This window comes from Lolium rigidum, chromosome 2 (assembly GCF_022539505.1).
Source record: "Lolium rigidum isolate FL_2022 chromosome 2, APGP_CSIRO_Lrig_0.1, whole genome shotgun sequence".
In the NCBI taxonomy this organism is placed as follows: domain Eukaryota; kingdom Viridiplantae; phylum Streptophyta; class Magnoliopsida; order Poales; family Poaceae; genus Lolium; species Lolium rigidum.
In genome coordinates, this window is record NC_061509.1 from 156,210,045 (window position 1) to 156,271,155 (window position 61,111).

The 61,111-nt window shown below is 44.8% G+C and overlaps 3 protein-coding genes across 3 annotated transcripts; 2 read left to right on the top strand and 1 right to left on the bottom strand.

The window, feature by feature from the left end:
• Nucleotides 1-16,634: 16,634 nt before the first annotated feature.
• LOC124687525 (auxin-responsive protein SAUR36-like) lies at nucleotides 16,635-17,379 on the top strand. The gene has a single exon (XM_047221301.1). The coding sequence runs from the start codon at nucleotides 16,635-16,637 to the stop codon at nucleotides 17,229-17,231; it is 597 nt and encodes a 198-aa protein (XP_047077257.1). The 3' UTR covers nucleotides 17,232-17,379.
• An 11,715-nt stretch (nucleotides 17,380-29,094) lies between these two features.
• On the top strand, nucleotides 29,095-31,080 carry LOC124690246 (plasmodesmata-located protein 8-like). Its single transcript, XM_047223656.1, has 4 exons — nucleotides 29,095-29,332; nucleotides 29,369-29,869; nucleotides 30,822-30,923; nucleotides 31,048-31,080. Exons 1-4 carry the CDS (start codon nucleotides 29,095-29,097, stop codon nucleotides 31,050-31,052), a joined length of 846 nt encoding a protein of 281 aa, XP_047079612.1. The 3' UTR covers nucleotides 31,053-31,080.
• Nucleotides 31,081-31,635: 555 nt separating this feature from the next.
• Nucleotides 31,636-37,389, bottom strand: LOC124687526 (vacuolar-processing enzyme beta-isozyme 1-like). The gene is made up of 9 exons (XM_047221302.1): nucleotides 37,177-37,389; nucleotides 36,167-36,331; nucleotides 33,800-33,956; nucleotides 33,635-33,720; nucleotides 33,362-33,561; nucleotides 32,976-33,024; nucleotides 32,688-32,894; nucleotides 31,934-32,140; nucleotides 31,636-31,818 (listed from the first exon to the last, which is right to left on the bottom strand). The coding sequence occupies exons 1-9, from the start codon at nucleotides 37,387-37,389 to the stop codon at nucleotides 31,636-31,638; spliced, it is 1,467 nt and encodes a 488-aa protein (XP_047077258.1).
• Nucleotides 37,390-61,111: the final 23,722 nt, after the last annotated feature.

The window sequence follows — 61,111 nt, forward strand, 5'->3', positions numbered from 1 at the left end:
CCACCCCCTCCCAAACCCTAGCCGCCCCCTCTCCTCCATAGCTCCCGCGTGCTTTAGCGAAGCTCCGCCGGAGTTCTCCACCGCCACCGACACCACGCCATCGTGCTCGTCGGATTCGAGAGGAGCTACTACTTCCGCTGCCCGCCGGAACGGGAGGTGGACGTCATCTTCATCAACAACCGAACGTGTGACCGAGTACGGAGGTGCCGCCCGTTCGTGGCGCCGGAACCGATCGTGATCAAGATCTTCTACGCGCTTTTGCAAGCGGCAAGTGAACGTCTACCGCAGCAACAAGAGCCTCATCTTGTAGGCTTTGGAATCTCTTCAAGGGTGAGACTCGATACCCCTCGTTGCTACCGTCTTCTAGATTGCATCTTGGCTTGGATTGCGTGTTCGCGGTAGGAAATTTTTTGTTTTCTATGCTACGTTATCCTACAAAAATATGATGCCTTTGTCTTAACCCAAGTCTGATGGTGTTTTAAACTGGGTTAAACTTGATAGCTTTTGTAGCTGTGAAATAATCTGGTGCTAGTCACTTTTGCTTCTTGCTGTGTGTTTATTCTTTGTAACTATGCATACGGCTGGATGCTGAGCTGGCTTGGTATCTTTTTATTCTCGCTCTGTTTAAGTTGCCAGGTTTATTTAGTTCAATACCAAGTGATGATAAAAACATTCAAACATTGCTGTTTGATGCTTTCCCCCGATTTACTTGTCTATCTATATGCTTTGCTGGAAAGAGTTCATGTATGATCTGTTTCAGGTGTGAGATTTATACCTCACTCCAGCTCCTATAAAAAGTGTGTTTTGATCTTTGTTTAGCTTCTGATCTTGATGAGCTTCTCCTCCTCGAACTTGTTCTTCTCCTCCTAGATCCAGCTATGTCACCATGATCTTCTTGCTTCAGCTTCTGGTTTATGATTTGATTTGGCTGTTGGAATTCTCTGGTTTGAATTCTAGGACGTTTTAGTGTTTTGGACAAAAGAACTGAGACATGTTCTTGGTTCTTTGTGTAGAACGTCGGCTGTGAAAAATGGGATGCTCCTAGAGTGTTTTGAACAACACGGCATGGCTTTAATACCCTGCCCAAGGAGTGTCTCGGGTGGACAAGCACACACATGCAAATGGTGATCGTGTCTGCTAGCTCGCATGGCTGCTGGACGTGACTGAGTGCATCTCCTTGTGGATCAGATCGGCCAAGAAAGATCTTCCTTTTCCATTTTTTTTTCCAGCCACTTGGCTTTACTTTTCATTTGTGTTATCTTTGTTTGTTTTGCAGGTGATCAAGTTAAACGAGAAATGCTGAAGATAGCAATCTTCAAGATTTAGTTTAAGATCTGATTTACTTTTATTATCTGTGTACTTGTATTTTATATTCATTTTTCACTATTCTTTTGTAAATACATTGTATAATTGTGTGTCAATCAATAAAGCTCTAATTTCCTTGTTAGTAATTGTATTCATTTGTGAATGGTGATACTTTGATAATTGTTGCAAGATTACTCATATGAGTATTTATTATTTGTAATATTTAGTTCCTATTTTTATTTACTTGCCTTTAATCCCTATTTTTTAATCATAACTTGTATTATGGAACATTGTTCTATATGATAATATTGGAAATTTGAGTTTTCCCCATTTTGGTATTCCAAGAATTCTATGGTTCTTAATAGTTTAATTCCTTAATTTAGTATTATTAAATACCACAATAAATGTAAATTGCTCTTTCAATTCAAATTTCCAATATGAGGTTCAATTTAACTTTTGATGACTATCAAGTTGAAGTATTTGTCTTACCCATCTTTGATATTTCAATTGTCTTAAAAGCTTAAGCTTGTCGAGATTTATCGCACTCACATCGATGACTAACTCAATTCCACCGATGCAAGAGAAACCTCGCTCACTTTGCCAGTTTTAAACGAAAGCGCGAAAATTCCTCGGATTTTCTATGCATGAATGCAATGCACACTTCTCTATTCTCTCTTTTTGTAACCCCAAATCCTGGGATATTACAGTCTCTCCCCCTTAAACTAAACTTCGTCCTCGAAGTTTAAACTCTCTCACGTTTCCGGAGTGTGGATCTGACTTGTAGAGACTACATCTTTTCTTGAACTCCGTGGTAATGTCACTGGATATAATTGAATATATCCCTTGTCCAGATTCTTCCTGGAATCCATTAGGGTTTGTCTCTGAACCATGGTTCTTACTTTGATTCATTGATTTCTTCCAACTCTATAAGCTTGTTTCCTTTCTCATTGAAGATTCAATGGTTAAGACTTCTTCCGATGTCGCTAGTCCGAACCGAAGACTAGTTTGATAACATACTCCTAATTGGTAAATAGGTCTTTGTTTTCCCTTACTACCAAAACTGCAATAATGGTACTAAGTAAGGTACTTAACATGGAAATGATCATGGTGGTTTATTCCTCTAAGAATGGATTAGACTCATTTAGTCCCTCCAATCATGGTTTATGGTTGATACCTATACCTATTTTGTGTTCTTTAGGTTCCATGAAAGGAATCATTCTATTAGTCTTTGATATTGGTATGTTCAATCTTCTTCATTCTTTGACCATCTTGGGCTTTAATGGTCTACGGTATTTCCTTCGTCCAACTTCATTAAACTTGGCTTACTTGAGCTTCTGGACTTCTGAGTAAATATTACTCACTTTCTCAAGTTATAGTCCACTTCTTACTTCCTCAAGGTATAAACCTCAGCTTCTGGTCTGACATCCTTTTGAAAGTAATGTTCAACAATCTTATGAAAATAAGATCGAACTTCCTCTCAGTTCAGACCTTCTGCTTCGATCTAGCTTAAAGTATTGAGTACTTGTATATCCAACTCAATCTTTACTCTACCCCTTAGAATTTTCTTATGGTCTTCAACTCCTTTTCTTCCAACCATTGGACTTATGGTTAGAATATTGGTCTAGTTCTAATTTATGGTTTGTACTCTTATAATGTCTTGCGGAGAATATCTATGGTGTATCCACTCAATTGTGGACATCCAATGTGAATCCTTCGACTAAATGATTATAGGTCATTGTTATTTGGCTAACAAAATTTTATTTGTTCACAACTTCTTGATACAATTAATCCAATGGTGGACTACTTGATACCAATTTTGGCTATTTGTTATCTAAAAATGGATTCTATTATAGGTTTTGACCAATTGGTCGGGACATCTTCTACTTTATCTCGCGGTGTTGATCCTATACCAATTGTGGTCTTCTAATATCAACTATGGTCTTCTTATATCTGCTATGGTTTCATATATCATCTTCCTTCATTCAAGGTTTATTTTGCAAGAAAGCCACTAGCTGACACTATGAATATAGTATCCTAAGTGATTTCCCATGCATTCCCTCTTCTATGTTGACTATGGATCTGCTCCAGCTTCACCATAATCATTATATTTCTCACCTTCATGCTTCTAATGTACTGAAGTACTCCTTTGTTGAGGCTAGTTATGAGTTTTGATTGGTACTTTCTTCCGAATATTGTGGTTGCTTCCCACACTTTGTTTCCTTTATCTGATGAACCTTCATCTTGTCTTCGGAATCTTCCAAAATTCGTCACTTCCTCACATGTTTACCATTACCCTCTAGATCTATAGCACCAAGTAAGGACTTGATATTGCAACATGCATTTGCATATCAAAGTCAAACTTCATGTATGGATCTAGTCAAACAATGAAAATCCAATAAAATCCAAGAAGATTCAGCTTTGTGCTTATAATACACATCATCATAAGCCTGAATATAATAGTTGAGTATGACATCTCTAAACATCAGGCTGAGATGTGTAGTATATAACACCACATAAGATAGGTTTATATCGTGATACTTAGCACGAATATAGGGGAATCTACTATTTGTCTTGACATTTACCTGAATTGCACAATTGCAATGAGATAACTTGAAACAAAGTGGTCTAGGATAGTTAAGGTTAACCTAATTTTCTTTGGATGTACTACTTAACTTAGTATTATACCATATATAAGTGCTATTGAGGACTATTTTGTATGATACCTCTAGTTCTAATATAGTTACTCTGAATACATAACTATTGGAATATAGCTCCAATACTTCCAAGTGTTTCTACCATAATTATATGGTCATGATGTGCTTGGCACACTTCCCATGGATTTGGGACACAATCCTTGCACTATTGTTGAACAACTGGCTTCTTATTGTACTTCTCCTAAATTTTTATGATGCTCTAGTTCATCACATAATGATTCTCAGGTGAATCATATATGATTAACAACTCTACTCTGTAAGTAGACATGATTTATTTCTATTTCTCTTCCTTACTTCCCATGATTGACTCATCATGGTCTATACTACCTCATATAACTCATAGTTATCATTTACTAGCAACTGTTTCACAAGTTTGGATAGATTTTACTTACCCATTACTTGTCTGGATCTACATCTTCTATTAGGATATCTTAATGATTATCATCACTTGATATTACTTCTAGTACAGGTCTGAGTAATTCTTATTTAATTATAACATGTGTTGGTACACATCTTCCACTAGGATATCTTCCTTATGGTTGTATCCTCTCTTTGGACTACCATGTATTGTATACCAACTGTGATCTACTCATCTATGGTTTGAAGGACTTAATGTATGCTACATATTTGGGATTAGCTAACTAACTTCACTTAGGAAGGATAGATAAGAAAGGTTGACTCAAGTGTGTCAGGATTATTCTCAAGTGAATATCCATCTCAAGTCATAAGAAGTATTTGGTTTAACTAAGACAACTTCCTATAGACACTACCAATCCTATAGGTCTCATTTAAAGGGTTTTAATCCTAGGGTCAAAGCATTTGCTCTGATACCAACTGTGGTGACCCAACATACCACTGCATGGTGTAGTATGCAAGTCTGATATAACACCAATGAAACACCGTTCCACTAGTATTATATCGCTCGTAGTGGTACAACGTAAACATATGCGGGTCCAAGGCATGTCTATAGAATTACAACATTGACTCTATTACATAAGATCAGCACAGCCTCCTACTTTACAATGAGGTAAAACTGCAGATAATTCCAGAAGAACGACTCGTAGTCTAATCCTATCACGAACTCTATTTGTAGAGTATTTAACTAGCTATAGAGGCTAAGAATAGATTCTAGCTAATTAGGAGCTAAGTTTAGGAAGCTAGTTCCCTTCTATGGCTAAACTATGTTTTCTCCTTGTTGGATGTGGTATCTGACTCCTCTGACAGGGTCCTGTCTCGTGAAGTAGTTGTTGACTCCTCGGCCTTCGAGTTGCACTGTAGATCCTCCTTCGATGCCTCCATATCTAAGCAGGGGATTAAGATTGGGATGAGTACGAGCGTACTCAACAAGTTCATTATAGGAAAGAGGTGTTTAATGCACTAGCTACGGCATTAGACCGTAAAGTTTAATACCAATGCAAGTTTTCATAATCATTTCTTCAAAAGGTTGCTTTTATTCGGAAGAACTATGTCCGTCAGCCTTCACCGGTTTACTAGAACTTCATGGAGCTCCTTTCCGACCGCGTTCGCAGCTTCCATATCCCGGAACAGGGAGTGACAGTCACGGTTCTTTACACTCGCAGAGGTGTGTTGCTTTACCCATAAGAGATCTTAACCTTGGTGCCAACCGGGCGCGCAACCCGTCCACACTTCCTATGGTGTGAGGCCCGGTATAAGGTCATAGCCAATCATATTCCTCCGCTGCCTCATACACCCACCCGTTGTTGCAAACTCCGACCCTGGGTCCTCGTCGGTCCACTTACACCCCTTAGGGACGGACCCCGACCACGACAACAGTTCAGGTCTCTACCATGAACTCCTTCGCCGGCAGCTGCAACCCATCATAGACCGCAATTACCGTGGGGACTTTATCGGGACCCCCACCCTACCACTTGTCCTCTCTTGGATCAAGGGTACCACTTGTCCTCTCTTGGATCAAGGGTCTACGGTAAAGCGCATCCGTTGATGTACAAGAGGTGGAAATACAATTGACTATTCCGTCCCACTCCAGATCTTATGGTTAACACGGGTATTACGGTACAAGAATCACTGGCGACATTTGTTGTTTAATCCTAGATGGATATAAACCCTTGCAATGGAACCTCCACCATATCAACACAATCCATGGTTCCATTGTCCACCACATAGTCATATCCATAGTTATGAAAATAGTGGTTTTGGTTTTTATGCAATAGTGATAATCATAGTACTTTGCAAGTAATTTGATAAAGATACTCAAATGACGTGAGCAAGTGATGAACTTGCCTTTCTTGATCGCAAGATTATGCGGGCAAGATCTTCGATACGCAATAACTCCAAATTCTGAAATAGCATCATCGTCCGGTAAGGACGATGTTTAAAAGATTGGCAAGGATGCAATAATGCATAAGTATGAGATGCAATCGCTCTAAGCGTGACCTAACTCCGATGATTTAGGATTAGTGAGTGGTAATGATTAGTTCAGGGTGTGTTGCACTTTTAGAGTGATTCACAAACAAGGTTCTTATTCAGGTGTAATTACTTGGTATCATAATCATGTGCTGCAATATATCATAGCAATAGCATTAATAGCACACAATATTAAGATTTGGTGTAATCCTAATCATGTAATGAATAGTGGTTAGTTTTAGCACTATATGTCATGGTTAATGATTGATGATTATATATACTTTAAAAGAATAACTTTTGAAGAACATGTTCTTGAATAAATAACAAGTATAATAATCAGGGTTGTGGAGTTCTATGGTTTACTATGGTTATAATTTGGTTCTCGAGTAAAGATTAGATGGATCACAACAATTTTGGATTCATCGGTAGCTAGGAATCATATGGTTTTAGTGAAGCACATCTGAGCAATTCATTATACATAGGTGTTATCAAGGTTGGTATATCTTGCTGATGATAGCTGGCTAGGGTTTATAGGTCCTATTAGGCAGGGTTGTTGATTACTCTATATCTACTTCAAAAGAACAACTTTTGAAGAACATATTACTTAAGTAGTAAGAAGTATTTCAGTTGAGGATTATGGGTTCTAGGTTTTGCTATTGGATCCACTAAGGAGGTAGATGGAACATATGAACATGACAAGTGGATATTCATTTAGCATTTGAATTTTTCTAAGAGAGCATGGATATGCAAAGTAAGTGAAACAATTTACTGTAATTTGAGTTTTGTGCAAGTGTAAGGATTTAAGTGTTGTTGGAGTTTTTATGACTTTAGGTGTGATTGTAAACTCCTAATATTATTCATATTAGAAAATAAAGGTATATTAACTATTTTAAGGTATACTAAATATTCATAAAATAGTAAAAGCCAGTACTAGAATATAATTTAGAGTTGGCTAACATTCATTATTTTATGAAACTTTTAAATGACTTTTATTAATTCAACATCAAAACTAAGTTTTATTTATTGAATCATGTTTAAATTATAATGAAGATAATTATTACAAAACTAAAGTTGAAATAATGTTTAATTACATGAGTAATGTTTCTAGTATTTTTTTAGAAGTTAGAAAACAATTTGTATATATTGTTGAGTATTTTCTTTCTAATCTGTAATAAAAATAGGCATACATTTAATTACACTAACATGAGTATTGTACATGTTCTAATTCAATTGGCTTGTATATTTAGGGACACACGGATGAGTTTAGAGCTGGGCAAATTATGACACACATATGCACATAGACGGTCGGTCATACAACGTACGGTTCCAGTCTAGCACAGCCGATCCCCTCACGTCTCTCTCGTCGCTCCTCTCTTTCTCTTTTTTCTTTCACACGCACGCACGTACGTCCCACGCGCACAGGCCGTGCCGCTCCGGCCGTCGCAGCCCCGGCCAGCCGCTGGCCAACTCCGGCGCCGCCGCCCGCCACCGAGGCTTCGCCACCCTCTCCCCTTTCTACTCCTCCACTCTCCCTCGCCGCGACGCCCCTGTCGCCCGCGCTCGCGACCTCCGCGACGCTGTTGCTTCACCGCCTTCTCTCGGCCGCTACCGGCCGACTCCGACGCCGGCGAGGTGGGGTTTTTGCTCACCTCGACGGGATCTACAACCTCCCCCTGTTTGATTTGATTTTCATGGATCCTCACTGTCGCCCCCAATCTGGAACCCTAGCGGTCGCTGGTCGGTTTAGCCGTCGCCGGCTAACTCCAGCGCCGCCGCACCTCGGCTGACCTCTGGCACGTCCTCCTCCGCCAGCCTCCCGCTGCCGTGATGCTCTACAGCCCCGCATCGACCCCCTATGCCCCCTTTGATTTGTCATCACCGCTCACAACGATGGTCGATGTCGACCGCCCCCGGCACCTCCGGCCATCTCCGGTGCCGGCTCGAGCTTCTCGTCTATCTCGACTACCTCCTCGAGCCCTTGGTCGTCCTTGTTGGCAACCCCGACCACCCTTGCTACTTGCGCTATGCTACCGTGGCCGTGTACCGGTGGTGATATGGTGTTGGTTGCTGCGATGGCATTCTCGGTGGTGGTGTGGTGATGTTGCTGGTGGTGGCATGGTGTTGTGATGCCGGTGATGGTGCCCCGCTACCGCTACCGCCCTCGACCTTGACGCCGGCGGGACGGTGCTGCGGACGCAACCCCGGCGTCGGCCTCTTTCTCTATTCGACTACACCACCGTGAGCTATTCCCCCTCTCTCTCGTATTCTCTATGGCTATGAATTTGTTGACCAAGAACCTGGAGTGTGCTTGGCCTGATTATTGCATATGCTTGGGAGTGCTATTCATGGGCTATATGACTTGTAAATTTATCGATCAAGTATCGATTCTAATGAGTTATACTATATGCTTAAGATGGGACCTGCAACTACTAGCTGCTGCATATACATGGTATTGTTAACTGAAGAAGTTCAGTTTTGCTATTATTAAATCCTTATTGAGCTCAATTATGCTGGAGAAGCAATTCATGGTTGGTACTTGTGTTGCTTGGCAATATCATGATACTGGTTGGCTGGGTGGCAAATAAATGATTGATTTGATTATGGCTTTTCTTGGAGATTTCTTGGTTGGCCTCGGAGCATTTCCTGGACACCAAGCAATTCTCTAAAGCTTGTTAAATGTTAATCTAATTTATGTGTTGCTGAATAATTTACTTGATGTATGCTTGTGGCTAGTATGCTGATTCAAAATGGCTTGGCTATTGGATCAAGATGCTTCATTGATCCACCGATTATTACCATGTGTTATGTAACAGATACTTTTATGTGCTAAGCAAAGTAGATACTTGATTATCCCTGGACATGATTTATTTGTTGGCTTACTCACAGGGACCTTGCTATCCTCTCTGTATGTGGTTAGGTTAAGAGCTCCTGGTTCTACCAGGGATCACTAGCTATAGCTAGGTGATCTAGCTCCCTTCTCTCATGCATATTTCTTTCTATCTATTGCTGATAAGAACAGATGTTGAGCTTGATATCTTGGGCCCGGCCTATGATGCAAAGGCTGAGGCACAATTTATTTGATCGTAACGATACATCGCTTGTGCCTTCAGTTCTTCTGTGATGAATTTGAATAGCACTTCTATTCAAGATCGAGAGAAAACAATAATCCCTCCAATCCTCCTAGATAGAATCTGGTGGAAGGGTAGTTGGATTGGTTGTCTGTGTATTATTTCCTTTCCCCCCCGATTGATGTGCTCATGCAAAGTGGGTGCTTGACCATTTCCAGGACATGGCTTACTTGTGGGCTTGATGTATTTGGATGGTATTGCAGTAGGTGATCTCTCTGATTGCCACTGTAGTGCTATCAAAACATGTGAAAGATGTAGAAAAATCTTATGGGTTAAAATATGATGCCTTTGTCTTAACCCAAGTCTGATGGTGTTTTAAACTGGGTTAAACTTGATAGCTTTTGTAGCTGTGAAATAATCTGGTGCTAGTCACTTTTGCTTCTTGCTGTGTGTTTATTCTTTGTAACTATGCATACTGCTGGATGCTGAGCTGGCTTGGTATCTTTTTATTCTGCTCTGTTTAAGTTGCCAGGTTTATTTAGTTCAATACCAAGTGATGATAAAAACATTCAAACATTGCTGTTTGATGCTTTCCCCCGATTTACTTGTCTATCTATATGCTTTGCTGGAAAGAGTTCATGTATGATCTGTTTCAAGTGTGAGATTTATACCTCACTCCAGCTCCTACAAAAAGTGTGTTTTGATCTTGTTTAGCTTCTGATCTTGATGAGCTTCTCCTCCTCGAACTTGTTCTTCTCCTCCTAGATCCAGCTATGTCACCATGATCTTCTTGCTTCAGATCTTCGGTTTATGATTTGATTTGGCTGTTGGAATTCTCTCGGTTTGAATTCTAGGACGTTTCGTTGTTTTGGACAAAAGAACTGAGACATGTTCTTGGTTCTTTGTGTAGAACGTCGGCTGTGAAAAATGGGATGCTCCTAGAGTGTTTTGAACAACACGGCATGGCTTTAATACCCTGCCCAAGGAGTGTCCTGGGTGGACAGCACACACATGCAAATGGTGACTGTGCTGTTAGCCTGCATGGCTGCTGGACGTGACTGAGTGCATCTCCTTGTGGATCAGATCGGCCAAGAAAGATCTTCCTTTTCCATTTTTTTTCCAGCCACTTGGCTTTACTTTTCATTTGTGTTATCTTTGTTTGTTTTGCAGGTGATCAAGTTAAACGAGAAATGCTGAAGATAGCAATCTTCAAGATTTAGTTTAAGATCTGATTTACTTTTATTATCTGTGTACTTGTATTTTATATTCATTTTTCACTATTCTTTTGTAAAGACATTGTATAATTGTGTGTCAATCAATAAAGCTCTAATTTCCTTGTTAGTAATTGTATTCATTTGTGAATGGTGATACTTTGATAATTGTTGCAAGATTACTCATATGAGTATTTATTATTTGTAATATTTAGTTCCTATTTTATTTACTTGCCTTTAATCCCTATTGTTTAATCATAACTTGTATTATGGAACATTGTTCTATATGATAATATTGGAAATTTGAGTTTTCCCCATTTTGGTATTCCAAGAATTGTATGGTTCTTAATAGTTTAATTCCTTAATTTAGTATTATTAAATACCACAATAAATGTAAATTGCTCTTTCAATTCAAATTTCCAATATGAGGTTCAATTTAACTTTTGATGACTGTCAAGTTGAAGTATTTGTCTTACCCATCTTTGATATTTCAATTGTCTTAAAAGCTTAAGCTTGTCGAGATTTATCGCACTCACATCGATGACTAACTCAATTCCACCGATGCAAGAGAAACCTCGATCACTTTGCCAGTTTTAAACGAAAGCGCGAAAATTCCCCGGATTTTCTATGCATGAATGCAATGCACACTTCTCTATTCTCTCTTTTTGTAACCCCAAATCCTGGGATATTACAGGGCCAGGATTTGGCGGGAGTGGGAGACGATTTTTCACTGAGCCGCTGACGCGTCGGGCCCGCGTCGGTTCGTCTCGCTTTTCGTTGTGTCCGGCGTGCCCGGAGCGTCCCCTATGGGACGGGGACGGGCTCGGAGCACCGGATACCGTATCGGGGCGCGCCGGACAAAATTCGGGTTTGCGGGACGCGGCTGGAACGATTTTTTTGTCCGGCGCACCTCAAATTGCTATGGGAGACGTTTTGGGGGACGCGGCTGGAGATGCTCTAAGGGCGGGTCGTAGAGAACTCCTGCGGCCTCTTGCTTCCGGGACGGTGCCATCATATCCCCAGCCTCTCTGTTGCCTAGTCTGAACAGATATCGGCGCAATGTATTTGTATATGAATGCCGTATCCGTATATCCTCTGTACGTACGATTGCCCTGTGTTCAAGTACAGTTCCAGCAGCAAAGTACAACTGTAATTGTTTTTGTTTTTTTGCTGCTGTGATGTATGTCTAGGAACAGCCTGCGCCAGAAGAGCTGCTTAGTCAGTACTAAGAGTCTAAGACAATCTTAGCAGCAATATCTTAACGTGTAGTGTGACAGTACATTTCTGTTCAGAGAATCGGGCCCCGTATTAACAAATCGATCAAAGAATTTGCTCTCGTGGGAGCCAGGAGCCTTCCTTCAAACGTTCTTCCAGGAAAGGACGTTCTGCAGGTGCTAAAACTTGCACGAGATCAATTTGACTCTGCAGGCTTGGAACTCAGAAGAGCTCAGTGGGGGCAGCGGGGACCGGATCCGCATCAGGCGCTTTCATCGTAGTTTTTTTTTTTTTGAAATATGATCTCTAGGTGAAACTAATTTATTGTCTAGCTCCTCGGAAAAACTCGTTCAAACTCTGGCGCCATACAAGATGAAGCCGGAGATGAACGGTTCGGCGGTAAGGAATAGCAGCACGGAATCCCTTTTGGTAGTTCATCAATATTGCAACGTCATTCTTCCTCCTGGGGGCATCGTCTATGGAGCAGGTGCAAAATAGAGGGTGCTGAGGTGGAGCGGCGTTTTTCTTTCGTGTTGAAGACGGCGAAGCTCGGTGACGTGGTGCAGCGGGGTAGCATTGTTGGATACGTCATGTTCGACGTGCGCAGGGTGGTGGAGCTGGCTAGCGTCGTGGTGGCAGGACTCACAAGGTCATTGCATTGATCTCTCATGAAGATGGGTATGCGGAAGACGGTGGTGGCGAGGACTTCTGGAGCGTGTATGGTGGTACGCGCCGAGGGTATGCCGGACCGGTTGTGCCACCTGCTCGTCACTGGGCGACTTGTCGAGGCCTTCGATTTTTTGATGATGCGCGTTGGTGTGATGTCAGGGTGTTGGCTCTGTTCATTGCCCCCCCCCCCCCCCCCCTCATCGGTGATGTAGAATTAGTGAACCGTCGTTAGTTTTGTTAGCTTCGGTTCGATCTTTGTAATTCTTCTTGTAAGGTGTTGTGAATAATCTAACAAAAAGTCGTGTGTATCCTTTGGATGCAGAAGCTGGGGTGATATTTCCCTCATTTCGAAAAAAATCAATAATGCTATTGGCGCCCCGCCCCCGTCTCACTTCGGCGCCATTTAGCTTGGCGCCAACCTCAGTATGACACCATGTTGCTTGGCACCGAACTGCTCTGGTGTTGTGCTGGCGCATACCTGCACAATTTTCGGCTATATTTTTTTCTATTTCTATTTTTAAAGTGGGAGCAAATGATTTACCACCATTCATTAAATAAGAAGAAGTGTCTTGAATCTTGATAAGACAAAGTACGGGACCAAAGAAAGTTCTAAGGATGACTCCTCGTTATTACAAAACTCAAATTATTCACGCCCACGGCGACCCACACTTTAGCCTCTTTTTTACTGATGTCGAGAAGGATGGAAGGGTCTCGCAAAAAAAGAGAAGGATGGAAGGGGTGGACTTGTGGTTGAAAACTCTAGCATTCCGTTTCTTCCAAATAGTCCAAATAACAAGCATGGTTAGCGAGGCCATAGCCTTCCGATTTGCCATGACATCCTTCAACATCTTCGCCCACCATGCCGCAAGGGTGAGAGTTAGATCATCCGACTCATGGGTGTGAACGGAGGGTGACCCTTCTGAGTTTGGTTGCAAAGTGGACAAAGACCGCAATTGGTCCTACCTCTTCTCTCTAAAGGATCTGCCTTCCTAATTCTATTTTGAAGGGCCAATCAAGCAAAGAAGTTAATCTTTAGGGGAGCCGAAGCCTTCCACACAAGTTTGTTCATGTTTGAATGTAATAGAAAGATTTTGAAATAGTTTTACAAGGGATCGGACGAGTAATTAATTTCACCTAGCGGTAGACTTGTAAATAAACGCTTTCCTCATCTCGACGTGACCAAATGCAGTTTACCACTTTTAACCTTTTTTTGTACTAGCAAAATTACTTTAAAGCTTAATTTAGGAACCTTCTATAAAGTGCGCCTAAAAGTTCCGGTTTGCTTGTTATTTTTCCGCATGCACGATAAGTCTGCCTAGCCATACAAGGATCCTTTTTCTATTCTGCTCCCAAGTGCTCTGGTGACATGGATTCTACTTCGCTTGCCGTTACCCCTTTCTCTTTTGGAGTAGGTCCGATCCGTTGCGTGCATCAATGGCGGTCTAAGATTTAGACCGATGTATATGGTCGCTGATCTGCTCGCTGTTCAGCAAATTTGGACGATCTGCCATCAGCGTTATAGCTACAGGTTGCTGCTCCCGTGCGTGTTGCATATGCCACGATGCAATAATCCAAGTCATATTTTCCACTAGCGTGTGGCACGTGCACACTATTTCGTCCGAGTGCAACAGTTGAACTCAAATAACGATCAGTTGATCAGCTTTGATTGACGCGGGCCAGGGCATGCTACCAAGGGATTATTTTCGTGGAATTTGGTGGAGCACTTGCCGTGAACGTGTACCGTGTGAGGTGAGTAAGCGGATTATTATAACAAAGCAAATGATTTTTATTTTTATTAATTAATAAAAAGTTTAGAAGGTCTTACAAGCCTAGCAAAAACCTAGGCTATTACAAGGAGCCTACTCTCCCAATATTATGTTCCTCGAGAATTTTCCTCCAAAAAACTATCCTCCAAGCTCATGTCTCATCTTTCGCCTTCACAATGGCGGTGATTGCCGTTGATGCATGGTTTCGAAAGATTATCGCATTATGTTCTTTTCTCACTTCCCATGAAATGAGAATAGTTAAAGTAGCCAGAGCCATCCTATTTTCTCCATTTAGAGGGATGTTCCTCGCCCACAAATCTTCAACCATAGCTTCAATTGCCCATTGATCCCGATGTATGTCTTTTATTCCACATAGAGCAAGCATGAACATCCAAATATGAGTTGTGAACCGATATTTGAATAGAAGATGTGCATCTTGAACTTGGTTGCATACAGGACAATCACCACAATTATTATTCTGTCCAAAGACAGAATATGTTCCATCATCAGTGAAGTAGGGACTCAACTTTACTTTGCACTTTCCTCCGGTTACTTTGTCACACACTCCGACCCTGCCCATAGGGTAGGCCTGAATAATGATGATGATCTTGTTAATAACTTCTTTAGGTAGCTCTAGGGAGGTGATACAATAAATCACTTGGGACGTGAGAACCGTCCTCGCAAGAACCCTTCTCCTTGCCATGTCATCATTCTTCCGATTTTCGCATTTGAGTTAACCGACAATCTTGTCTTCAAGTGTTTGGAAATCAATACTTCGTAGGCGAATGGCGGCCAAGGTAACGCGTGGGGAAAGTCACTCTAGTTGTCAGGAAGGATTGTAAAATAACATCATGGTCAACTTCATCACAAGTATCGGAGCCACAGACTTTTTATACAGTTTGTGTTCATACTGGTCACATCCAAGAAGGAGGCAAGGGTTGATGCCATGAATTGGATATCCTCCTTAATAGTGCCACAAAGACTGCGACGTTATCAGCATAGAGAGAGGCCCGTGTTGATGCGGTGTCACCCCACAACGGGTGTAGGAGACATTGGTACCTAGCCTTGGAGATGATGTGGTGAATTGGATCTATTGCCAACACGAAAAGGTGAGGGAACAATGAGTCCCCTTGTCTTAAACCACGGCCATGCTTGATAGGACAACAAGTGACATCCATTGAGAAGTACTCAAGAGGATGAAGTTGATAGGAGAGCCCAAACCCGATCACAAAACTTGTTTGGGAAACCATTGTGCCGAAGAAGATCCATAAGATAGTTCCAACCGTACCAAGTAAAACGCTTTCTTGATATCAAACTTGGAGTTTTTGGTCGGTGAAATTTTCTAGATAGGGTTCTCACATGCTTAAAGTTACCGTGCATACATGTTTCGCTTCTTTATACATTCTGTGTAGATACGGTGTAGGATATTCTATACAACTCAACGACGGGTTCTCTCAACAAAAAGCCTCAACCTCTCGGAACCGACCAAAGCTTGGATGCTCGCCACATCAAGCAAATATTTTTTGTTAAGAAAAAAAGGTTAATTCTTAGGAGTTCTTCTTGCTTTGAATATTTCCATCGGAAAAAAATTCTGACCTTCCGGCGAGCAAACAGCATGACTAAAATATAATATCTAAAATCACACACAAAACGCTCAAGTCACTCATGAGTCACAAGGGCAAATGCCCGTACCCACAGTGACGCCCGCAGAGTCGAGAACATATCTAGTGATACCACCCTTTAGATGATACCATGATACCGTACAAAAAAAGTATTTTTATACGTGCCAAAAAATTATACGAAAAAATGTGAGTGCTCATGAAGCATGTCCCTACATCATCACAAAATTTCATATCCAAAATCGACATGGACACTGAGAAACAAAAAAGAGAAAATCAGCATGAATAGTGTCATTTTCTGATTTTGTCTTTTTGTGACACTAGGTAGCACTATTCATGCTGGTTTTCTCTTTTTTGTTTCTCAGTGTCCATGTCGATTTTGGATATGAAATTTTGTGATGTTGTAGGGACATGCTTCATGAGCACTCACATTTTTTCGTACAATTTTTTGGCACGTATAAAAATACGTTTTTTTGTACGGTATCATGGTATCATCTAAAGGGTGGTATCACTAGATATGTTCTCCCGCAGAGTCTCCATCCCTTGTCTAGTAGTACTATAAAACAACATACTGTGATGCTCGTGCCATTAGACCCCCCTCATCGCCTTCACTCCTTGCAGAAACACGGAACGTACGCAGCACAAAGAAAGCGGAGACCTTCGACTTCTTCTAGCTAGCTGCATGATGGCAAGGCGGCACAGAGGCTTCCGGCTCGGCCGGAAGTTGCTCGGCCTGTGCCGCTGGGCGCTCTCGCATCGCCGCCGACGCCGCGGCGGCGGCTACCTCCGCCTGCAGCGCTGCCAGCAGCTGGGAGCCCCAGCCGATAAGTCCCCCGCGGCCTTCGGGAGCGCCAAGAATCAGCAGCAGCAGCAGCAGCAGCAGCAGCTGGTCGTTTTACCTCAGGACGAGCCACGGCGGCGGGTGCTGATGTGGGGGCGGTCGCTGGCGCGGCGGATGCGGCTCCTCCCCCGGCGTGGCGGCGGCGGCGGCGAGCGGCTCCTGGAGGAGGAGGCCGGGGCGGAGGCGACGACGCCCAAGGGGCAGGTTGCGGTGTACGTGGGCGGCGACGGGCCCGGCGGGGAGTCGTCGATGAGGTACGTGGTCCCCGTGGTGTACTTCAACCACCCGCTGTTCGGGGAGCTGCTCCGCGAGGCCGAGGAGGAGTTCGGCTTCCAGCACCCCGGCGGGATCACCATCCCCTGCGCCGCCACGCGGTTCGAGCGCGCCGCCGCCATGGCCGGCAGCTGCAGCGGCAGGAAGGCGCCCGGATGGTGGTAGCGTAGCGTAGGCGTAGCACGTGTGTGGCGAGCTCGTGTACAGTTCTACATACATACATACAGTCATACAGATGTGCTCGATCGAATAGGATCTGGATTTGTGTATTTTTTTTTCTCGCCCTCTGTTTTGCATTTTGACTTTTTTCTGGTTGACCCGTTGTTTGTGGGCACGCATATGCGATGCGATGCGATGCGATCGTGCCTGTTAAATTAGTTTTAGAGATGGAGGATTTGCTCAAGCTGAACACCGTGTGCGTCTTGTATGATCTCCGGTGGCCGATCTAGCTAGCTAGTATCATTGTTTTCAGAATGGATCGATGGATCATGGCTGCTGTTAACTTACCTGAAAAGTGAACTGAAGAAATGTGAATCCTTGTCAAGTTCTTGAGTTCAGCCAGTTCGTTCTGCTTCCGCGGTTTCGGGTCACTTGTTGCTTGTACTGAAAGTGATGTCCGTGGTGCGTAGAACTGAAGAGTCCGTACAACCGGCGGCCCGTTGGAAGGTATTGCAAGCAAGTTCTTGTCGTTGTTGACTGTTTTGCGATGGCCGTCCAATATGGTGCTTAGCAGAAACAGTTCGCTGATGTGTCTGCTGTGACAGCGTTTTCTTTTTTTTTTTTTTCGAGAGCATGCGATCGCATGCCATATCTTTATAGAAGAAGAAGCAAACAATATACAAGAAAACCGATGTCCGAGATGCGAACATCCGGCCATGGAACCCACTCCACACACACACCCCCTCCGCCTAGACACCTACTCTCTCTCAATATCTCTTCTCCCTCCCATCCGCGCCAGCTTCCATAAGCTCCACTCCTCCTGGACATGGTCAACGATTTGGAGTGTGTTCAACTGCTTGTGCAAGTTTCCAAAAACCCTAGCATTGCGTTGTTTCCATAGGGTCCAAGAAATGAGAATGATCAGGGTATCCAGCCTCCTCCGATCGCTCTTCCTCGCTCTCTTCCTAGCTTCGGTCCACCATCTCTCCAAATTAGTATTCTGGTGTGGCGGCTGGGCTTGCACCTCCAATCTGATGAAGCATTGCATCCAGACCTCCTTGGCATACGGGCATTGGATGAAGATATGATCCGCAGAGTCCTCTCCCTGTAAACATGTGTAACACAGATCAGGCCTCATCTGCAAGCCATGCCTCGCTCTCCGATCCGATGTCCAGAGCCTGTATCTCAGCGCTAACCAACTGAAAATTTTGCATTTGATTGGCGCAAAGGATCTCCAAACTGAAGTTGCCATACTCCAGCTGATGTTTCCATGGCAGAGCATACTGTATGTTGCCTTCGCTGAATACCCTCCTGACTCAGCTCCTTTCCAAAGAAAGCGGTCAGGTCTAGCAGCCTCCCTAGGCACCTCCTCTATTTTCTCCCACAGCTTGATACATTGCACGCAGCTCTCCAGATCCATGTCACCTGTAATGTCTGAAAGCCAGCAGTTATCTGTGAGAGCCTCCGCAACCCGTCTTGTGTTCTTTCTTCTTGTCGTTACCAAGGCCACCACTGCAGGCGCAATCTCCTCCGCTGATCTACCCAGGATCCAACGATCCCTCCAGAAGACAGTGTTCCTACCATCTCCGACCACAAACTCCGTAAGGCTCTGAAAAACCTCACTCGCCATTGTATCATTGATCATTGGGAGTCCTTGCCAAGGCCGTTCAGGCTCCGTTCTTCGCAGCCACAACCATCTAACACGCAGCGCAATGCCCTGCAGCGACAGGTCCTTGATCCCCAGGCCTCCCTGACTCAAAGGTCTACAAACGCTATCCCAGGCAACCATGCACTGCCCACCCTGCACCTCTTTTTTGCCACTCCAGAAAAACGCTCTGAGTCCTCGGTTTATTTCCTCGAGGACCCAGGCCGGGGCCTCTGCCACAAGTAACTGATGTACAGCCCGTGCCGACATAACCGACTTAACCAGGGTTAGCCTGCCCTCTCTCTGAACGAGACCTCTTTGCCAGGCCGGTGTGTAGTTGAGCACTTTGTCTACCATCGGTTGCCATTCAGCCTTAGTTAGAGGCCGGAGCGCCAATTGCAATCCCAAGTATCTTATAGGGAAATTTGCAATCTCACAGCCCATGTGCTCCCTCACTCTATCCTCATCTCCCTCCCCTCCTCTGATGAGAGTGGCAGTTGTCTTTCTATAGTTCACCTTTAGTCCCGAGGCTCCCCCAAAAATGTGCAGAATCTGGCGGGTCACCTCCATCTCCGGACGGCAAGGTTTGAGAAACATAACAACATCGTCGGCATAGATGGAAACCCTCTGAGACGAAGAGATTCCCGCAAGGTTGGAATAGAAACCAGAATCACATGCCTTTTTTATCAGCGCCGTGAGCACCTCCATGCCCGCCACAAACAGCAAAGGTGAGGTGGGATCTCCCTGTCTTAACCCCCTTGCGTGGTGTATTCTCTCCCCTGGAACCCCATTCACCAGGATCCTAGTGTTCGCCGTGTATAACAGGACCGCAATCCACTTGAGGAATCTATCCCCAAAACCCATCCTTCTTAGCACCTCGAAGAGGAACGGCCAAGACATGGTGTCAAAGGCTCTCGATAGGTCCAGCTTAAGGAGCACCCCCGACTGTCTCCTAAGATTGATTTTCCTCGCCACTTGCCTCACGAGTACAAAATTGTCATGTAGGCTCCTCGATTTTACAAAAGCCGATTGGTTCCAGCTAATGAGCTCTCCCAACCTCCCTCTCAACCTGTTGGCCACGATTTTGGAGAACAATTTGGAGAAGCTGTGCACTAAACTGATGGGTCGATAGTCTTTGATCTCGCAAGCATCTTGCTTCTTTGGGATAAGGGTGATCAGGGCTCTGTTGAGCCGATTAAAGCCTCTTCCGTCACCTACTCCTAGCTTCATTATCCCAGCCAGAATATCGTGCTTAATCACCGGCCAAGCGCGCTGATAGAAAGCACCTATGAAGCCATCGGGTCCAGGTGCTCGATCCGGGTGCAACGCCTTAACCGTGTTCCAAACCTCCTCCTCCGAGAACATATCCTCCAGCTCAGCTAGATTGGCTGTCGGAATCTGTAATTCCTCCAAGTTTACGCTGTGATCCCTTACGTGAATGCCTCCAAGCAGTTCCTCATATGCGTGCGTGAACGCAGAATTCTTTCGGCTCTGATCAGTCAACAGCTCGTCTCCCACTTTGATAGCCGGGATAAAATTCTTTGTCCTTCTCCCATTAGCAATGCTATGAAACAGTTTAGAGTTTGCATCCCCTTCTTTTAGCCAGCGTAATCTCGATCTCTGTCTGGCCATGGTTCTTTCAAAAGAAGCTAAACCAAGGACCGCTAACTTCAACATCCTCCTAAGCCATCTCTCCGCAGCAGACAGCTCACGGTTCTCCTGAGCCACATCCAATCTGAAGATCAATGTATTGGCAATTGCTATTTTGAGCTTTATGTTGCCAACCTTCTTCTGCCCCCAGGATTGCAAGTATTCCGCCGTGTTTCTGAAGAGGGCATCCAACCGTCTAAACGGATCCACTATGCTTGGATCACAAACCCAGGCTTCTCTGATCGCATCCTCAAAACCTTCCAACTTTAGCCAAAACAGCTCGAACTTGAACCTCCGCTTAGGTTTGGATGCCGCACTCAAAGCTAGGTGCAGTGGAGCATGATCCGAGATGGAAGACGAAAGTGCCTGCATGATTGCATCCTCGTGCATCAAGTCCCAATCAACTGAAACCAGCGCTCGATCAATCCTAGTCATAGTTGGGCGCTCCCTTTCGTTGCTCCACGTGTACAACCTTCCGTGCATGTACATGTCTTTCAGTTCATGCTGAAGCACAAAACTCCTAAAACGGGCCATCATGCCTCTATCCAAAAGATTGTTGTTTTTCTCCGATGCGTTAAGGATCATGTTGAAATCCCCTAACACACTCCAAGGGCCCGGGCATAAAGTTCTCCTCTCACTCAGCTCCTCCAGGAAACTGATCTTGTCAGCCGAGTCTTGAGGTGCATACACCGTGGAGATCCACCATCTCCTGTCGTCATTGGGGATGACTTCTCCTGTGATCGCGTATGTGTCAAGGCTGATGCTATCAATGCGAACCACTGACGTGTCCCATGCCAGTAAAATCCCACCTCGTGTCCCAATCGCCGGCAGGAAAGCATATCCATCAAAGGATGGACCAAGACATTGTAAAACGAAAAAATCATCCATCCGCTCCACTTTCGTCTCCTGGAAACATACAATGTTTACACGCAACGTAGCTACAAATTCTCTGATCGCACTCCGTTTCGCCGGATCGTTCAACCCATGAACGTTCCAGACCAGAACTTCTAGGTTACTATCCATAACGAAAGGAAGGACTCCAGGTCACAGGCGCTCTACTGCCCTCTTACAGCCACGTGGCTGCACTCCGTTTTCTCAAAACTTGACGGCATTGTCTTTCCGAATATGGACGCGATCACATTCAAGTGTTGGCCACGCAGAGGAGAGTCAAACACATGTTGGAACATCTGCAAGTCCTCCGCAGTTGCCGCCAAGTTCTTCGGGCAGATGCCCAAAGCATTCAGCAGCACCGTTTCCGCCGCCGAAGCTTTACTCCCTTGCTTGGTTGTAGCTGTAGCGGCCGACCTCCTGGTGAATCTCTTGGGCGTGAACGGTTCGGCCTCAGCGCGCAGCTTAGAGGATGCCTCGATTTCCTTCAACAGCGGTGGTGCAAGAGTTTTCAACAGGGATTCACAGAATTTTCGCACACGCTCGAGAGCTAGCTTTTCCTCTCGCCTAGCCTCCTCTCTGCACACCGATTCCTCCGGTTCTTCCAGGCGCACGTAGGACACACCTCTGGGCACCATCTGCATGTCGCTGTTGGGGCCTGTGTACGACGTGCAAGGAGAAACCTCCTCCCAATCATACGCTGGGGACGCATGCCCCTGCTCCGATCCTTTCTGTGCATGTACCTCTTTAGTCATAGAGCGATCCAGCATGTGTTCCGGATCCTCCGCAGGGGATCCAGATAAATCCACCTGAAAGTACTGCTCTCCGAGCGTGCGTTCCTCAAGAAACCCCTCGCAAGGCTCCGCAGAAGATCCTGAGCTGGATGTTCCCCGCTCCACACTGTGGTCTGTGGTCTCCCCAGACCCCACCAGATCCTTGTTGGGAGCCGCGCTGGCCTTCACCAACCCGACCTCCTTCTGTAAATCTTCCTCGGGATCCTTGATATCTTCTGGCAAAGACTCCTGTGCGTCCTGCCAAAGAGATTGCGCTTTGTCTGCAATGTCCTCTCTCTCCTGACCCACAACGCTACGGATATCCCCCGCATCTTCCACCACAGGGCCAACTGTCTGGGCAGCTGGCAGCCCAGCACTGGCTGGCAGCTGAGAGATCTCCAAAGCGCCCACACTTTGACTAGAGGCCCACTGGACTTCTTTTACAGCTTTTACAGGCTCCACCAAATTCTGTCCGTTGGACTGATCTTTCTCCCTGGGGTTTGGACCGGACTCCTCTGTTTGAATGACCAGCGGATCCGGACCCTCCATGCACGGCAACCCCCAAATCGACGGCGCACCAGGGGCCGAGATTCCCCTCTGGGAACCCCACCCGCCTGGCCCCGCCCGCTGATCTGGAAGTCCACGTCTCCATGCCACGTCACGCGCCGCCCGGCGGTTCCCGTCGTCGCCACCGCCGGGGCCTCTGCCGGGGCTCCCCGGCCTCCCGCCTTGTCCACCCTCCGGTGCAGCACGCTCCCTCCAAGTTCCCGGCTACACTTCTTCCTCCACCCTCGTAAGATGGATCAAGATGTTGTACTGGAGGGTTTTGATCTCCTGTGTGTTCAACTCCGGCGGCGGCGGCTCTGAAGAACTGCTCCTTCCCGCAACGCTCGCTGGCTCAGGAACCGCCAGCAGCCTTGTCACCGGAATAGCCTCCAGATCAGAGGTCCAGGCAGAAAGCTTGAACAAAGAAAGATCTTGCCTTGATCTGGTTTCCGGCGCAACCTCCTCCACCGCGCAGCTCCTACCAAGCAGATCCTCAACAACCTCCGTGTTCCAGGCATGCGGCGGTATACCTTCAATGGCGAGCGATACTCTGGATCGCATCGGCACCTGCTTCGCCTGGGCTTGACGATTCCACTTTCTGCAAATCAGCGGTGCTCCTCCAATCACCACTGCCGACTCTGCGGCCACTCTCCTACGAAACTCCTCCGAGGCAAACACGATCAGGAAATCCTCAGGGGCGAACTTATGCACGGACACGCCATTCGCCGGAATCCCCAGCCTCCGGATTCCCTCCGCCACCTGTGCACACGACACGGCCGGCCTACGTCCTCCGACGGAGGCCACCATAGCGTGCCGGAGCCTCTGCTCCAGATCGCAAATGGCTGCCGTGCGGCGGACCACACACAGCGGAGGAGACAACTCTCGGGGTTCCTTGGCGGCCGGAGGCAGCGGAGGCTCCTCTCTGAGCGGCGGCCACGCCTCCAACGGGGGGAGCCTTGGCTCAGGCGAAGCCAGGGGAGGTGGGGGCGGGGTTGGTGGCGACGGCGGCGAGCGTGCCCTCTGCACGTACCTCATCTGCAGGCCTTGATCTCCGCCAGTTGGCGAGCGGCGGCGCGCCATCGTTGCCAGGGCCAGGTTCCTCAGATCATCCTCGGAGGAGGGGCTTCGAGGCCTCTTGCAATCCCGAGCTGGATGTCCCTTCTGCCAGCAACGGAGCAGATCTCCTCGTTGATGCAATCCCTCTTCTTGTGACCTGGCTCGTAGCACTTGAAACAAAGGCCCTCCATTTCCGCCGCCACAGCGCTCTTGCTTGGCGGCGGCGCCGCCCGTCTCCTGTCCTCCACTCTGCGCCTCCAAAGGGTCTTCTTGTAAGGCTTGGCTTGCTCCCAGCCCAGCCGATCTTGGATCCGACCCCGGCCATCTGCCGGTGCCGGGCCCGTCACCTCCTGCCTCCTCTCATCAGCGCTGTTGCCGCAAGACGTCGCCGACGAGATCCCCAGACCAGAGACATGGTCCGGGCCTTGCTGGGCTGCCGACGACGACTCCACGCTCGCCTCCCGCTGCCAGCGGTTTGGGAAGCCCGGCGGGTGAGAACTGGAAGAGGACATCCTAGCCTACCGTGGGTGGACGCCACGCTCTCTCACGCTCTCTCACGAGAACTGCCCTGTTATTCCCTTCGCTTAAGCTTCATCCATGACCGTGACTAAGCGGTAGCTTGTGACAGCGTTTTCTAATCAATCGTGAGTCGGAGGAAAGATAAATGAAAAAAAGGAAATTGCATTCACTTATAATTATACTTACTTTGTTCCGTATAAGTATAAGATTTGATTTCTTAGTACTCGCTCCTTCCTAATTTAGGATGCATATTAGGTTTGGTCAAAGTTAAACTTTATAAAGTTGGTCCAACTATATAAAATACTAGAAGTATACCCCGTGCGTTGCAGCGGGAATTTCTCCGATAACTCTATTTTGTAAAAAAAAAGATAAAAATTGATTGGGATACGATGTTACCTATAGGAACATGCATGATTCAATTGGCGTAAATAGTGAAGAGCCTAACTTAAAAAACTGACTTGAAATGGTTATGGAGTTGGCGGCTAAATTGATGATGTGGATAATTGGATGGCTTAAAATGTAGATGATGTGGCTTGCATGTAGAGTATTAGTGAATGTTAGTGGGGGATGACATGGACAATTGGATGACTAATAGAATGGATGATGTGGATAGCTTGCATGTTGAGATAGACAACTTAAATGATCCTCTAGTGAGGTTTTGCTTTATAAGAAATATAGATATTAATTTATTATACCAAATTTACATAATATAAAATTATATTTCATGATGATTCTAAGAACATTGAGATAATGTTCTAGATGTTACTATAATTTTTATATATTTAATTAAAATTTACAAAGTTTGACTTTGACCAAAACAAATATGCATCCTAATTTGGAAGAGAGGGAGCACAAACGGGAGTGATGTTTTGGCACATGGGAGCATATGCTCCTTTATTTTCAAATACATGTTAGACACATTTTAAAATGTCAAAAAAATTGAAACAAAAATTTCGCACGTACATCTTCATGTGATACACGCTCACAAAGTCGTTTCATGAAAAATCGACATGTCATGTGGCGTGTGTAAAAAAGACAAAATTCGGTGCTGAAACAAAGACTTGTCACAAGATAAATTTTCTCTTTTTCGCTTAGACTACAAAAAATATCATTTTTTCGTGAAACTTGACGAATACACATATATTATGGAGATGTACATGTAAAATTTTTTGTCAAATTTTTTTAACACCTGGAAATATGTTTTTATGGTATAGGGATCATACGCACCTGGGAGCCGAATTGAGTTTCTGAGCACAAAAGAGTTACTTTATCTGGGTTATACGTACGAGATGTGAGTTTTCAGTCACAAGTTTTTAATTTGACTTTTATCAAGCCGTAATCTTACCAGCACCCAATCATTAATTGCTGGAGACAACAATAAAAGGTAGCCCGTTATAAAATCATGTTCCGAACTTTCGAAAAATTCTGGAAATGTACATATGGTCATGTAACAAGTACCTGCGAATTTTCGGAGAGAACATGCTTGTCTGGCTTCTTGACACAAAAGAGAAGAATGAGTTGATAGAACAACGAGTTCATTATTACATTGGAATTTTCCTTTTCGAATATTTTTTGCTCCAAAGTAAAAATCTACCTATGATACTCAATCATGTCGTATATGATCTTTATGTTTTGTAGTAGAATGATTTGTTTTTAGTTTGAACTCTCTTGATTCCATGGAAGCAATCTGCAATTTCAGTTAAACTAATCATGAATCTTTTGGGTGCCGGCCTGGTAGGCGTCACCGGAGGTACCAATCTGCACTTGCAATTAAAGTAAGCAAAACCACATCGTGATATTTAAGCCTAATGAGCTACCTGATCATCATTAATCTGTTGGAGCTGCTAGGACTTTGGATACAACATAGCCCCAACATTGTGTGCTCACTAAGCTAGGATATCAAGGTCCTCGATTTTATGCAACCTTGGTATTCAACTATGTACAAAATGTCAGTATTGACTTCTATTATGTACATCAAGGTCCACTCGAGATCCCTGAAGCGCTTTGGCAACCGCAATATTTTCTGCAGTTGTGCATCACGCAGGAGTTGCACAAAAACCTCACCGGACCAATGATGGGTGCGGCCGCCGGCCGAGCACCAGGAACGATCGTACCGGCACTCTCATATACGTACTATTTTCTGTGATCGATGATGAACGTTGATAGACCTCTCGTAGCGGCACGTGTTCTTTCACCCAGCTTATTAGTTCGGTTCGTGTTCTCTGTTCTTTCACCCAGCATCCGTGCAACCACAAAACTAGATCACTCCCTTCCCTCTTCCTTTTCAGTAAACTCCGAGGGATTTTGATGGTTTTGTTGCTACTGTTGGTATTTGTCTTGCCTGATAATATGAGCATACGTAAGAGCATGTTTTCAAACAAGTCCTCAAGTTCCATATAGGATACTCCTATATATGCTCACAACAAGGAAGAATGGTCATAATGGGTTCGTCGAATTGGTTAATAATGATGGTGTTATTATCGATCGGCATAGCCTGAGTTCTTCACCTATGCCTGAGAGAAATGGAATCAACAAGAAAGAAGCACCACGGGAGCATATGCTCTGTTAATTGCTTTGTTGAGTTGATATTCGTGTATCATAGTAAGAAAAGGACCTGATGGCAACAAGAATACATCCGGCGCAGAGTTACTGGGTTCCACCGCATAACTTCGTATATCTACTAGCTACTCTGTACAGATTTTTTTTTTTTTTTGAGGGTTAGCTACTCTGTACAGATAGTGACAAGTATCCAAATTTTGCGCAAGAACTATGTAAAGAATGAAGGCCCATAACGCTCAAATGAAAGCCAGGCGTGTTTCGCCCAAATGTGCAGGCCCATACCGCATACACAGTTTGTTGTACTCATCGAGTCTGGAATCTATATACCTCACCTGAAGTCCTAAACTGAAACCTTGAGTGACTGGTTGCGAATGGTTGCGAATGGCAGCTTCCGCCATCTTCATTCTCGTTTTCGCCCGTGCGCTGAAGATTCTATTTTGCATCAGCGGGCGTTGAGATTTGCCTGCACCGCTGGAAACTGCCGAACCGGGGTTCCTCCAGGGCCTGGCCCGACACTGCTTTGAGAAGTGGTTCATGCAAGAACGCGGCTCGACCAGGAATCAAACGGGCCGAAAATTGCTGGCCCGATGCGAGCCAAGGGGATGCAGGCAACCAAACGCGCCCCTACTTTCCCGGAATTAAGTGACCCAAAAGCAAGTGCCAAAGCAGCAAATCGTCGTTTGTCCTTTGCCCTTAGGGCATCTCCAACGAACCGACGCAAAGCGGACATTAAAAGTGTCTGCGCGCATTCGTTTACGTCAGCCCGCGGATATCAAATCGGTTGTATATAGCCTCCGTGTCCGTTAGCGTTTGGAGTATGCCTAGTGGATCGACGCAATTTTTCCCCCTAACAACGTCAAGGTTGGGCCGGCGATTACCACTTCCCATGCGGGGGCGGTGGTTCCCGCCCGACCAGTAAGTTGACACGTTTTCGTCGTTGTTTTGCGCGCGGGAAGCTTCTTGCACGCGATTGGCGTTTCCCGCCCCGCCATGGCTATATATGGTCGACGCCGACGAACGAGAAGGGCACACCTTAACCCTAGAAAATTTCCATGGCCGAGCATGACCGCACCTAGGCTCAGGGGCAGGCCTAGGTTCAGCCTGCAGGTGTCACAGGACACCGGGTCCAACCCAAATTTCTTTGATATATTACATGTATTCTTAGTGAGTGACACCCCTACTCAAAATGAAAAATTATGTGTGATGTATTGGATGATACCGGGTCATTTTGGCTCTAGGTCCGCTCCTGCCTAGGCTCGCCTTGTTGAGATGGCCTACCGCGCGAACCCGATCTGGACGTCGTCGCCATCCACGCGTCGGAGACGTTCGTTGAGGAGAAGACGGCCGCGTAAGGCTGTTGGGCCGAGCAGCTGGAGGCGGAGGCGGCCACGGCGGTGAAGTACGCAGAGTCGACGGTGGCGGTGGAGTACGCGGAGTCGACGGTGGTCAGGGACGGAGCCAGCAGGGGGCTGGCTGGGGCCATGGCCCCCCTCATGGTAAATTTTTTTGTTAAAAAACCTTGGTTAATCTATATATTTGACATGCAAGTTACCTAAATTTACATATATGGCCCCCTCCAATAAATTTTACATGCAATTGGCCCCCCTTATGTTACTTTTCTGGCTCCATCCCTGGCGGTGGTGACCATGTCCCACCTGCAAGGGAGCTCGCGGAGACCAGGGTGAAACTCGCTGCGGGCCAGAGCCTAAATCTTCACGGGGACGAAAAAACTCTTCGCGACCTATCAAACTATAAGCCAATTCGAGTCTGTGACCCAGAATATTTACCGGATACAAACTTATAGGGTGAGGCACAGAATTGGTTCAGAATCTTTCCTTCCCTTATTTTCAGGATCTTAAACTACCAACAATGCTAGACTTACGACAAATCCTAGGGAATTTGCTTACGGACTCATCGTGCAGCAACCTGATTGGACTGAACGAGTGCAGTTACCCACCACACCACCACGTTAGCCCGTAGATGATAGCCCGTAAGATGTTCCTGTAGCCTGTAGGTGCAGGATTATCGCGTGGCCTTATGGAACGGCGCAGGGCGTTCCATCTCAGTACGCCAGTGAGACGAAAAAATAGCGCAAGCTAGCAAAACGGCCCCTGTACGTGCATCGATCGCCCGACAAGTAGCCAAGGCATACTCATCGAGACGGCGCGCGCGCCCGACTGCAACCGGACCAAAGCCGGAGCTCCGCACGCGCTTGCATGCCTCACCCTCACCCATGCCTCTGCTCGGCAGCTACGTCGCGACCATGCTAGTCCTCCTCCTCCACCTCAGCGCCGCACCGACGGCCACCGTCCACGCCGCGATCGGCACGTTCGTCTACGCCGGGTGCTCGCCGACCAAGTACGAGCGCAACACCGCCTTCGAGAGCAACCTCAACTCCCTCCTCACCTCCATCTCCTCCACCGCGTCCTCCGGCGCCACGTACAACAGCTTCACCGCCGGCGACGGCGGCGGTAGCGCCGCCACGGACAGCCAAGCAGCACAGGCAGCCTCCACCGCCTCCACAGCGTACGGCCTCTACCAGTGCCGCGGTGACCTGAGCCCCAGCGACTGCGCGGCGTGCGTGCAGGAAACTGCAGAGCGGCTCGGCTCGGTGTGCGCCAACTCGTACGCCGCGTCGCTGCAGGCCGACGGCTGCTACGTTCGGTACGGCGCCACCGACTTCGTCGGCCGCGCCGACAACACCGTCGCGTACCGCAAGTGCAGCTCCGGCGCCAGCGAGGACGCCGGGTTCCTCAAGAGCCGCGACGGCGTGCTCAGGCAGCTGCAGGCGCAGGCGGCGACGGGGTACAAGCTGGTCGCGTCCGGCACGGTGGAGGGGGTGGCGCAGTGCATCGGCGACATCAAGGCGCCCGACTGCGCCGCCTGCCTCGCGGAGGCGGTGGTGCAGCTCAAGAGCGCGTGCGGCTCCGCGCTGGCCGCCGACGTGTACCTTGAGCAGTGCTACGTCAAGTACTGGGCGAACGGCCACGATTTCCGTTCTTCCCAAGGTATGTACGTACTCACGCTCTTCGTGAAACCACGCCAACTTGTCAAGCAGTAGTAATCATCATCAAATTAACGTTGCCAAGCAGATCCCAGCAAGTTCCTACTTTTCCTCACAAACGGAAGTTAATAGGTGTTTACTCATGTAGCATTATATTTTTTGCACATTTGCCACACTTCACTTAAAAAGTTGCACATTTGTCACATGACCATCACATCTCAGTAACACATGAAGTCGCAAATATGTAAATTGCAGTCCATCGTTAATGAAGCTCGAGGCGCACGAATTGAATCTCAACAGGGGGTTAAAATTTTCCGGATTGCTAACTCCCGGTTAGCCGAGAACTAAGTTAAAGCCTGATCAACTCGCGATCGTTAGATTTGCATCGTAATTCGTGCATACGATAATTACACATGGATGTGTAATTGCACATGTGTGCAATTGCATATCCTTTTGCTTCAATTACATGTGAATTACACATTAAACCAGATTGACTGGGAATTAGCCGCGTCCCAAAATTTTCAAAGAGAACTGGTCCTAGATCATGTTCGAGGTAGCAATGTGTTGCCAAGCCGCCAATGCACTAACTAGTGACTGCAGTGAAGTGATACGGAAACGAGAATATATTCCAAACTGGTGAACTTCCAAAGTTGATAAAGAGGACAAGCCGAATATATTCCAAATTAGCCTTTTTGTTATGTGTGAAGGAACGGTGGGGGTTCGGACCCAACCTTAATGGATCAAATTTTACTTGTCAACATCGCACGGATTGGCGCCATCCACTCACTCAACCGGACAAAATGAGGCCACTAACGATCTATGATCATACTGGATCAAATCTAAGTATCTAACTAAAGCTGCATTCCATCACCACTGATCTACTGAATATATTCGCTACGAAAAAAAAAAAGCACTTTGTTTGTGCTCAGCTGAAAATTTGATTTGCTTGGTGACAGATTATTCTGGGGACGAGTTTGGGAAGACCGTGGCAATAATAGTCGGTGTCTTGGCTGGCCTGGCACTCCTCGTCGTGCTCATCTCCTTCCTCACGAAAGCATGTAAGCTCTCCAGATTATGTCGAGAATACTTCAGCATGCTTCGTTTTTTCAAGGGAGAGATGAGAAAAAAAAAAGTTGAGCATAAAGCATCGTCAGGCACAGTTAACCGAAGTTTTCAATGCAGGCTAGAATAGAGACGAGCGAGAGGACTTTGGTGTTGCACAAGGAGAACCCAGCAGAAAGACAGGACTTTGGTGTTGCACAAGGAGAACCCAGCAGAAAGACGCACGCTGGCCGCACTCGAACTTGTTTAGGTTCACCGATCTACTAGGACTTGTCATAGAAGTACCGTTATTCAGTTTTTCCTAGTATTATTATTTTGAAAGGAAAAGCTGCTGTGAAAACAGAACGCAAGGACGATGCATATAAGTCATCTGCCTTGTTTCTATTCGTATTACATAGAAGAAAGAAAGGTCTACTTGGTAACGCTTCACTTGCTTGCACCGCCACGGTCAATACACACAACAGAACAAAAACTATATATTACACAGCTAAACATGAGCACATTCTTGCGTAGTGTCTACCGCGTGTAGTTCCTGCGGCCTGAAGGTTATTTTCTGGGTATAGACGTATAGTGACACCCAATACAATACAATACAATACAATACAACACAATACTACATACACGCATTCACATTAACTTGTTTTTCTGCGAGCCACACATTCACATGCCGAGGACGAGCAACATACCAACAGTACCTCAGCATACCGATCAGGCGCTATACCCTTGGATCAACGGGCTCCATCTCGCAGAGTTCTGACCACCGCAAGTGCTGATGCTTGCTTCCTTCATTGTGGTGCCAGAAATACCATTGTTGCATATGTTTGCAAATGCTCGCATGTGCTTCATGCCGTACTGACTAAGCGAACCGCAATGGGACTCGAAGATCCGTACCTAAAGAAGATCAAATCCTTACTATTGAGGAGGAGCTCTAGAGCATGAATGCTATGATGTTGTACAACAAGCGAGTTCAACTATGTAAGTGTACAGACAGGATTCTCCTACTTACCATTCTCTTGAGACAATCCCAGTCATCCACGAGTGGATTGCCAGAAGACCTGACAGCTTGAAGCACTGAAGGTCCATTCTCATATCCAAAGAGAAGCTTTCCAATAAAATCCATGCTGCTGTCAAGATGCTTCCTATGTCTTACTGTCTCGCTGATCTCCCTCAGAACATTCACCCTCTCTCTAGACTTCTCATGTAACATCTCATACTGCAATCAAAACAAGACACCTTAAGTTAACATAGGTAAAGCATAGGCCAATACGAACACATATACTTAAAAAAATTGCAGAGACGAATCCCCTATGCATACTATCAGTTCCAGTGTGAGTGACTCAATAAGTGTAACAAAAATGGAAATTTCGGCGTGAGCAAGAAGTGCTTCAGTGTATAGTTGTATACAGTAACTTATATTCAGTATAGACACCCAAACGTAAAGGAACCTTCCTTCACACCCAAACGTATTGAATTAAAAAAAACGCATAAGGTGATGTTCCCTGACATTATGAATACAACTTTCGTTTAGAAATTTTAGTTGGTTGTACATGAGAGATGGTTTAATGTGCATGTACATGTTATGCTGCAGAAATTTCTTGCACAAGGAGTCAAGGACTAAGAATGTGACAAATAGGACCAATTTAAGACCCAGACACAATACAACTAGTCTTCCGTTTAATCTTCTTTTTTAAGGGAAATGCAGCATTACAGCTAACTATTTAGAGGAATGATTGAAAATACTGCATAGAGCTAGAGCATACCCTTCTCCACATAAAAAGAAGATCTGCATCTCTTTGGTTGATTGCAGCCTTTGGGGTTTGCCAGAATAGCTTGTTTGTCATGTTGGCGTTTGCAGGATTGAAACCTTGATACAGGTAAAGCTTCTCATCCTTGAAGGTCTTGTCCCCATACTCCATAACATGAGAACCGGCGCCATAGCTGTTCAAGACTGAGGTACGCTTCTTTACCTGCCCACAAGGCCACAACAGTTTCAGTATCTTGAAATTACCAATATAAATGAGATTGGTAAATAGCAAAACAAGCCACACCTCTTCATACTGCTTCTTGATTGTCTCCTCCTTCAGGTTGTGGTTCTCACTGTCAAATAACAGAGATGACCAAACACCCAATTAAATCAGTACTGAATATACAAAAAATTCTTTAGCATACTTATACTTAACAAACATAAAACTATTCATTTATATTCAGAACATATGATTATAGCTGTTTACAATTTATGTAATATTGATTTCTGGTACTTCCAAAGAAAAGAGAGGGAGGTGAAGGTTTATTGAACAATCCTTCTTGAAGTACTGCACACCCGTGCATCAAAATGCAATTAGAAGAGCTCATAACTCATGTGTCATACTATTCTGCTAGTAGTCTGTTAATTAATTTTCGGCAAATTTAGGGTACCGGTTAGGCAGTTACTTACCTATCTTCCATCCATGCAACACTGTAGAGGTCACCTAAGCAGGTAATATACTCAGAAGGAGGTGATGGTTCCATTCCTGGGCAATATGTACCAAAGCTACTTTCTTCTGCATTAGATGCCGTTGTGACATAGATATTGAGGTCTGCAGGCAACAAACCCTCAAAGATGCTACCACTTTCGCAAGCTTCCACATATATAACCTGCAAATTATAGAAATCCTTTCAGTCAAACAGGATAAGGCTCCCAGAAACAAGTAATTACCACCAGCCTTACCATTTTTGCATAAGTTTTAGAAGCATGTTTCTCTTGCAAGACCTTAATGAAGTCATCAGCATAAAGATATGGCAGGTTGGGCATACCTGAAACTTGCAAATGTCACTAGACATGACAAATAGAATTAACTTATACAACGAAGCAGCATATACAATTTCCACATACCAAGAACTCCAGGTCCCCCATGATCTGAGTAGTAGATAAATATATGGTCATTTGGTTTGCTATCTATGACCTTCTTACTCCCTCCGGAGACTGCAGTTTTATTGCCCAGGAGAACTGCGTATAGGTTTTGAGTGGTCACTTCGTCTCCGGTGTAATCCTGAAATCAGAAGGCATGCTATCTTTGTCAAACTCAAAAGTAACATAAATGTCCTGTACTTCTGCTATACAAAGCCATCTGAAGCTTGAACAGGAAACATAACTCCGCAATACATTCAATGATCAAAGCTGCACCCTAATCCACATTTTTTCTACATAAACATCAGTTTCTATTATCACAAATGAAACTAGGCTAGGACGATGCACATTCTTTTATTTAAAATATAAACTAATGAAGCAGACAAATTAAATAGTGTAACCAGTAGGCTGAATGGGCAAAAACCTACAACCAAGTAATTGCTTAACCCACATGGGGTTGTTTCCTGTGGACAGATTAGCCACCCTAAGAGCATCTCCAGCCGTGTCCCCAAAGCATCCCCAAAGGTGGGGCGCGTTGGACGAAAAAAAGTTCCCAGCCGCGTGCCCCAAAGCCTCTTTTTGTCTGGTGTGGCCCAATACGGTGTCCGGCGCCCCGAGCCCATCCCCGCTACACAGGGGACGCTCAGGGCACGCCGGACACAACGAAAAGCGAGGCGAGGAGTGGCGGGACCGAAGCGTCAGCGGCACATTGAAGTTTCACCTAACCGTCGCCTACCTCGCGACGGAAGTTATTGGCGCGCAGCGACGATGCAGTTCCCGCAGAGGCGCAGCGAAGCGTCTCGTCGCGCCTAGCTTTGCGTGCCGGCATTAATGACCGCCACCGCTCCCCCGCCTCCCTCCGGCCTATAAAAAGGGCACTCTCTCATCGTCTTTCGCACACAAACCCTAGCGCCTCTCTCCCCAACCCTAGCCGCCACCATCTCAAGAGTCGACACCATGGCTAGTAGAGGCAGAGGCCGGATCGCGGCTCTGGTCGTGGTCGCGGCCGCGGCAGAGCTGCACGCTTGTCGTCGCCTGCGACGCTGTCGTCTTCGTCGTCGGACCTGCAGGTGGCTAGTAGAGGCAGAGGCCGGATCGCGGCTCTGGTCGTGGTCGCGGCCGCGGCAGAGCTGCACGCTTGTCGTCGCCTGCGACGCTGTCGTCTTCGTCGTCAGACCTGCAGGAGGAGGAGCAGGAAGTGCTGTTCGAGTTCGTCGTTGTCCTCAAGGGTGACCCACTCGGCATCCAGAGGCTCCGAACAAGTTCGCCGACATCGTCGCCGGCAACGAGCCGACCTCACTGCATCTGCGGGAGGCTGCTGGTGGCCGGTGGAGGTGCTCTTCAACGAGCTCGATAAGATGTACCTCCACACCGGCTAGGAGAAGTTCGCGCGCTACGACGACCACGACCTCGAGGCCGGCTGCATGCTCACATTCTCCTACCTTGGAGAGGGGGATATGAGCGTCAAGGTGTTCGACAAGACACGCTGCCGACGGCACTACCACTGCCACACCGATGAGGAGGACGACTGAATGTTGTTTCTTCGCAGCGAAAATAAGCACGCATATTTTTGGATGTTCTTCCTCGAAAGGACCAACAGGGCTATCATCATCAGCTGGATTTTCCAGTTTGGGCCTGGGAGTGTTCTTTCTTGGCATCGAACACACAAAATCTGCGATACCAACACTAGTTAGGTTTCCTCATTTTTCAATGTTTTAATTTGTGTCAACTATGGTTCAAACTATGTATTAGTTTGTGGAAACCATGTTCCAAACTATGTCTTAGTTTGTGTAAACCATGTTCCAAATTATGTATTAGTTTGTGGAATGTTTCTTCTCTCTATTGAAATAAAAATGCAAAAAAAAAAGTGTTTTAATGTTTAAAAAAGTTTGGGGGCGGCGTTTGGGGGCTAGGGTGCGATGTCCCCCAAACGCGGCACAAACGAAACACGTCCCCCAAACGCTCGATCCGGTGCCGTTTGGGGGACGCGACTGGAGATGCTCTAATGGTTTGAAGTAGCTCACAGCTCGAACACAAACATAAATTTTGTCCAGTGCTGAGATTGAGTTATATAGACACACAATAGTTTATGTGAACCCGCATCTACTATTGTCACATTGCTTTAAGGAATTTATTCCATGTTGAGTTCTGAACTCTTGTCTGATTATTTTTTTTAATCAAGGTAAATATAAAATTTCTATTCTCTTGACTTAATTTTATTATTAAACCTTTACGATTGAAGCAAAAAAAAAAAAAAAAAAAAAAAAACTAGCATGTGCATGGTTTGATGATTACTGATCCAAATGTTCCCCCAAACAGGAAAGGATAATAGGAGAAGCTACCAGGCAATACCTTTGGAACACCAGCATAAACATTCTCGCCCTCTGGATGGTTGATGATAACCCCTGGCCTTGGGTTGAGTGGACTGTTGGCAACGTCATCATACATGAACACCACAATGTTTTCCTCTTTTAGCCCACCCTTACGCAATATCTGGTATGCATGACATATATCGGCCTGCAACGCACCACCGGTAAATCAACAGTTAAGCAAATGGTCCATGGCATATCTCCAATTCTCCATCTAGAGTGGGAACCAAAACAAGATATATAAGCACATATGAAGTCATGAACATGCAACATATTCAATCACGCTTTAGTGTCAGTTAACATTAGTCATCAAAAGTTGAGGTATCCACCTCTTATCTATTTCGTTAGATTAACTTAAGCATTAAAAGATGAATCAAAATTTGCAACAAATTTCCCATCTCTTTGCCCACTTTGAATCAAGTTGCTATTTAACATTCATCTTCTAAGAAGAACCACTAGTGCACGAGAACAAAAGTAGAAACGATAATCGGCATCTGGAGCTTGCTGACAAGCAGATAGGTACAGTCTGGAGCAGAATGCCATTTAGAACCTGAGATGCCACTAACAGAAAATTATCTCATAATTCTTCCACAGTTAAGCAAGCCTAGGAAAAGCCTAAAGAGTTGCAGAGTTCAACTCCCAACACCACCATGGTACCACTAACCCACAACCGTGTTTGTTTCAGAACTCGGGCCAGAAAGAAGAGCTAAGCTTTGAACTTGTGGAACACCCGATTAACCCATGACCCCCAAAATTGACCGTCCAAGACTCCAACTTTTCACGAATTCCAATCAACAAGAGCGACATCGTCAATTTTCAGAACCGCGCACGGACTCTTGCAAGGCACTACCCGCAACCGCCAGGCTTTCAGCACCACGATTGTTTCACGCTCATCCCGTTCCCCGGCCAAATCAACCTCCAGACGCAACGACAACATGCGGAAACGCATGCAGCGCCGACCCCAACGATCCCTGACTGCGCTCAGCCGCTCACCTGGTGCCTGTAGTTCCCGTAGCCGGAGGAGCCGGCGACGAGCACCGCCCACCTCGTCCCGACGGCGTCGTCCTCCGCCTCGTCGGTGGCGGGCTCCTCCTCGCCCGGCATCCGGATCACCGTCTCCCACCTCCCCTTGGAGGCGTCGGCCCCCGCCGCCGCGCACGCGCACAGCGCCAGGAGCAACGCGAGGCACCGCCTCAACGCCGCCATCCTCCTACTCGCAGGCGGAGTCACAGTGGCTCTGCTACGGTCTGCGAGCAGTTGCTGGGAGCCCAGGAGAGCCGGGAGGTGCTGGCGAGGCGAGCGGCGCGGGAGCGGGGGTATGTAGGCGCCGCGCCGCGCCATGCCGCCATGCAGGGCCGGCAGCCTGGGGAGCGGACGCGTGGGGCGTGAGGTGGCGGTGCGGTGCGGTGCGGTGCGGCTCGTCGCCTTGCGGCGGCGTTCGTCGGCTGCCGGTCGACAAGTCCCGAAGCAACGGACTGGTGGCCCACTTTGAGCCCAGCCAGCTACACGGGCCGTGCAACGTGCATACCAGTTCTCTTTAGCGAAGCCTGGCCTATCCAGGCAACAAGGCCTGCCTGGTATACCCATCAGAAGAAGCCCATATAGCATCTCCAGCGGGGCATCTAAAACGGGATCCTGTTATGGTCCATTTAGGTCAGCTCGTGGTCGTGGATAGATTGGTGGTGGTTGTCCGGTTTGCCAAGCTAGTGCGTCCAGGGGAACGGCCCATTGTGTCCACATTAGCTAGGTTTGACCGGTTAGTCATTGTCATTTAAATTTAGTCATGTTTTACAATAAAATAAAAAATATTGTTTGTAAATATAAAAATAATCCACAATCATACAACCAAGTTTACAAACAAGAAAATTTAAATCAAATATGAAATGAGACTATTCATGTTGGTTTCTCACATGATTTCACATGTGCTCAATCAAATCGGCTTGAAGGCCGTCATGGGTGGTTCAGTCCCGCAACGAATTATGCATACTAGATTTAGATGTGCGCCTTGGCGCACGACCCCGTAAAATTTATCATAATTTACATTTTGTATAACGTTATAAAAAACAGGTACGATAATAATACGCTTTTTAAGTTTTATAAAACAAAGTAGATAAAGTGAAATTAGGATAAAGAAAACAAAATGAAGATCATCATGGTTAATTACTCCGTGCTGCTCTTAATTTGGATAAAGCTCTTGGTGATGGCCTTCTTAATCTATCAATAGTTACAACATAAAGTATTGTGATTACGGGCACAAGTTATATAATAGGTGTAGAGATCGAGTCAGTAAAAGGGAAACACGATTGTGAGAAGCGATGACACACGGTTAACGGGGCACAAACATTTGGCACGACACAAAAGGTAGCATCCTATAGGACGGCAACAATAACAACAACAACAACAACAACAACAACAACAACAACAACAACAACAACAACAACAACAACAACAACAACAACAACAACAACAACAACAACAACAACAACAACAACAACAACAACAACAACAACAACAACAACAACAACAACAACAACAACAACAACAACAACAACAACAACAACAACAGACAGTGGATCCATGGGGAGAGAAGCAATATAGCAAAGTCAAGGAGGAAAGACAGGCATATGAGATCAAAGTCGCACCGCAACTAACACACCAAAATGAACATCCAACACCACTGCAAAAGTAGGAAATTAGGTAAGTAACCATTTCTCTTTAAGCTGAAAATGTCAAAGGAACGAGAAAAATAGGAAATGTTTTGGATTTTATAAAAATAAATTTCATTAAAATCCAATAGGAAAATGGAAGTATGTAACCATAAGTCTATAAATCTATTGGAATCTATATGTTTTACAACAGCTCACGAAATGGTTACGGCTATGACAAATAATTTGTGTTGAACATATAGAGGCCAAGAATAAAGAAAAGGAAATGTATGTCTCGGGCTAACCATACATCCGCATATATCTTGTTTTTATGTGAACCATCTTTTCACATGCATAATTGCATATTTCCTTACGGTAGCTATATATTTACAATATAAGCAAGCTGAAGTAAATAGAAATGTTGGGATATCTTGATGCAAAGCTGAACTTAATTCAGAACTTCGGTCTAAATGCTGCTCTGCATTCTATAGCTGAGCTTTACATGACAAATTTATTCCCCTTTGTAGGTGTTAGAACTGAAATGCTTGACATAACTAAGATAAAGTTGCAAATTTTCTCTATAACTCTAGCGTGAGATTTTATTCTCACCATCTACCACCAATTATAAAACCAACAATTTATACAATAAAAAAATGCATAAGTTAAGTCATTAATCTACCGCTACGATTGCGCACTATGCTGCTAACAATAAAACCTCCAAGATCCGAGGTCAACTTCGGCGATAGAAGTGATCCTATCGTTAATTGGAGTACACTATGAGAAAGGCGTGTGGGCCGTGGGTACTCAAATTGAAGAATATAACTACCCGATTTGTGAAACCAACATTTTTGAATAGGAAACCCATGGACTTGCACTTGTAGCCATGGATGTGAATAGAAGCCCTCCTTCCACTTTTCATTTATCACAAATAATTAACTATTGCAATTGTACCAACCTAGCCTTGTTGGCACCAATTCCCAAATATTATACACATGAAAATCTACAGGGGGAGGTGTTAAACACATACTTTCCTCCCAAGGGAGCTGAGTAGACGTAACAACAACCAACAAAAAACATCCTCCCATACCTCCTATACTTTCCAATCAAAACAAACACATGGATATAGGATAAAAGAATGTTCAGAGACATATACGGTATGGACCAAATTTATATGATAGCAACATCATTGTCTAAATATCTCAGCCGAACTCAAATACCATAAACTTGCACTTTCAATCCCCTTTAGATCACAAACTTTGGATACAAAAATAGCAAGCATGAGACATCTGAACTTTAAATCGTTACCTTATAAATGCGATAGATGATTAGATGGGGTTCATTTCCGAGCTACGAGCAAATCCATCAGATGCTTCTATGAAACTGCATTTCCAAATTTACACTAAATTAAGGCAGATGCAAAATGTGCATTTCCTTGTAAGAGATTCTTAGTGCATGATGAATATGCAATGCATATAAAGAGTGAAACATGGAGGGGTGTAGCTGCAATAGTAGTTACCTCTGAAGAAAAAGAAATATCTTAAAATTCAAAAAGGTCCAACCAAAACCTTCTCGAACAGCACGATTTTGACACAATATTATTTAGAACTAAAACCTTCTCTGAAGAATGTTCGTAGGTATATCTGATAGATGTAGGTACATTATTACAAGGTGCAAAATCTACTTGAAAGATAAAAAATAGAGTACTAAGTATTCTGTTTTCTATAGATCAAGAGGACACATGTAATATAAATAAAAGGTTTGTGCTTTTAGTACTCACTCCTTCCAACAAAGGATGTCTCAGTTTATTCTAAATTTAGACTAAGTTGAGACATCCTTTATTGGACGGAGGAAGTATTTATCTTGTAGTCAGAACGATGTATGAAATCAGAGCAGCAAATGAATCTAACAGAGGCTGATATTGCAGCCCCGTGTTCTCAGGCAGACCCATCATCAGATTGAGGTTCCACAGAGCCTGGCTAGGTGCTCCCTTCACAAGATTGTCTATCTGTAGAGTTAGAGATCAAGAAATAATGATTTGGCATATTTAAGTCTAGAACATTACTCGCTATTGTTTGAGGATGATGGCCCTTCCAAGAATTATGTCCTAAAAATACATTCACGAAGCAATGACATGACTTGTGTAAGGAACATTACTGACATTTAATAGCTTGACAAATTCTACACCCTGAGAAGATGCCCCGGCAGAATGTTATGATGCTAACCAGAGTAATTGTGGTCCTTTCAAAATTGTGGCTACCCGTAGACATATAATTTAACCAGGGTATGTAGGCTCGAGATGTTGATACAAATCATTCACCCCAAGTGCCATTTCAACAAACATGGTAGATTGCATCCCACATTTCTATACATTATACATAAAAATTGATTTAGCAACTGCATTTGACACATTTATTATGCCTTTAGTGAAGCACACAGTAACCTGTAGAACCAGGAATTATCTCTGAATATATGCTTTCCATGCCTTTAGTGAAGATCTGCTTACCATGAATGAGTTATCTCTGTTGAACCAGGAGTTATCTCTGAACAAACATGGGGTGAAGCCTTTTATTCCATAAGTATGAATACCTTTATCTATCTCGGTGTAAATATTTGCTTCCTTAGCTCTGCGTCCTAAAGAAATGCAGGTGATAGAGAGAAAATTGGCTAACAATTTAGCATTACAAACTTATATTCCAAAGTCATAGTACCCGCAAAATATACGGACCTGCCCCAGTAACCACGGATTTTGCATCTATTATAATGCTTCGCTCGGCTTGATCGGTTTTGCTCGCAAGGCAAAATAAAATATGGTAAGAACTTATATCTAAGAAGATTATTAATCCGATGACATTTCTTTAGTGCACATGAAGGAGCATGACACGAGTGGCGAGAATATTTTCACAAATTTACCACCCGTGCTACAGAAAATGGAGATTCCATATGTAGATATATCGCACAAGTGACAGCTATTACGTTTAATCTTTTGTTACTTTCGTTGGAGACTATGATAACTAAGAACTCTAATTGATTATCACCTTTATTAGAGGAACAAGAGGGAGGGAATAGACGCGGGATAACATCCTGGATTGGCAACAAGCCATGCATTTCTTATTTCATCTCAAAGAATTTCTGTCAAACCATACACATTCTCTTCCTGAATAAACAGAGAAGCAGGAAATGATTTCACAACAAACCTATATACTGGCATAAGAGCAATCTAACACCTTCCTGATCGGGTCTAGGTCAGGTGGCATGCCCTTGCAACCGCCAGGACGTGTGCAGGAAACTTGCGGGACGACGCGAGGTGCCAGGGTCCACTAAGCGGCCTTGGGAGCCTCCCGGCTCTTCGTGTTGCTTAACCACTTGCTCGCCGGTGAGTTTTGGCGAGCAACACATTCCGGCACGCCCGGTGGGACAATCTTCTACAACATCCACGTCAACACCTGCATCCAAGATGGCGGACGAACCGATCAAGTACGAGGATCTCCTCGCGGAGCATAAGAAGAAATACGATGAGCCGAAGGCCATCCGTGAAGCCGAACTCATCGGCTCCTTTGAGAAGACCCGGTCGCACGGCATCAGGTTTAAAGGATTCACTCCCCAAGGCATACTTGATGGTTTGGATCTGTCTCTCCCTTCGGAGGAACGTACCACAGCCCTGCGTCAGGAAATCAACTACGTTGTGGCTCATTCGTTACATCGGCATTCTGAGAGCCTGGTGAATACTTTGGAGCGCATTGCGCTTCACGTGGTCCAAGAAGTCATGAAGCATCAGTACTCCCCCTCAGGGCCTGTGCTAGGGACTCACCAGGGAGAGATGCAACTCCACACCAGGCCACCATTGCCGTACGCGATGGAAGCTCCACAGCAACAAGGTTCACCAAAGCATACGTTGTCTACAAGGTTGGAGGTGATCCCGGCGACTATCAATTCTTATATGAGCCGCCCAAGGAGATCCCACATGGATACGTGTGCACATACGTGCCGGATCGCAATGTTGGACGCAAGCGATCCGGACTCCAACGAGAGGGATTGCCGGAGCGGGAGCAATTGTTACGGCAGGAGGGATGGGCAGCAGCGAGCGGGAGTGTGGGAGCGACGCCGAGAAACAAGCGTGGCTAGCTAAATACGCCACTGCACCAAGTCATGAAAGCTCAACTCGCTACGGCTTCCACCGTGGATCAGATCGGTGCGGTCTTGAGGGACCGAGTTCGGTATCCTGCCGAAGAAGAAAATAATCGGCTATTCCAAGCCGTACCCCAACGAGTTTGACCTGATCCCGCTGCCACCTAAGTATCGGCTCCCTGACTTCACAAAATTCAGTGGATCAGAAGGAGCTAGCTCCATCGAGCATGTGAGCCGATACTTGGCCCAGCTAGGCATGGTTTCAGCATCGGATCAGCTGCGTGTGAGGTTTTTCGCGCAATCTCTCACCGGTCCAGCTTTTGGGTGGTACACCTCGTTGCAGCCAAATTCAGTACGATCATGGAAGCAGCTGGAAGAGCAGTTTCACACACAATATCATTCAGAAGCTACTGAAGCTGGCATTGCCGATCTGACCCAGGTTCGGCAAAGGCGAGGAGAGACAGGTCTTCGAATACATTCGGCGTTTCGGAACCGTCAAGAACCGATGTTATTCGGTTCATTTGTCCGAGAAAGAAGCGATCGAGGCTGGCCGTGGCAGGCCTCGCAGCGCCACTCAAGGATCCGACGTTCCAAGTGGAGTACAATTCGTTGGCGCACATGGTCCGGAGACTAACGTTGTATGAACAGCGCCACCCGGAACTGTACCAAGACAAGTACAAGCGCACGATAGGCCCGGTCGATGCTCGAGGCGGATGAAGATCCTTCCGAAGATCAGGAAGTCGCGGTGGCTGAATGGGCTCGGACGGCAGTGCATGTGTCCTGCAAATGGGTGAATCAACCAGGGCCGCCAAGAGGGTTTGACTTTGACTTGAGCAAAGCTGAGCAGATTTTTGATTTGCTGCTGAAGGAGAAAACAATTGAAGTTACCCGAAGGCCACAAGATCCCTACGTCACAAGAGATGAACGGTAGGCCATACTGCAAATGGCATCACACGTTCACTCACGCCACCAACGACTGCAAAGTATTGCGCGCACAGATTCAAATGGCGATAGAATCAGGCCGATTAACTTTCGGACAATTTGCCATGAAGGTTGACACACGTCCGTTTCCTGGCGTCAACATGGTGGATCTTAGCCACTCCATAGGGCGCGAGCCAGAGTTTTCTTTTGATGTCAACATGGCAGGGCTTGTGAATCGCCATGGCAAAGAAAAAGCAGAGAGCAGCCACTCCCGTGGCAAGGATAAGGGGGAGGCCGATCCATGCGACCGGCCCCATGATGATGATAGACGGTACCTAACCGAGGAGGAAGTAAGAAGCGTGCGGTATCAACGTCCACTCTCCGCGCATCTCCTTAACAAATATGAACAGCAGTATGACCGACGTCAGCGCTACGACGTAGATGATGAGAGATATCGTCGGTCTGATGTGGAGGACAGGAGGTATCGTCGACGTGATAGAAACAACAACGGGTACGAGCGTCACGCTAGAGGAAGGTCAAGGGAGCAAGATGACATGGATAGGCATTGGGACTCGTCCTTTCTTTAAACATTGCCGGGACTCGGGAATGAGCCGATTGCCAACAATCGAGAACCGCCGTGAATGCGGACATCAAAGGAAGAGGACAAACAAGGTTTCGGTGTTCGAGCGTCTAGGGCCCCTCCCACCTCGGAACAAACGAGCTGAGTCATCTCAAGAAGAAGACTTTGAGGAGTCGGATGGTGAAGAAGATAGGTATCACCGACCAAGGTGGTGCCCCGATGGACTCGACCATTCTCAGAAGCGTAGGGTGCAGCGGCTACGAAACCTGGAGGAAGCCGAGGCACAGTACCTGTACACGTTGAGAAAAGCACGGCCCGATCTGGCCGTGAAAATTCAGCAAAAGTTAGAGACGGAGGCGCGCCCGCCGAAGAAAGTGTGGCGCCCTAAACAGACAAAAGCCGATGCGGAGGCATCGGCTGATACAAACATAGTGTCCATGATCCTGACAGAGTAGCAAGGTCCAAGACAATGGACGTACGTGGCGAGGCCGATCCTAGCGATCGGCCCCAAAAATGGAAAGCAAAAATCTCATCTCAAGCATGTCACGTAGCTACAGTAAGAAATCAAGACGTGGTAAAACTTCACTAACATTGCAATGAAGAAGGAGGCCGATTCTAGCAATCGGCCAAAATTATCCTCGACATGCGTTTTGCCTGGGTTCAGCATTGATCTAACAGGAAGGCCTGAAGAGCCGATACCCTCAATTACTTGAAAGAATCGGCTCGGGGGGCACTTAGGTGGATAAGACACGAGGATACAGAGTTTGAAGTGGCTGTCAAATGCCCGGCAGCTCAAGATATATTCTTTGATGATGATGGGTATTGAAGTATGGGGGGCGATGCATAAATCGGCCGTAAAAAATACAAATTTTTTAAGCATAGCCGATGCGCAGACATCGACTTTAGAATAGAAAGCCGATGCACAGCCATCGACTCAAGATGTACAAACTGTTATAAGCAGAAGCCCAATGGAGCAGTGATACGTCCAATTTGCATCACTATTTTATATCATAATTTGCTGTTATTCATTGATATATTTCATATTGGGACACAATACTTATGTTATTTCATCTATTTTGCATGTTTCATGATTATTTGGAGATCGCGCACCGGAGCCGGGATTCTGCTGGAAAAAGCACCGTCGGGATGCAATATTTCGGAAGATCAAGCTGTGGAAGGAAATTTTACCAAAAATCCTATTTTTCCGGATGACGAAGGAAGCCGAAGGGGGAGTCAGCTCGGACCCAAGGTGGGCCCACACCATAGGGCGGCGCGGCCCATGGCTCGGCCGCGCCACCATGTGGTGTGGGGCCCCCTCAGCCCCTTTCGCCTCCTTTTCTTCGCGAAACTCTTCGTCCCGAAGACCTTAGCCACGAGAGGAATCCTCACGAAGGGTTACGGCCGCCTCGCGGGGCGGAGAACACCAGAGAGAAAAGAGCTCTCCGGCGGGCGAGGAATCCGCCGGGGAAATTCCCTCCCGGAGGGGGAAATCGACGCCATCGTCACCGCCATCGAGCTGGACATCATCTCCATCACCATCATCATCATCTCCACCATCATCACCGCCATCTCCACCGCTGGACATCGTCACCGCTGTAGCAATTTGGGTTTGATCTTGATTGTTTGATAGGGGAAACTCTCCCGTATTGATTTCTACTTGTTATTGATGCTATTGAGTGAAACCATTGAACCAAGGTTTATGTTCAGATTGTTATTCATCATCATATCACCTCCGATCATGTTCCATATGATGTCTCGTGAGTAGTTCGTTTAGTTCTTGAGGACATGGGTGAAGTCTAAATGTTAGTAGTGAACTATGGTTGAGTAATATTCAATGTTATGATATTTAAGTTGTGGTGTTATTCTTCTAGTGGTGTCGTGTGAACGTCGACTACACGACACTTCACCATTTATGGGCCTAGGGGAATGCATCTTGTACTCGTTTGCCAATTGCGGGGTTGCCGGAGTGACATAAACCTAAACCCCCGTTGGTATATCGATGCAGGAGGGATCGCAGGATCTCAGAATTTAAGGCTGTGGTTAGATTTATCTTAATTACTTTCTTGTAGTTGCGGATGCTTGCAAGGGGTATAATCACAAGTATGTATTAGTCCTAGGAAGGGCGGTACATTAGCATAGGTTCACCCACACAACACTTATCAAAACAATGAAGATTAATCGGATGTATGTAGCGAAAGCACTAGACTAAAATCCCGTGTGTCCTCGAGAACGTTTGGTCATTATAAGTAAACAAACCGGCTTGTCCTTTGTGCTAAAAAGGATTGGGCCACTCGCTGCAATTATTTCTCTCGCACTTTACTTACTTGTACTTATTTCATCTGCTATATCAAAACCCCTTGAATACTTGTTTGTGAGCATTTACGTGAATCCTTCATCGAAACTGCTTGTCAACATCTTCTGCTCCTCGTTGGGTTCGACACTCCTATTTATCGAAAGTACTACGATACACCCCCTATACTTGTGGGTCATCAAGACTATTTTCTGGCGCCGTTGCCGGGGAGTGAAGCGCTATTGGTAAGTGGAATTGGTAAGGAAAACCTTTTACTGTTTGTGCTGATTTTATTTCTGCCTGCTGCTATAAGTCATTATGGAGAGATCTTCTCTTCAATTTCTATTTGGGAAATCTACTACTACTGCAACGGTAGTGGATGAGGCGCCAGGTGAGGAAGTAATACCATATAAAATGCCTACGAAAATTATTGAACATGTTATGGATAACCGCTATGAAGGGGATGGAACTGTCCATCCTGGTGATCATTTACTGTTTTTGCATGAATTATGCGGGTTATTCAAATGTGCGGGTATTGCTATGAATGAAGTTAGAAAGAAACTATTCTCTATATCGCTGTCCGGTAAAGTGGCGCATTGGTATAAATTGCTCGAAGAATGGTGATTCTCTTGATTGGGAGGACATTGTGCCTTTATTTTATTCCAAATTTTATCCTCCAAGTGAAATTCACAAAGATCGGAACCGCATATATAATTTCTAGCCTCATGATGGAGAGAGTATTGCCCAAGCTTGGGGGAGATTGAAGTCTTTAATTCTCAAATGCCCCATTCATGAGCTTCCTGGTAATGTTATTATTGATAATTTCTATGCAAGACTTTCTTTTCAAGACAAGACCTTGCTGGGATACTTCTTGTTACGGATCATTTACGCGCAATAAAGAATAGTTTAAAAGGGACCTTCTTGATCGGATCGAAGAAAATACCGAAGGTTGGGAGAACGACAAGGATAGAGAATCGGGTATAATTTATGATTATAAATGCATTGAAGCTTTTATGGATACTTGATAAATTTCGTAATATGAGAGCTACATATGGTCTTGATTCTCAAGTTGCTGCAAATCTTTATAAAGCTTTTGCCTCTCATTATGAATTGCCTAAGAAGAATTTTGACAAGTATCATGAACCGTATAAAGATAAAATTGATTCATCTATTAATAAATGTGTTGTAGTTGAAGCTGGCTGATCGTGTTATTCCTGAAGCTTATATTGAAAAAACTCCTTTTCCTGCTAAAATGAAAGAGTACTCTGTTATAAATAGTGCGGTTCATAAAAGTTAAAAGAAACCTATAGAACCTGAAGAACAAATAAAAGTTGAACCTGCTGTTGCAATAGTTAAAGATCTTGTGACTGAAAATGTGGAGGATGGTCATATTATTTTCCGTGAAGATGCTTCTAATATTGTTTCACATCCTAATAAACCCAAACAAGCTAGTGTTCCTATGCTATCCGTTAGAATTGGTGATCATTGCTATTATGGTTTATGTGATATTGGTGCAAGTGTTAGTGCTATACCTTATGAGCTCTACACGGAGATTATGCACGAAATTGATTCTTGTGAACTCGAAGATATTGATGTGGTTATTCAGCTGGCTAATAGAGAAACTATTTCTCCAATTGGTATTGTTCGAGATGTAGAAGTTCTATGTGGTAAGATTAAATATCCTGCTGACTTTTTGGTACTTGGTTCTGCTGCTAGTGATTATTGTCCTATCATTTTTGGTAGACCTTTTCTAAATACTTGTGGAGCTATTATAGATTGCAAGAAAGAGAAAATTTTGACTAAATGTGCTGGTGAATCTTATGAGTTTAACTTCTCCAAATTTACCAAAACTCCTTATAAAGCTGATTTGCCTAGTAATGATTTTAAAATGGAGCAGTGTGCATCTATTGTTCTTGTTCCTAATAATCCTTTGCAGCAACATTTAGAGAATAGCGAGAGTGAAGTTTTTAGGAAAGAAAGAGATGAGCTTGAGGAGATTTTTCTTCGCCAACCTATTCTCAAGCATGATTTACCGGTGGAAGACTTGGGTACAACACCGCCACCAAAGGAAGATCCTGTTTTTGATTTAAAGCCTTTTCCTGATAATCTTAAATATGCTCATATTGATGATAAGAAAATATATCCTGTTATTATTAGTTCTAAGCTTACAGAATTTGAAGAAGAAAGATTATTGCAAATATTGAAGAAACACCGAGGTGCTATTGGCTATACTCTTGATGACTTGAAAGGGATTTCTCCCTCTATTTGCCAACACGCCATTAATATGGAAGATGATGCGAAGCCTGTTGTTGAACCTCAGCGTCGTCTAATTCCTAAGATGAAGGATGTGGTAAGAAATGAGGTATTACGACTTCTTGAAGCTGGTATTATATATCCTATTGCTGGTAGTAGATGGGTTAGTCCTGTGCATTGCGTTCCTAAGAAAGGAGGAATGAGTGTTGTGCCTAATGATAATGATGAGCTCATACCTCAAAGAGTAGTTGTAGGGTATAGAATGTGCATTGATTATCGAAAAGTTAATAAGGTTACTAAAAAGGATCACTACCCTTTACCATTTATTGATCAAATGCTAGAAAGGTTGTCTAAAAATACTCATTTTTGTTTTCTTGATGGTTATTCTGGGTTTTCGCAAATTGCTGTTAAAACCAAAGATCAAGAGAAAACCACTTTTACTTGTCCCTATGGAACTTATGCTTATAGGCGTATGCCTTTTGGTTTATGTAATGCTCCTGCTACTTTTCAAAGATGCATGTCTGCTATTTTTCATGGCTTTTGTGAGAGTATTGTGGAAGTATTCATGGATGATTTTTCCGTCTACGGGAATTCTTTTGATAGTTGCTTGCGAAACCTTGATAAAGTTTTGCAGAGATGTGAAGAAACTAACCTTGTTCTTAATTGGGAGAAATGCCACTTTATGGTTAATGAAGGAATTGTATTGGGATATAAAATTTCTGAGAGAGGTATTGAAGTTGATAGAGCTAAAGTTGAAGCCATTGAGAAGATGCCCTATCCAAGGGATGTTAAAGGTATTCGAAGTGTTCTTGGTCATGCTGGGTTTTATAGGAGATTTATTAAAGATTTCTCCAAGATTTCAAAGCCTCTTACTAATCTTCTTCAAAAAGATGTACCTTTTGTTTTTGATGATGATTGTAAGGAAGCTTTTGAAACTCTAAAGAAAGCCTTAACAATCGCTCCTATATTTGAACCTCCCGATTGGAATTTACCTTTTGAAATTATGTGTGATGCTAGTGATTTTGCTGTAGGCGTTGTTCTTGGACAGCGAGTAGATAAAAAATTAAATGTTATTCATTATGCTAGTAAAACTCTTGATGCTGCTCAAAGAAATTATGCTACTACTGAAAAAGAATTGTTAGTTGTAGTCTTTGCTTGTGATAAATTTAGATCTTACATTGTTGATTCAAAAGTTACAATTCATACTCGATCATGCTTGCAATTAGATACCTTATGACAAAGAAAGATGCTAAGCCGAGGCTTATTAGATGGGTACTTGTTTTGCAAGAATTTGATTTACATATTGTAGATAGGAAAGGTGCTGATAATCCTCGTTGCTGATAATTTGTCTAGATTGGAAAATATTGCTTATGATCCTGTTCCTGTTATGATAGTTTTCCAAATGAACAATTGGCTGTAATAAAGGTGAGCTCGCGAGACAGTCCTTGGTATGCTGATTATGCTAACTTTATTGTTTCCAAGTACTTGCCTCCAACCTTTTCAACTCAGCAGAGGAGGAAATTCTTTTATGACTTGAGGCATTATTTCTGGGATGACCCACACTTATATAAAGAAGGAGTGGATGATATTCTGCGAAGGTGTGTTCCCGAATATGAACAACAAGAGATATTGAGTAAATGTCATGGTAGTGCTTATGGAGGACATCACGCCGGAGATAGAACCGCGCAAAAGGTTCTACAATCAGGTTTTTATTGGCCAACACTCTTCAAAGATGCAAGGAAGTTTATTTTATCTTGTGATGAATGTCAAAGGGTTGGTAATATCTCCAGACGCAATGAAATGCCTATGAATTATACTCTTGTTATTGAACCGTTTGATTGTTGGGGATTTGACTTCATGGGACCTTTTCCCTCTTCGAAGGTAACACTCATATACTTGTTGTTGTTGATTATGTTACTAAATGGGTGGAAGCCATACCTACAAAAAGTGCTTTGACGGTGAGACCTCTTTAAAAATGCTTTTAGATATTATTTTTCCTACATTTGGAGTACCTAGATATATTATGACTGATGGAGGTTCTCATTTTATTCATGGAGGTTTTAGAAAAACTCTTGCTAGGTATGGTATTAATCATAGAATTGCTTCCGCTTATCACCCTCAAAGTAGTGGTCAAGTAGAATTATCAAATAGAGAAATTAAATCTATCTTGCAGAAGACCGTTAATAAATCTAGAAAGAATTGGGCTAGTAAATTGAAAGAAGCACTATGGGCTTATAGAACTTCTTATAAAAACCCCATGGGAATGTCACCTTATAAAATGGTTTACGGAAAAGCTTGTCATTTACCTTTAGAACTAGAACACAAAGCTTATTGGGCTGTTAGAGAATTAAATAAAGATCCTAAACTTGCCTAGGTAATAAGAGGTTGCTACAATTAAGTTCTCTAGATGAATGGAGAAGTGAAGCTTATGAAAATGCTAAACTCTTTAAAGAAAAAGTTAAAAAATGGCATGATAGAAGGATCATCAAAAGAGAGTTTAATATTGGGGATAAAGTCCTATTGTATCGGTCTCGTCTCGGATTCTTTGCGGGGAAATTACTCTCGAAATGGGAAGGACCATATGTTGTTGAGGAGGTGTATCGTTCAGGAGCAATTAAAATTAGCTCTCTCCAAGGCAATGCTACGCAAGTGGTGAATGGACAAAGACTCAAGCATTATATCTCAGGTGATTCTTATAATGTTGATGTTGATATTATTCAAGTGGACAAATTGACAGTCCGCCAGAACTCGACTTTGAATAGGTAACAGTACTGGTAATGAAAAGTTCGCAATTTACTTTCCGAACAATATTTTTGCTATTTTTGGAAAATATGAAAAATTACGAGATCGAAACGGAGTGGAAAAGACGCACGAGGGCGTGCCACCACAGGCCGGCGCGGCGTGGCCTGGGCCCGCGCCGCCCTATGGTGGCACCGCCTCGTCGCCCCTTTCCGACTCTAGTTCGACCTGGTACTTTCCGTTTGTTCTGAAAATTTTTATTATAAAATCCCCGGACCCCCGGAGGTCCGTATATCATTTTCTCGACGTGTTTTGTTTCGAGTTGTTTACGCCAGGATTTGTTTCGGATCTAGAGCCATCATGTCTTCGTCGGGAACTCCGAAGGACAACTCCTGCAAGGATGTTGGCAACTTGTACATGGAGGAGCTGAGGATGCACCCAAAGGAGTTGATGCTCGTCGAGGGAAAACTGCGGATCAAAGATGTTCAGGGTCCCAAAGGAGAAGGAAGCTTGGAAGACAGGATGGAGAAGCTAGAACAAGAGGTCTTCAACTACAAGAAGATGGCCGAGCGTGAAGTGGATATCTTTCACAAGATTGTGTCTGAACTCATTGCTGAACACGAGAAGGAAACTGCAAAGCTATGGGGCGACATCCTCTCACTTCACGACACCACCAACAAACTCCAAGCTCAACTCTATGACGTTCATAATCGAAGCTCGTGAGTATGAAAACAGGTTTAAACACATAAGCCGTGCTGCTAGTTTCAGGATTCCCGAGACCAAGATGTCGTTTGTTGATGGAGAGCCTCTATCTTGGAAGCCTGAAGACGGGAATTCATCACCACCATCGCCAAAGGAGTAATCCATCATCGGTATTGGCATCCCCTTGGTTTGTTCCAAGCTTGGGGGAGTGTCGTGGTATCACATTATCACTACCTTTTACTTTTTACTATCAAGTAGTGTCATATCATGAGTAGGGAAGTTATCGTATGAGATGGGTTGCAGTGTGAAAGTATCTCTCCTTTAGTTTGTCTATGTATCCCTTGGTGTGAGTTATCATTATGGAATATTAATGAGAAGTCTTATCATTTACATATTGCACACCTTATTTTAGTTTGCAATTTCTACTATATGATTGGTCTTGATTTTAGTATTGGTACCACTTTGGGAGCATTGAGTAAATCCATTTGGTTTTGGCAAACTTAGCAATGGTCAATAGTAACAACACTTTGAGTTCAAGAGGAATAGAGGAAATACATGTAGAAGATATTATTATCTTTCTTATCAGTTCTTAGCTTAGTATTCTAAAGTTAAAACTGTTTGTGCTTACAAGTAAGATGCATGATTGTTTCTATCACATGTATATTTGTTTGTTTCCCTCAACTCCTATGCTTGCTAATTAACCTTGCTAGCCAAAGACCTGTACTGAGAGGGAATACTTCTCGTGCATCCAAACCTGAACCCAAACCTATGCCATTTGTGTCCACCATATCTACCTACCTGCATGGTATTTTCCGCCATTCCAAGTAAATACTTCATGTGCTACCTTTAAACAATTCAAAACTTATTACTTCTTATTTGTGTCAATGTTTTATAGCTCATGAGGAAGTATGTGGTGTTTAATCTTTCGATCTTGTTAGGCAGCCTCCACTAATGGACTAGTGGCTTCATCCACTTATCCTATAATTTTGCAATAAGAGGCGGCAACGGGGTTCCCAGCCCCAATTAATCAACTTTCATTAATAATTCTCTTCACATGTTTTGCCCCGATTCATCGATAAGCAACTTAATTTTGCAATAGAAACTCCTCCATGGTATGAGATTGTTGGAAGGCACCCGAGGATTCGGTTAGCCATGGCTTGTGTAAGCAAAGGTTGGGGGGAGTGTCATCCTTAAATAAACTAAAATACATGTGTAAACAAAAGAGAAGAGGGATGATCTACCTTGCTGGTAGAGATAACATCCTTCATGGGAGCCGCTCTTTGGAGGTCTGTTTGGCAAGGGGGTTAGAGTACCCGCTACCAGTCGTTGACAACAACAAACACCCCTCAAAACTTCACTTTTATTCTCTTTATATGATTTCAAAACTGAAAAGCTCTAGCACATGATTTAATCCCTGCTTCCCTCTGCGAAGGGCATGTCTTTTACTTTATGTTGAGTCAGTAAACCTATTTCCCTCCATCTCAAGCAAGCATTTGAGTTGTTGTGATCAAACTATTATATTGTGATTTGCTTCATCATGTCTTTACTCTTTCTTGTTTAGTACAAGTTGTACCTGAATGAATATAGCTTTGAAAGTCATCAATGATTAATATGATTGAGTATGCAAGTTTACCATAAGCTTTAATATGAGAGCGCTGCTCAATAGATAAAGTATAATCTATTAACTGTTCTCTGACCAAAAACAAAGTTTGCCATCACCAATTATGATTTCTTATGCACCTTTATTTGTGATTACCTTATACTTGTTTCAAGATTAAGTTATATGAGGAAGTTGTTTACTATAATGTCTTGTGTGAATGAATATGATGCTTCTTGTCCGTATTTTATTTATCGACTCTTCATTCCATAAACATGTGGTCCTGTTTACCGAGTTCAGTTTCGCTTGGGGACAAGCGAAGTCTAAGCTTGGGGGAGTTGATACGTCCAATTTGCATCACTATTTTATGTCATAATTTGCTCGTTATTCATTGATATATTTCATATTGGGACACAATACTTATGTTATTTCATCTATGTTGCATGTTTCATGATTATTTGGAGATCGCGCACCGGAGCCAGGATTCTGCTGGAAAAAGCACCGTCGGGATGCAATATTTCGGAAGATCAACTGTGGAAGGAAATTTTACCAAAAATCCTATTTTTCCAGATGACGAAGGAAGCTAGAAGGGGGAGTCAGCTGGACCCAAGGTGGGCCCACACCATAGGGCGGCGCGGCCCATGGCCTGGCTGCGCCACCATGTGGTGTGGGGCCCCCTCAGCCCCTTTCGCCTCCTTTTCTTCGCGAAACTCTTCGTCCCGAAGACCTAAGCCACAGAGGAATCCTCACGAAGGGTTACAGCCGCCTCTGCGGGGCGGAGAACACCAGAGAGAAAAGAGCTCTCCGGCGGGCAGGAATCCGCCGGGGAAATTCCCTCCCGGAGGGGGAAATCGACGCCATCGTCACCGCCATCGAGCTGGACATCATCTCCATCACCATCATCATCATCTCCACCATCATCACCGCCATCTCCACCGCTGGACATCGTCACCGCTGTAGCAATTTGGGTTTGATCTTGATTGTTTGATAGGGAAAACTCTCCCGGTATTGATTTCTACTTGTTATTGATGCTATTGAGTGAAACCATTGAACCAAGGTTTATGTTCAGATTGTATTCATCATCATATCACCTCTGATCATGTTCCATATGATGTCTCGTGAGTAGTTCGTTTAGTTCTTGAGGACATGGGTGAAGTCTAAATGTTAGTAGTGAACTATGGTTGAGTAATATTCAATGTTATGATATTTAAGTTGTGGTGTTATTCTTCTAGTGGTGTCGTGTGAACGTCGACTACACGACACTTCACCATTTATGGGCCTAGGGGAATGCATCTTGTACTCGTTTGCCAATTGCGGGGTTGCCGGAGTGACAGAAACCTAAACCCCCGTTGGTATATCGATGCAGGAGGGATCGCAGGATCTCAGAATTTAAGGCTGTGGTTAGATTTATCTTAATTACTTTCTTGTAGTTGCGGATGCTTGCAGGGGGTATAATCACAAGTATGTATTAGTCCTAGGAAGGGCGGTACATTAGCATAGGTTCACCCACACAACACTTATCAAAACAATGAAGATTAATCAGCTGTATGTAGCGAAAGCACTAGACTAAAATCCCGTGTGTCCTCGAGAACGTTTGGTCATTATAAGTAAACAAACCGGCTTGTCCTTTGTGCTAAAAAGGATTGGGCCACTCGCTGCAATTATTTCTCTCGCACTTTACTTACTTGTACTTATTTCATCTCGCTATATCAAAACCCCCTGAATACTTGTTTGTGAGCATTTACAGTGAATCCTTCATCGAAACTGCTTGTCAACACCTTCTGCTCCTCGTTGGGTTCGACACTCCTATTTATCGAAAGTACTACGATACACCCCCTATACTTGTGGGTCATCAAGCAGTTACCGAGTTACATGGAGAGGCTCTACTGGATGAACTCCTAAATTGAATTGTTTGGTGACTCAGATCTTCTCTTCAAGGACCTCCAACTTCTTTTGCAAGTCTTCAAGTTCAGCAGTGCTAGCAGAAGCGTCAGTTTTGGTGACCAGAACTTTCTCTTCGGGGACTCCCAACCATTTGTCAGTTAATCCATTAGTGTTTCGCCTTCAATATCGGCTTTCAACGGAAGAAAAGGTGATTGATGGTAGCAAGTTTGCTCAGATTTGCTCAAGTTCGGGTCCATTAGTCTGAACTGTATGTCCTCACCGCCGTTCTCGCCTTGGCTGAGGCTCGGGGGGCAGCTGATTTGGTAAGCACTCTGTCTTGGGAAGCCGATTGGAGTTTCATCGGCTGACCCTGCATCATAAACCTCTGCAGAAGTGGTGGGTTGTTGCAGAAGAAGATCACCAGAGCTGCTGGAAGGAATCTGAAAGGAGAGCCATCATCATCTACCGGGTCTGGATCGTCCTGTTGCTGCAAATCACGGCTGGGTCGAGATGTGTCGCGACGACTGAAGAGTATGCAGCCTTGATAAGTGATAACGTTAAGGATCTTACAGAATTCAGGCTTTGGTCACTTGAAAAAATCAAGGAGTACAAAGTATCATGATCAGTTAAAGACCGATACGCTGCTATCGGTTCTTTGCGTGGAGACTTACTTTGGCAATCGGCGAAACTGGTAAAAGGGCAGAATCGGCTTAGAGATATTTTCTTCATTAATTATGGGATTTCTTACAAGGAAAGAGCCGATTGCTCAAGGGAGGAAGAACAAAAGAAGGGTCTGTTGACCAATCTACTACTACTAGGCCTACACTAGTAGATCCTAGTCTACGGGCCGTCGCTGCCCTCGTCATCATCCTCGGAGCTCTCATCGGCACTGCTGCCGGCGGGCTCCTCGTCACTGCTCCCGTAGCCCTCTACGGGAGCTTCATCCTCCTCGTCATCGTCACTGTCGTCGTCATCCCACCAGGTGCGGAGGCGTTTCGCCGGTGGGTAACCCTCGAGGGAGTCGTCGTCGTCGTCTTCCTCCTCCTCTTCCTCAGAGGAGGTGTAACCGTCCCAGGGGAACAAGTCATCCTCGCTTTCCGATTCCAGTTCCCCATCGGCGAGGAACTGGAGATCTTCATCTCCGCTGGTCAAGGACTTGTCATCCTCGGACCAGACGGAGGAGGCGTGGTCCTCCTGGTCCCACTCCTCTGGTGCGCGTATGTCCTCCGGCGTCGGCTCGCGAGAGGAGGAAGACCGATAGGAAAGACCGGAAGAGGAAGAGGAGGAAGAAGACATGGTGGCGCAGGAGGGCTTTTGGAGTGCTAATGCGAAGGGGATGAAGAAGCGAACTGTTTGGAACGGTTAAATAAAAGGGATATAGTGGAGATTTAATGTTCGAGCAGTTTTCGAGGATGTGGTGCCAAAACTGTCAAATTGTGCAGAGAAGTTGGGAAGGCAAGTCGTCATGATGAAGAATACTACGACGGTTCTGCTCTGCCACGACATGACCCTTCGAAGGAAAAAACAGAGTGGTTTTGAAATTATCATTACCAAAACCAGGGGGGCATGTGTTATCACCAGATTTTGGCCAAATCAGGAGATAGGCCGTAAGTGAGACGGGCTTGAAGGATATACGCGTGGAGGATCTCTGAAGCGGCCTTGCACGAGAGTTTGGGCTAAATTGCCCGTGTATCTGTATTATAGTAGATCGCATCTTAATTTAGAAGTTAGAGTTTAACCCGTGCACGGTTAGATGCACGCCTGAATTAGAAAGTCCCCCGGACTATAAATATGTATCTAGGGTTTATGAAATAAACAACAATCACGTTCACAACAAACACAAACCAGGCGCATCGCCACCCCTTCTTTCGAGGGTTTCCTTCCGGTAAGCATCATGCTCGCCTAGATCGCATCTCGCGATCTAGGGCAAGACACGTTTATTCGTCTACCTTGTGTTACTCGTGCTGAAGCGTTGTTGATGGCGAGTAGCACTACCTATCTTAGGTGTTTTGGGGCTTGCATTGATGCTTTTCTTATGCATATCTGCTTAGCAATGTCGTCCCTCGACACCTAGCTGCCCTTACACCTATCTGGGTGTAAGGGCAGCATCTTGCTTGTTTGATACTTAGTAGATCCGATCTGTTATAGTTGCTCCTTGTTCTACAAAGATTAGTTTAATATCTGCATGATTAGGCCTTATGCTGGGGTTGGACGATCCGGTAGTGCGTTAGGTGTTGTTTACCGTTCCTATAAGGGATGTTCCGGGAATTGACGTAATGTTGGTTTTTAGGCCTCTTCTAGGGGTAGTTTGCATCATCTATCGTATCTGCTAGGCCCAACTACGCGTAGGACGTTCCGGTTATGCGGTGAAAACCCTAAACTCGTCGTAGATTGGTTTAGCTTTGTTTTGATCAAGCAGGATCCCCATGTCATTGCAAATCCAACGTGAACCATGGGGCGATCGGCTCTTTGAGCCGATCCACAGGGCAACCTGAGAGCCGATAGGGCTCGTATTTAATGTTTGCGTGTCTACCATGCAGGAACAATCGAAGCAATCTAACACCTTCCTGATTGGGTCTAGGTCAGGTGGCACACCCTTGCAACCGCCAGGACGTGTGCAGGAAACTTGCGGGACGACGCGAGGTGCCAGGGTCCACTAAGCGGCCTTGGGAGCCTCCCGGCTCTTCGTGTTGCTTAACCACTGCTCGCCGGTGAGTTTTGGCAGGCAACAGCTGCTGCCCAGATCAAACGGAGAAGGTCCAATGCCTAACACTTGATGACAAGATCTAATGGTCCAGAAGTACTAATCGTTGTGAGACCCCCTATGGGGGGCATCTATTATACCGTTAGATGCAAAAAGTATTTCCATGATGCTGCCCTAGGTTGTGGCTCAACCAACTCACCCTCAAAATTCCCAGTCACCATCATATATATTATCATCTCGCTCATCATGAACGATCATGTTGTGCCTGATAACACATGTTGTCATCACCTCCCACATTCTCTCGACGCTCCAGGTTCTAGCACGGTGCCGCAGTGCTCTTGCTCTTTTGCAAACATCTTGCATTTTTCATCTTTAGGGTTACGGATTGTCTTCACAAAGGTTGCCCGGGAAGGGTAGATGCCATCAACTAAATAATAGCTCTTGTCATAAGAATGACCATTGATCTCGTAGGCAACCTGAGGAGCATTGCCTTCTGCAAGCCTAGCAAACACTAGTGAGCATTGGAGAACGTTGATATTATTGTTGGATCCTGTCATGTCAAACAAGGAGTGCCAAATCAATACATCTTGGCAGCCTCCAATATTACCGTGCACCCCTTAGAAGGCCCTTTGAACTGCCGAGGCCAACCAAATGGTTAGTCCTTCCACTAGCACTGCATGCAATCTATGTTGCCCAGCATTCTAGTAACCCCCTCTTTTCGTTGATGAACAAGAGGCGGGCAGTGTCTTCGGTGGCCGGCTCTCTCAGATAAACTTCACCAAACACTGACATGGGTACACCATATTGGGTACTTGATATTGCTATCCCTTGTACAAATCCAGGAAGGAGTCTATAAGACCCATGGATTCCAGAAGAAGTCGAACCAAGAACCTAGATAGAATAGGCAAATATTAGCCCACGTCGGGTAAACCGACATGTAATATGTAACCGACCCAAAATTGGATTCTAAGACATAGCCCACTATATAAGGGATAGGAGGAGCCACCCGGGGGAGGATCGAGAATCTTTGTCATACAATACACCATTGTAAACCCTAGATTTAATACAATCTCGGTGACTTTGCCTCTAGTCAATATACGTCGGATACCTCGTTTGTCTGACAAGTCGACAAAACCACCATCGTTCTCTTTTCCCTGAAACCCAAGTCCTTACTTACGGGAATTGCCAACGTTAACCCTCGTTAATTGGCGCCGTTTATGGGAAATCTAGGCGCTGGAAACATGGATTCAACGAATCCTTCACCAAGAAGCAACTCGATGACTTCTCGTAGCTAGGTCACTGACACTGAAGGTGGATCAGACCTAGCCAGAGGCACGCTCCTTCTTCGACGCCGCATCACCGGTCGCCGCGCTTTGGAGGAAGGTGTGGTGGATGGAAAGAGAGAAGAACAGTGGAGCTTTCAGAAGCAAAGAACTACAGCGTGAAGAGAGAGTTGAGCGCGAGGTTGAATATCAAAGCAACGGCAGATGGGCAAAATGACTAGGGCACAGTAAAAACTCGTCCTTTTAACATCGCAGTGGACAAAGGAGAACCGTCCAATTGGAAGGGGTAGTTGATGGCTCCCAAGTGCAGAAGATCAATTGTAGTACTTTTCAATAATAAAGGTTGTCGAACCCACGAGGAGCTGAAGGTATTGGCTAGTAAGTCTGGCAAGTAAAACTATAAAAGGGTGCAATAGTTTTGGTGCTTGAGTGTGTAGTTTGCAATAAAGTAAAGTGCAAGAAGTAAATATCAATAAGTAAATGCTCTCAATGAGAGAAAGTCCAATCCTCTATGCAGCAAGAGGACAAACTCAAGTGCGTGTGTGTGAACTTACATGTGAAAAACATTCCCAAGGGCGGCATGGATTTACTTAGCATTTTTATTTCTAAACAACATGGTTAATATCTTGTCAAGTTTCATTCCCTTAGGGCGAAGTCTAAATTAGGTGCAGCCATAGATATGAGAAAATACACCCCTTATGATGGGTCATAGAGCCATTTTCATGAGAAAGTATAGGAATCATTAAGACATAAATGTCCCACCATGGTAGTTAGTTCATTTGTCCCCGACATAAACCCCTCTAATGCAACTCAAAGTATTGGAAGACGGTTTCTGTCATTCCATCCCTTCCAAACCTCATCGTTACATCAAAGTGCGACCCTGTGATCTCATAAAGATGAAGTAATATGCAGTCGAAGTTCGCATAAAATCATCATAGAACAACATAAAGAACAAAAACTTGACCAAATACTTATAGCATCTTATATGGAAATCATAGCCAATTCATCTTATGCCCTCAGGAGCATGGGGATATACCACAAGTGACAAACATGGTATGGATCGAAGTCATATGCATTACAACACAATCTGAAAATATAATATCTCCACCAAATAAAGTCAAGTTGCCAATCACAATCATGCAAATAGCACTTAAACAATATCGGAAGTTCAATTAATCACAAACTATGAGGGGGTGAAGTGGATC

Excerpts from the sequence above, each read along its gene's own strand:
- LOC124690246 (XM_047223656.1), top strand. The coding sequence starts at position 29,095 with ATGCCTCTGCTCGGCAGCTACGTCGCGACCATGCTAGTCCTCCTCCTC. Across the intron at positions 29,333-29,368 it reads CACCGCCGGCGACGGCGGCG|CCTCCACCGCCTCCACAGCG; the intron begins GTAGCGCCGCCA and ends CAGCACAGGCAG. Across the intron at positions 29,870-30,821 it reads CGATTTCCGTTCTTCCCAAG|ATTATTCTGGGGACGAGTTT; the intron begins GTATGTACGTAC and ends GCTTGGTGACAG.
- LOC124687526 (XM_047221302.1), bottom strand. The coding sequence starts at position 37,389 with ATGGCGGCGTTGAGGCGGTGCCTCGCGTTGCTCCTGGCGCTGTGCGCG. Across the intron at positions 36,332-37,176 it reads ACGGGAACTACAGGCACCAG|GCCGATATATGTCATGCATA; the intron begins GTGAGCGGCTGA and ends GGTGCGTTGCAG. Across the intron at positions 33,025-33,361 it reads GTTGCATGGATGGAAGATAG|TGAGAACCACAACCTGAAGG; the intron begins GTAAGTAACTGC and ends GTTATTTGACAG.
- LOC124687525 (XM_047221301.1), top strand. The coding sequence starts at position 16,635 with ATGATGGCAAGGCGGCACAGAGGCTTCCGGCTCGGCCGGAAGTTGCTC.